The sequence below is a fragment of the Monodelphis domestica genome, chromosome 6 (genome assembly GCF_027887165.1).
Source record: "Monodelphis domestica isolate mMonDom1 chromosome 6, mMonDom1.pri, whole genome shotgun sequence".
NCBI lineage: Eukaryota > Metazoa > Chordata > Mammalia > Didelphimorphia > Didelphidae > Monodelphis > Monodelphis domestica.
The window spans coordinates 237,798,354-237,870,442 of record NC_077232.1 but is presented as its reverse complement, the minus strand read 5'-3'; the positions used below and the strand labels follow the sequence as shown (position 1 = coordinate 237,870,442).

The 72,089-nt window shown below is 34.5% G+C and overlaps 1 long non-coding RNA gene across 1 annotated transcript; it reads left to right on the top strand.

Annotated features, from left to right (window-relative positions):
• The first annotated feature begins 27,336 nt into the window (after positions 1-27,336).
• On the top strand, positions 27,337-52,969 carry LOC103106426 (uncharacterized). The gene is made up of 3 exons (XR_008912977.1): positions 27,337-27,525; positions 37,727-37,787; positions 52,514-52,969. It is a non-coding gene; the product is annotated as an uncharacterized LOC103106426 (long non-coding RNA).
• Positions 52,970-72,089: the final 19,120 nt, after the last annotated feature.

The following is a 72,089-nucleotide window of genomic DNA, read 5'->3' as shown; positions in this document are numbered from 1 at the left end:
TCCAAAAGTAGTAGTTCATTTTAAAAATATTTTGGTGGTTTAGAGGGATCATTATTAGTAGATTATCCTGGAAAATTCTATCATATATATTTGGCAGAATGAATTAGAGGATAAGAGCCTCAAAGGATTTCAGAATCTGTAAATCCAACCCTCTCATTTTATAGATGAGGAAATTTATCCACACAAATTTAAATGAATTGTTCAAGGTCACACAGTGATAGATGTGAGATTGGAACTTTTCTGAATTAAGCATCAATAGTACCATTTTTATTTTGATTTCTTAGATTGCCCAATATCCCAAATCAAACACTGAAGAATACCAAAATTATTTTGACATTGTCTAGTTTTACAATTCTCATTTATTCTTATATGCAATTCCATATAAGATGCAAATAAGTACATGGCATTCCCTTTTCTTAAGATATTGTCTATAATATCCTCAAAGAAAAAACGTTAATATTGAAGTTGTTTTTGTTTTGTTTTGTTTTTAAAATCCTTACCTTCCATCTTGAAGTCAATACTGTGTATTGGCTCCAAGGCAGAAGAGGGGTAAAGGCTAGGCAATGGGGGCCAAGTGACTTGCCCAGGGTCACACAGCTGGGAAGTGTCTGAGGCCAGATTTGAATTTAGGACGTCACGTCTCTAGGGCTGGTTCTCAATCCACTGAGCTACCCAGCTGCCCCCTGAAGTTGTTTTTTGATGCAAAAGTATGATTAAATTTTAGCTCCTATTTTCTATTATTTCTTAAATTGTTATGTGATTTCATCATCTTGTATATAGGCATGCAGGACATGTACTAGCCATCACTTATCATCCTCTCTGTAAGACTGATCTAATTTTATCTCATCATAGATTACATTGACAATGTCTTTAATATTATTTCTTACAATTACAATGATATACCAATGATACAAAATATACCCACATCATGTAATTATTCATCTAATGACACATTTATGGCATGTAGCAATATACATATTTCACAAAATGACTCATGCATCACTCAATGATGTGTAATGATACCCATGTTGGTGACATGACAAAAGACACCAACACATGACCAAAGTGTGTCATGACATGCTGCCACATGATGAAGACATGTAATCAAATGTTGGAGGGGATCATAGAGTGAGTGATGTCACATAGAGGAATGATACAGCACACAGAGATGTGTAATTGTGTGTAGTATATAATGTCATCTTACATGATGGGGGTGTCATATGTGTTTTAGCATGATTCCACATGATATGAAAGTTTGTCACATGATAGAGGCAGTATCATATGGCAAAACATGTCATAGTGAATCATCATATGAAAGAATAATACTGTCATTTGGCAAAGGCATGTCATCATGTGGTAGGTGCATCATTTTGCACCACCACATGATGGAGGTGTAGTGTTGTGTCTTGTCACATAAAATAAGTGTCTCATCACATAAGAAAAATTTTCTCCAATAAAAGTCTTATATCTCAAGTAAAAAGGAAACATCCAAATTTATTAAAATAAAAGCCATTCATTGATTTATAATTGGTTAAAATATATGATCAGGTAGTTTTCAGAAGAAGAAATCAGAGCTATCAATAACATATCAGAAATATTCTAAATCACTAACAATTAGAAAAGTTCAAATTGAAACAACTCCAAGGTACCACTTCATACTCATGAGACTGGTTAACATTAAAGAAAATTAAAATGAAAAATTCTGGAAAGGCTGTGGAAAAATAGGGACACTAATGAACTGTTGTGGACTTGTGAACTGGTCTAACCATTCTAGAGAAAAATTTGAAGCTAAAACTGCATATTCGTTTCCTCAATATTCCAAAAGGTATATTCCAAAAATCAAAGAAAAGGAAAATGGCCCACATGTATGAAATATTTATATTTATATAGAAATAGTTATTTTTTCTTGTGATGGCAAAGAATTGGAAATTGAGGGAATGTCCATAAATTCAGGAATGGCTGAATAAATTTTTACATATATTTGTGATGGAATACTCTTGTGCAGCAAGAAATAATGAAGAATATTGTTTCAGAAAAAAAAAATGAGAAGACATATGATCTGATAGAGAAGTGTGCAGACCTGAACATTTTACACAAAGTAACCACAATTTTGTAAGATTAAAAACCAAGCTATAAATACAATGATTCATGACAATTCCAAGTACTTATGATTTTTTTTAAAAAATGCTATCTACCTGAAGAGAGAAAATTGAAGAATTCTGATGTTTGAAGCATATATTATTTACTTTTTTCTTTGCTTTTTTTTACAAACTGGTCAAAGTGGATTTTTGCATGATCTCACATACATAACAAGTATCATATTTTTTGCTTTTTCAGTGGATGGGAGAGGGGTGGAGAATGGAGAGAATAAATTTAATTTTTAAATTCTATTTATATTTTTAATTGAAAAATTGTATTTAATAATTTAGAATATTTTTCCGTGGTTACTTGATTCATGTTCTTTCCCTTCCCTCCTCCCCATCCACTGTAGCCAATAAGCAATTGACTTTTACATGTGTAATTGATCAAGACCTATTTCCACATAATTAATATTTGCATTAGGGGGATTGCTTAGAGTCTACATCTCCAATCATATCCCCACCAACCCATGTGATCGAGCAGTTGTTTTTCTTCTGTGTTTCTACTTCCACAGTTCTTTCCCTGGATGTAGATAGTGTTCTTTCTGATAAGTCCCTCAGAATTATTCTGGATCATTGCATTGCTGCTAGTACAGAAGTTCATTATATTTGATTGTGTCACAGTGTATCAGTCTCTGTGTATAATGTTCTCCTGGTTCTGCTCCTTTCACTCTGCATCAATTCCTGCAGGTCATTACAGTTCACATGGAATCCCTCCAGTTCATAAAATTTTAATTTTAAAACAAATTTTAAAATAATAAAAAAAGAAAATGTAATGGAGATTAGAAATCCAAACTCCTTATGTAGAGAATAAATGCACATGAGGAGGAAAAATAATCTCTCCATTTGTTAATCAGCAGAATAACAGATATCATTTTTGTTCTATTGTGGATCTATTGGAATAAATAAAAAAAAAAAACAGAATACAGGCTTAGTCACAAAGAAATTAAAATTTTCTGATTCACCTTTAGTAAACCAGAGTAGTGCCAAAAAAGAAGGTAATTTTGGGTCCCCAATGACAATCACATGATGACCATGATCATCATCAGTTCCCTAGATATCTATTCCACTTGGACTCATAGGGCATAACGTAGAGGTGATGGCAAAAATTGAGAATATGGGATACAATGCTGTCCAAGACAACAAATCTCAGGTAGATAATATATTTTTCAATCCTTTTTTTCCCCCTTGAATGAAAGGATTTGGATAAAATAAATTTAAAACATATGATTGAACTTGAACATGGTGTTTTATGTGATAAAGATTATCCATATCCATACTTTGAATATATTCAGAGAAGAATGTGTCAACAGAAAATTGGACACATTGGCTTTGGTATGTCCAGACCCCAACTTCTCCCTCCCCCCAAAAAAAGATTACTGCACTGTCCATATTGATTGGAACTAATTCTAGTCTTTTTCAAAATTCTAGCAAGATACCATACATAATGAGCAGGCACCAAATCCTGGCATGCTTTTGTGTGACCATTTTAGTTTTGATCAAGTTCATTCCACCAATACCCTGAATCAGGAAAAACAGATCTTCTGGAGAAAATGCTGTAGGGATGCTTGAAGAAATCAAATATCACATTATTCTATTTTGCCTGGGCCACTCAGGGGTCATTCCAGGGGATGTTGTAGGGAAGATTATCCCACTCTCCTGGTGTCATGTTATTCTTGATTCCATTGCTCCATTTTTCTGTCTGTTCTACCCTCAGGATTAAAATTATCAAATGATTTTCCTTACACAGATCTTGCTTCCAGCCAGAGTTTGCCAGGTACCCATAGTTGAAAAAGTGAAATTAATAAATTCCTTTTCCACAGCAACAATTGGTTATGAGCCTTAGATTTGTATAATGGATATTACCAGATTGTGATATCTGAGAAAAATTAGGATAAATTTTCCTATATATATGATCTCACAAGTGAGCTGATTAATAGAAAGTTGACCAGTCTCTCAAATTTATATATAATATTATATGTTATATTATATATTATATATACATAGAATATTAGTGGAAGGTGATCAGAGTTAATCAGTGAAAACATTTATTGCCCACTGAAGAGTTATTTGGATTTTTTATTAATTGGGGGAAGAACATTGATGTATAGTAATCTATGGGAAAAAATCGAGAGATACTGTTCAGCAGCTATACAAAGACTTTCTCACCTAGATATAAGCACTGAAAGTGATAAATCCAAGTGTAAAGAACTGTCTCTATTATTTCAGGGCAGAAGAAATGAATTCAGAGACTGCTCCTTTCATGTCCAAAAGGGCTATAGACCCTTATTGGATAGAGATTCAAACTATAGAATTCATGAATACTGATAGCCAGTCTGGAATACTTGCCACTTGAGGTGAAGACACATAAGTCTATAATGATCTTGATTTTCAGTTGATACCAACTACTAGCTTTGATATAAGAACACAGAGATCAGTCAGTGACAAGAGAACTAGTCATGTTATACCAGTCAACAAATTAAAGTTATATTACAGATAAAGCTAAAGATATAGTTCCATAGTTCATTTGTAAAAAAGGAATTCTTTATTCCTTTTTTTAAATTTAACAGGGGACCTCTTATTCTAGAGATGTGTAGGGATTAACCAGCCCATGGTGACAGGAAGTAGAAAACATAGAGTCTGGAAGGAGGAACCATAGAGACAGGAAGTGAAGTAGATAAGAGTATGAAAGGGTCCAGCATCAGTTGGTTTGTCTATCAGTTGCTAACAGTTAGGGTTGGCAGTTGCAGGGAAGTTGGCTGCTAGGAGTGTGTTGGGTTGGTAGTTGGAGTTTAATTGCTGGAATATAAACGTGGGCCTGAGCTTACTGAGAGGGCTTTTTTGACTTTAGCCTTTAGAAGGCTTTTTGACTTTTTGGTTTTTGACTTTTGGTTTGGGCTGTGTTTTTTTTTCCTTTCTTGAACTTTTTGTAAGGTGACTCATCTTCGTTGATAGACCTAATTGAGGATTGGAATAAATACTGATTTGTTTGGTTTTGATTGGGCTGGATTGGGTTGGAACTTTGTGGGGTGGTTGTTAATTATAGGTAGATACAGGCAGTTTTAGGTAGTAATTATAGGATAACTTAGTATATACATTAGAAAATTTTCTTGCTCTACCTCTTTCCTACATTTCTCTCCTTTACTATATTCATTTTACCATATTTGTTTACTATCTCTATTTTAATTAAACTAAATTGTTAAATTATTAAAAGCTACTCTCTTATTTTGTCAAAACCCCTATTTTAACCTTTACAATAGGCAATAATGTTAGAAGTTTTTCATGTGAAAAGATCCTTGAATACAAACTGCATGTTTACTGCTGTACATATGCACTAATGAAAATTTGGGTAGTCTTATTTTGTTGTTTTGCTATTATGTTTGTTTTGCTATGTGTTATGTAATGTACATGCTCTAGCATTGTCTGGTGATTGTTTTATGTGCAAGCTATTGTTTAGAGATGATAATTATTTTATATATGCATCTAGACACCAACAGGGCATGGCATACCCAGTGGACTACTAGATCTCTTTTGAATCTTAGTTTTGAATTTTGCTTCATTAGCTGTGTGTCCTGGACCAAATAATCTCACAACTCTGAGTCTTGGTATAGTTGTTCTTAAAATGAAGATTTGGTCTAGGTGAATTGCATGATACATTTCACTTCTAAATATTTTGATGAATTAAATTGTGGTCAATTGAAATTGGTATAAAAGAAAAAATATCTGCTTTATCAAATTCACTAGGCATTAACTACATAGGAATAGTACCTGCTTCCATGTCCTGATTATTTGACTTTAAATGACTTTAAAATAGCCTGACTCTTTAAAAACAAACAAACAAAACCTAATTCTTAGGTCAATGCTTCAAAGATCATGAGTGAGAAAGTGGAAGAAAACTCATTAGTAGTCTTTGTTTACCAAGGGTTTGATTTCACATCAGAATGATCTAAAAAAACAAACAAACCTGTATATTGTAATTGTTTCAACACCATTATTCTGAGAAAGTACAAATAGATATGTTATGTTAGTACAGATAAATCCAAATGGGAGTATAATAATAAAATTATGATTTACATAGTTTTCTAAAACACTTTTGTATCTGATATGTCACTTTGCCCTCTTCAGTTCCTTCAAGGTGCTACAGGTTTTTCTACTTTAGAGATGAGGAAACTGAATTCTGAAAAATTAAATGAATTTATCTAGGTTGTATAGCCAAATGTTACATATCCATGATGGGAAAACAGGTTCCTGGGTCTAATTCCCTTTCCATTATACTCAATTATTTCAAATGTATTTCCTATGTATTTATCAAACTATACCTTGGTAGGTATAGGAGAACTAATTGATCTAGCTCCATTAATTTTTTTTTTCAAGGAAGGACATTCAGATGAAATTGAAGTTAGAACACAGATGAAGGTAAATTCAAGTGGTAATGATGCCATCAGGCAAGCAACGCATCAAAAATATAAGAGAAAAGAAAAATGAATTAACAAAGGATATTTTAAAAAATAATTTTTAAAAGGTGTGTATCTGAGATAAGCAAAAAATATAGAAAAATAATAGAAAGACTGACAAATGAAGGTAATCCAGACATGAGAATGATAAAATTAAAATTTTTTCAATGAATGATAAATCTCAAGATACTACAAAGAAGGTAAATCTTTTTTTTAAATAAATGAACTGATATTCCTCTACATCTTTACAATCTCTTCTCACTTCAGTCTCTACTGATATAGGATATACTTGTCTGCATTCCATGAAAAAGAGTGAATAGAAACTTCTCTACTTGCTTCTTTAACACTAGCCATTTTCTTTCTATGAGGAAGGGGAGTTTAATGAATTAAACTGGATATATTTTTAATTTATTTAGAATATTTTTCAATAGTTACATGATTCATGATTTTTTTCCTATCCCTCTTCCTTTTCCCCTCCCAGAGCTGAAAAGCAATTCCACTGGGTTATACATGTATCATTGTTCAAAACCTATTTCCATGTTATTCATATTTGCAATAGAGTAAACTTTTAAAGCCAAAACCCTAAATCATATCCCCAGAGAACATATGATTAATCATATGTTTTTCTTCTGCATTTTTGCTCTCACAGTTCTTTCTCTGGATGTGGATAGTGTTCTTTCTCATAGGTTCCACTGGATTTTCCTGGTTCATTGCATTGCTGCTGGTAGAGAAGTCCATTACATTTGATTGTGCCACAGTGTATCGGTCTCTGTGTACAATGTTCCCCTGGTTCTGCTCCTTTTGCTCTGCATCAATTCCTGGAGGAAAGTTCATATGGAAATCCTCCAGTTCATCATTCCTTTCACCACAATAGTATTCCATCACCATCAGATACCACAATTTGTTCAGCCATTCCCCAATCGATGGACACCCTCTCATTTTCTAATTTTTTTGCCACCACAAAGAGCACAGTTATAAATATTTTTGTACAAGTATTTTTCCTTATTATCTCTTTGAGGTACAAACCTAGCAGTGGTATGTTTGGATCAAAATTCTTTGCACAAAATTCCAAATTGCCCTCAAGAATGGTTGGACCAATTCAAAGCTCCACCAGCAGTGTATTAATGTCCCAAATTTGCCATATTCCCTTCAATGTTTATCACATTCCTTTGCTGCCATATTGGCAAATCTGGTAGGTGTGAGGAGGGACTTCAGCATTGTTTTAATTTGCTTTTCTCTAATCAAGAGAGATTTAGAACACTTTTTCATGTGCATATTGATAGTTTTGATTTCTTCATGTGAAAACTGCCTATTCATGTCCCTTGACCATTTGTCAATTGTATGGTCTTTCTATTTCCTACTTGAGCTCCTTTAATTAAACTGGGTATTTGTACAGTGCCTTCAATGATCCCACACTGGTCACAACTGTAGGATTCTCCTCTTTAGAAACTCTACTGTACTTTGTGATAACATTAAAGACATCAGAATCTTCCAAAATGACATACAATGTAATAAGCAATGAGAGATAATAAGACATAACCAAGGATCACTGTATTAGAATTGGAAGAGACCTTAGAGGTTACAGAATCCTGTTCCTCACTCTTAGATAACCAAAACTACAAGAAGGTAAACAATGCTCCCAACATCACATAGCTAATCATATCTGAGGCAGAATTTGAATATAGGTCTTCCTGAACCCAAGTCCTATCCACTATGACATGATGTCTCTTGGAAATTGGTGTCTTATAAGAATGATAGGAGAATGATGGCCAGCCCAAATCTTACACTGGCAATTCTGAAATATTAAAAAAAATTAAAGATAGGCCCCCTATCTTTAGGTTGATAGGTTGATAATTTATTAAAGATTTGTGAAATGTCAGGAAGCTGGGGTCATTATTACAGAATAGAGTTCTGTTTTGTTAAAGAGAACAATTTCAAGACAGGTACCAATAAGAGAAATTTTCCTTAGGGGAAAAAAAAAGGAAATACTGTCTAGACTCAGGAGTGTGACAAAGTATAGGAGCACTAAATTTGTCTTAGTTAATGATAAAAGTTTAGGAGCAGATGGGAATACATTCAAGAATGGTGATAGAAATGACAAGAGAGATGAACAATTATTTAGGAAACATGTTTGAATTACATCCCAAGTAAAATTAGTTTATTGTCGATATTTCCAATGGAAGTCAAAAAACTTTTAGAAAATGCCCAAGCACATATCCCTAAATTTGTAGTAAAGAATTTTTTAAAAATCCATGAATGGATACTCTTCCTCTTTCTTCTCCTCCTCCTCCTTTTCCTCCTCCTATTTTTAACTTCTGAGGGTTCAGCAGACATTTATTTAGGAATCATATGAAAAAGTTCATCTTTATGTAAATGGGTTAACCAAGCAATTACAGGATTTTGTATAGGTTTGGGTTGGAGTATGGAGATAAAGCCTATAGGATTTAGCCAAGATTCATTTTAAAAAAATCTTTAAACTGCTTTACACATACTATGAAATTATAATTACCTTTACTTAGTCTCTCCGGACATTTTCTCCTAAACACTCATTTTTCCAGTGGAAATATTTCTAATAAAAACAATTTTCTTTTAAATATACATTTTTAAGGACTCAAAATGGAAAATTAGCTTTACCTGAAGTTTTTCTTAACTATCTCTTCATATGTTCAGTTCATATGTTCAGTCTGTTGACTATATGTTTTTTTTTTTATTTTAAAACTTAATTCTACAAATCTTTTCATGATGGACAGGAATTATTTTATCTATAAATTAATTTGTGATCAGAATATGAAATAGCAAAGATCTGAAAATATTTTATGCCTAATTTATAAAATACTAATAAAAATGATCTAATTTATTTTGACCTGGGGCTCTCTATATTTTAAGCTATGTTTTTCTTGGAATCTTTTTAGGTCCTTATCCTTTTTCATTGGGACATGTCTGATCTATAATCTCTTTCTAGCTATGTACAGACATGTTCCAGTTCATCAATTCTTTGAAATCTCTGATTCTTTCTTTATGTGTAGTCAGTTAAAGTCATCCAAAGCAGGCTATATCAGAACTTATTACAGTTTTGCTGTTCTTATTTCCTATCCCTCCTCAGTCCAAGATTGCTGTCTGTTTTTGCCATTATAAAGTAGGTTAGTATATCCAGTTTGCTCTGTCATCACTCTCTTTACTAATTGTCTATTTTTATCTGGTCTCAAGCCACATGAAACAATGGGGGATTTCCAATGCAAGAGAGTCTCCATCCCTTCTACTTTATTTGATTTTTCCAAAAGTAAGGTATATGATGTCATTTGGAAGGGTCAGGAAACATTTTATCTAAGACCTTCCAAGATGTTAAATATAGTTATTAGATAAATCTTTTTCCACTCTTTTTTTGGTGACAGCTGATGGAAAATGGGGGAGTGGAGTCAAGGTTGAACTTGAACAAATTGGAGAATTACACTAGAAAGGGTTTGGAAATTAAAAGAGGACAGGAAAAGAATATGGAATAAAAAGTTAGAAGTCATCTATTCAAATCTTTTGCAGAGTGGTAAGTTAGTTTTCAGCAGAAATTCTTAACCTTTTTTTTTTTAAGTAAGGGACCCCTTTGGAAGTCTAGGGAAGTCTATGGACCCCTTCTAAGAATAACTTTTTTTTAAATTTCATAATTCATAGAAATGCTATATTTCAACTAGAGGCTAGGAAAAATAGAGATTTTTTTTATCCAAGTTCACAAACCTCCTGAAAATTCTTCATGAACCATAGGAAAAGAACTTCAGCTATATAATTTTTTTTAAACCCTTACCTTCCATCTTGGAGTCAATACTGTGTATTGGCTCCAAGGCAGAAGAGTGGTAAGGGCTAGGCAATGGGGTCAAGTGACTTGCCCAGGGTCACACAGCTGGGAAGTGTCTGAGGCCAAATTTGAATGTAGGACCTCCCGTCTCAAGGCCTGGCTCTCAATATACTAAGCTACCCAGCTGCCCCCAGCTATATAATTTTTAACATTTAAATAGTCCTAAAAGTATATATAAATCAGTCCTTGAGTTCCATTACTTTGGTGATAACTTTATAAGAATGAAGTAGTTTTAGTGTGTCATATTGTGAAATCTAAAACATTCTATAAAATAAATGAATATATTAATGAATAAATAAATGAATCAGCACATAGTTAAATAAATAAATAAATAAATATATAAATATATAAACCTTCCAGTAGAATAGAACTTCCTTGAGTACAGTGGCAATTTTTCACTTTGCTTTATCTTCTTCTACCCAGTATAGTGTTTTCTCTTTAGAAAATAACTAACACTTATTGAATTAAATAAATCCTGAGAATCACAAATAGATCTATTCACTTAAAAATATCTAGATATAGAATTCTCCAGTTTAAAATAAAATCTTGTTCATTTGTTTATTAATAGACATAATTTCTGAAGATATTTTCTTCAAAATTATTGATCATAGGCTTCTAAAATGAATACTTGGCTTAATTGCCAGCCCTTTATTGTTACTGAAAAGGATATAGATTGAAGAAAAGAAGGAGCCCCACAGATATGGTTAAGCTACTTACATGTTGCTACCATCATCCTCCTCCAAAAAGAAAAGAAAAGAAATAGTAATCAGGGAAGCAAGCCCTTCTTTTTTCACAGTCAAAGGAATATTCTTACAAACGAGTATTACTACTGCCTACAAAGATCCTACATATGATTCTGAATAGGTAAAGTAGACACTTAAATAGACACTTCACTTACAATACAATTTCTTTAAGTAAGGCATTACCACAAACTCTAAAGCATTTTATCTCTACAGTCCATTGCTGATTTCTTATCCTGTGTAAAGTAATAATTATATAAAATGTCCACTTATGTAGTATTTCTATTTATATTAAACTAGAAATTTTTAATCTTCTAGAAAAAGTATTTTTAAAATGCAATCTACTTTTGATAATTAGTGCAGGCCAATGAGGGAGGGATTGCCAAAACTTTATAGACTGAGTAGATGCATTGGCACATGCTACCTGGCATGTGGAGGGTATAAAAAGAAAGAGAACAGTAGCACTATATGTCAAGATAAAATCACATGAAGAAATTTGAGAAACTAGAGTAGGAGTGTAGTGGAAAGCATTTGGTCAGCATAAGTGGATGAAAAATATTAAAAGATATTGAGGTGACATTTTATTATAGATCATCTAGCCAAAAGAAAGACTAATTTGAGCCCAAGAAACATGATAAATAGCATAGATTCATGTCCTACTTATGAAGGGGGTTTCAACTATACAAATATCTGAACAGACTCTTCTTATCCTAAAACAATGATTCCAAGAAATTCCTGGTATGGCCACTTTTGAAGGAAGAGAGATGAATATTTTAAATTTTATAATTGAGAAACATAGCTAAATATAGCCTGATACACACTCCAAAAATGGGGAGGCCAGATTTCAAAATGTGAAGGATTCAAAGATCTAACATGCTACAAATGAAGTATTTTCAAAAGAAATAAAATACCACAAAATACATTCTGAAGACACAACAATTCCAACATGTAGAAAAAAGTGAGATACTCTTAGATACATTGTAGATTCAGAACAATTTAGATAAAAACCAACCAACCTGTGGAAGATATCAGAACCATTCATTGCCACATTTTATCAGGAGTAGAGATGAAATGATATATGTCTAAAGGACAGTGACAAGGAAGGCAAAAGCCATGGAATACCTGCAAAATATATCATTTGAAGATGTTTGTTTAACCTGTGGAAAACAAGATTTTGGGAATCAACTTTAAGCATTTGGAAGACTATTGTATGACTTCAACTTGTCTATATTTAACCTGCAGGCCAGAATTATGTGTGGCATATAGACACTGAAGAGACTGTTAACCTGGAAAAAAAACACAGAACAACTAAAACAATTAATTACACAAAAACTTCTTTTTAATCAGGAAAAAGGAGACATTGTTCTTATGGCTACCATACAGATTCATGGACACATACCAAACCACAACCACAAGCTCTGAGACTCTGAGAACCTCTTCTTGGAGGAGAATGCACCACAAATGGGAATTTCCAGTGAACTGAAATTTGGGTATTATGTACACTTTAGGAAATATAGGAAAAGAAGGACAACTGATTTGCTACAAGGAGGCTAGGGAAAGAGGATTCTAGCCAGGGGCTGGAAAACCTGGGAATGTTTTAGATACAATGTAGGAAACTTGGAAGACAAAAAAAAGTACCTAAGACTTGATTATATCTGCTAATCCTATCTCAAGCAATAAAAGGATGCTTGAAGGTTTATGGTTTAGATTGAGACAAAGGATCAATCAGTAAAGGAGTTTCTTGAAGACAAGCTGTCAGAATTCTCTACTAGCAGCAATGCAATGATCCAGGACAATTCTGAGGGGCTTATGAGAAAGAATGTTATCCACATTTAGGGGAAGTACTGTTCAAGTAGAAAAACAGAAGAAAAAACAACAGCTTGATCACATGGTTCAATAGGGATATGATTAGTGATGTAGACTCTAAATGACCACCTGTAAATGTCAATAATATGGAAATAGGTCTTGATCCATGACACATGTAAAACCCAGTGGAATTGCTCATTGGCTATAGGAGAGGGGAGGGGAGGGAAAGAGCGTGAATCTTATAACCATGGAAAGATATTCTAAATTAACTAATGAAATAAAAATTTCAGAAAGAAAGAAAGGAAGAAAGAAAGAAAGAAAGGAAGAAAGAAAGAAAGGAAGGAAGAAAGAAAGAAAGGAAGGAAGGAAGGAAGGAAGGAAGGAAGGAAGGAAGGAAGGAAGGAAGGAAGAAAGAAAGAAAGAAAGAAAGAAAGAAAGAAAGAAAGAAAGAAAGAAAGAAAGAAAGAAAGAAAGAAAGAAAGAAAGAAAGAAAGAAAGAAAGAAAGAAAGAAAGAAAGAAAGAAAGAAAGAAAGAAAGAAAGAAAGAAAGAAAGAAAGAAAGAAAAACTACAAGTTGTCAGGGACAAGGGTCAATTTGGAGTTTCATAAAACCAGGTTGTCAAGATCAATATTAACATGTATTCTTTTGTAATATTTCCCATATACATCTATTTTTCTCCCTTGCTAATGCCACCATCCAGATGCAGAAGTCTGCTGGTTAGAATCTACCTCAAGCCTCTTATAATATCAATCTCTTCTCAACGTGGATGTGAAATTGGTCTTTTTAAAATAGAAGTCCAATCATATTACCTCCAAGCCACTGTCACATTCTGGAACATTGCTCTATTACTTCTAGCACCGAATAGAAAACTTTAGCTTTTAAAGCCTTTCATAACGTGACTCCTTCCTTTTCTTTCCCAACTTCTTATATCTTAGTCTTTTTCACATATTCAGTGATGTAATAACACCAGCTTTTCCTTTAACACTTCAGACTCAGATATTTTTACTGTCTGTGCTCCATACCTAGAATGTCTTCCCTCCCTATTTTGGTCTCTTAGTTCCATGACTTATTTCATGTCTCAGCTGAAGTTGCATCTACTATAAGAAGCCTTTCCAAGTCTGCCTTGAGCTTAGTGCCTTTCCTCTGACACTACCTCCAATTTATCCTGAATATATCTTGTCTGTACAAAGTTGTTTGAAAATGGTCTCCATCATTATACTGTGAGCTCCTTGAGAATAGACTGTTCTTTCATTTTGTCTTTATTTGCAACCTTGCAGCTTAACACAGTGCCTGTCAGATAGTATCTAATTACTGTCTGGGTCATTTTTTTTAGCCTTTCTTCCCCTTCTGTCTGTGAGCTCAGTATTCCCAGCTCTAAGCCCTATTCATGATATATAGAGTGTGTCAATTGTTTTGGATCACACAACTAGTAGCAGACTTGGGATTTGAATCCAGAACTTTCTGCTCCAAGCTGTCAACTGTATTTCTGGAAAACCCAAGTTTGCCCATTGTCCTTTAAGAAATTGCTTTGGGGGAAGCACCCAACTGACTTCATTGACCCTACCTCTGAACTGAACAATAGACTTTGAGGTACTTGGTGATCCCAGTTAAGATAAGAGCCCTTGGCTGTCTGGGTTTTTTAAGCACTTGCCTCTGTTTGGCAGCTGAATATTACAAACTTGTCTCTTACCTGATTAAAGATTTGGTTTTTCTGACCATTTTAGTGGTTCTGTTTTTTCCTAGTTCTAGTTAACAAAGCCCGTCACTCTTTCCATAGAAACTGCCTTATAAGTATTATTTTTCCAGAGTACTTATTTGGCATTTATTGGACTAAAGAAAGGTTGTGTGGTATCCAGGATAGAAGATCAACCATGATGTCAGAAAGAATTAGATTAGCTCAACCTCTGAACCTATTTTTGATCAATGATGAGGAAATCATATAATTTTTCAGTGCACCAGGAAATTCTCTAAGAATATGACTTGTAACAATTTATTGGATATTGTGTTATTGGAGAGAGTTTCTGAATCAGAAATTCCCCGAATTGATTGAATCATGTTTGGATCCCCTAGCTTCCCCTTTTGGACACTTTACTCTCTTATAAAATGTCATGAAAGGTTTCATTTTCATTTGAGTATGCACATGATGGAGAATCATTGAGCATATCAGGCTAACTGTTTTGTGGACAAAACCACAATTTCAAAATGAATAGAAATATGAGAATCATTAAAAAGAAGCAGTAATTTGTTGCATCCCTGTTTTTCAGCTCAAGGAACATTTTTCTGTACCATTCAAACACAGTCATGTATTGAATATTGCCTATGTGTGGCCAGTTGTACTTGAATATCTAGCCCATATTATATCTTCGTCTAGGCTTTCAAGGAAGAAATCAAGCATCAACAAATCTTAAAATCAAACAGTCTTAATAATTTACTTTGGTATTTCAAAGAAATGTAGAAACTCAAAAATCACTTTGGCACAGAAAGCATTTTGCTCATTTATAGAAAATGTTTGATTCATTGTACATCAAGGACACTTTGAAGCATCAACTTCAGTTCTGTTTGATGGAGGGAGAGTTTCATGTTGAGATGCTCCTCATGATCAAGTATGAATGTTGCTATAAGGACCAATTTATCTACCTTAGGGAGAATTAAGATCCCTGGACTATTAATTCTGGTGTATGACAGGCCTTGTAGGGGATCGTATTGAAAAATGTGTCTTACTGAATTCATGAAAACAATATTATTCAAAGCTCAGTGGGTCCTTTAGAGGCATCATTTTTGGTGTTCAACGAAGGAGCTTGGGATATGTTTGGAATAGCAGAAGCTAGGCAGCTTCTGGAATGTAGATCATTAATCATTAACAGAAACTGAAAAAAAAAGGAAAAGGCTAGAAAACACCTAAAATCTGGAACAAAGTTAAGAATGAAGATTAATTTACTAAATTCCATTTTTCAGAATAAAAACATGAATTACTTAATTTCCAGGAATGGAAAATATGAAGATTTTGGTTAGTTTGTTGCCACTTAGTTAAAATTGGACTTGGAATAGTTTTTTGATTTGCTTGTTGATAACTAGTAAAATAGATAATAAATAATAAAAATAGCTAATACAAATTTGTATACTGAAAGACAATGGCATATGTGAACCTTAAAAAATTCTCAGACCCTACTTCATAAGGTTGGGTTAAGACCATTCCCCATTTTAAACAATGAAGGAACTTAGATCAGGAATGTGAGACTTCTATTCCACCCCTACTTAAGTGGTACTTTAGGGGAAGAAACTCCTTGCTGAACAATGAAAAATACTTAAACCCATACTTATAGTAAGACAAAAGTTCTTAAGCTGTGCCTATTTTTAGATCTAATACAAAAGGGTGCTAAGTATCCATAAAGGCAACTTGTGAATTTACAAGGAGCAAAGAGGTGAGAACTTACTCAGAGGTTTTCTGGTGTGAACTTAATAAAAAATTTAAGCCTACTTAGGTGTGAATTAAGAATGGTCTGTCCTTTGAAAAGCATCTACTGTGATTGGTAGATGTCAGAACTTAGGGGAGGTGACATAGGAGAAAATTCCCTTTAAAAGGAGGCCTCAGGAGAGAGAGGGGGATTCATTGAGCTGGTGGATTCAGCTGAGATGGAGCTGGCCTGGTGTCTCTGAACACTAGAATCCTTGCTTGGACAAATCTCATGGTGAGTGGATAAGGACTGACTGATCTTTCTCTTAGGGCTTGGGCCTGGGTTGGCCAGGGCTGGCCTGAGCTGGCCAATCTTTTTCTCATTATTTCCTTTTTTTTCTCTCTCTCTCTCTTTCTTTAATTCCTCATTTGTATGAATTAAAATCTCTGTAAAACCCAGCTGACTTGGGTATACTTAATAATTGGGAATTTTTCCCTGGCCACCACTTTATATTATTTGATTTAAAACAAGACACTGTCTTGAAACCATATTTTCTGTGGTCACAATTTAAGCAAACACTCTTTTAACTGCCACAATTTATGTCTCCCACTATTTTAATTACTACACATAGAGAGAATGCCATATTAAAATATTAAATCATTAGCAAGAAAATTTGTTTATCAGCACACTTTTTATTCAATGTTTATGTTTTATATGGGTTTTCTTTTCTTTCATTACTTTCTATATACACACACATGTACTCACATTTTTAATCCCATGATCAGTTGTTTGAGCAAAGAAAGAAAAAAAAATTCTTACCCTGCCTCTACTTCCTTAACTTCACCATCCTCTAGGTTTTTCTGATGTCAAGAATCATAGAATAATAGTGATGAAAGGGACCTTGGAGTTCATTCGATCTAACCGTCTCATTTTCAAGCTAGGACTGAAGACTGGTTCTATTCTCTAAAGGAATAATGCTATGAGAGCTAATATTAAAGCTAAAATTGTGTATTTTCTCATATTCCCTCTTATCAGGTGGAATCTCTGGAGTACCTATCAATGTTTCCTAATCTTAATACTTTCATTCAAGTACAAATTGACAAAAACTGATGGTCAATGCTCAGAGTCCTATTGTAATAAAAAAAAAACCTCATTCACTTTGCATGAACTACTAATCTGAAATAACTGAATCTATTAATTTAGAAAGTCTTTACAGAACTGTTAATTCAAATAAAAGATAGTGTGGTCCATATGTTTTTATGAAATAAATGCCTAATAGAGATCTATGATTTTTAATTTTCCAGTTACACAAACATATACATGCATATGCATGCATTGGTTATTTATTCAGGGTCCTTGTGAAACTTCTTTTCTAATTGTGTTCCCTGGTAATATGCATTTGCTCTGTGTATGTACTCCCCATTCCTAATTCTAGGTTATACATATTCTCTGTGTGTATACTTACCACACTGATGGCATAGTTACTTAAGGAAGAATACAATCATCATCATCATCATCATCATCATAAATATTTCAAACTTATTGGGTTAATCACTTTATTATCTCATTTAATCCTCATAACAATGATAGGATGTTTCCTATGTGGATATGTGTGGGTGGGAGGGTATATAGATTTCTTGTTTCATCACAATTTATATTCTTCTTAAATTTATTAAGTAAGTTTTTCTTTGAAATAACTTTCTTTGGTTATAGGGGATTCTTAAATTCTGCTGTGAAGTTGGTGCTGACTAATAGTGTACTTGAAACATCAGGTAACTTTCTAATATTTTACATCCTATTCTATAAGGGTAACTATGGTTGCTATATGTACAGATCTTTTTAATGAGCTCATTATGTATTCACATTGGTCTCTTTATAATGTACTCTTTTCCCTTTCATTAGATGTTTTCTTTTTCTTCAGAACTGTTTTTTAATGCATCTCATCTCCTTGCTCTGACCTCCTTTATAAAATTGTATATGTTGAGATCCTCCTATGTTTTCTTCCAACCCTTGGAAATATTATCTCCTAAATTAGGTAAGTAAGTTGTTAAATAGATAGATGATGGAACATTTTCTTTGCTATATTCCAGGAACTGTGCTAAAGACTAGGCATACAAAAGCAGGAAAGCAAGACATTCTTTAATCTCAAAGAGCTTCTATTCTTATTGGAAAGAAAATCTAAAGAGGAACTGGAAAGCTGATGGGGCTAGGGAGAAGAGAGAACTCTCAAAATTTGAGATAGTTGTTGTGGACATGAAGCAGACCCAGTAGTCAATGGGAAGTGAAGTGGGCAACATGTCTAGGGATCTTGAAGACATGATGGTTCAAAGCAGGAAATCGCCAATCAGCAAGGACCCATCAGGATAATGTTGTCCTTTCATCTTAGGTTAGCATGGCATGTAATATGGAAGTAGGACAGAGTAACCAGAAAATGAAATGCTAAGACTAGCTTTTCTTACCTTTATGACAAATTCTAAGAAAGTGTGATTTTGTTTACAAAGTTTCAACAGTTTCCACTGCAGTAATGAGCTTCTCCTTGTTTAGGAGAATCATATGCAGAGTAGCCTTTCCTTTCATGTTTTTTTCCCACATTTTAAAGATAAAATTATCACATATATAAAAATGTAAAGTTTTTCAACAGCTATTATATCACAATGGCTATGACAGTTTTGTGACCTACTTCCCTAAGTTCCCCTTTTCTCTAGGTGATATGAGACTTAGTCTGTTTCCACTCTCATGTCTGTTTCTGTGTCTTGATTGTTTTTTATGATCTTATATTTTATTTTTTTCCAATGACAGAGACAATTTCTAATGTGTTTTCTGACATTTTGCCATCAAAGTTCTCTCCCTCCATCCCTCCCACCCCTCTCCCTTTTCTGAGACATCAAGCAATCTAATAGAGGTTATACATGTGCTATCATGTAATGCATTGTTGATCTTCAACCAATTGTCCTCTACTATGTTCTTTCCAGTCAATGAATTTGCCCACATTAATGTACTTGCAATATTTAAGGCTACTTTTTTCCTGCTACTCTTTATTCCTTTATCTCTCCTTCATTTTGGCCAAGCATTCATAGTCATCATATCACCCGACTTCAGTGAAAAATCTATCTCTTTATACCAGGATCTCTATTTCAACTGTCTTATTATTCACACAATGTGTTACAGTGGAAGAGCAATCATGACAATGAGTTTTAGCACTATTTATTTTCTTGCAATTTGTTTCTTGTAAATTTCTGGTTTTCTCTAGTAACATGCTTCCTCCAAGATGGCCATTTTTTACATTATCTAGTTTTGTGGCTTTACAAAGACATTCTTCTTCTGTCTCTATCCATTCCAGGTTAAAGTATCTTTGATTAGATTTAAAAGAATTGGGCAAATGTGTTCTGAGTAGAAATTATTAAGTCTAATCCGTACCTAGTCAATAGTATGTAATTCCTATACTTCAATCCATAAATCCAAATCTCAAACTCATTCTCATAATCCAATCAAATATGTGTGTATTAAGTGTCTCTCATTTGGAAGATACCATTAAGTACAGAACCAGCACCAACTATTGGCACCTACTGGTATTATAGGTACTGCTAGGGGTATACTACCAAGTAAAACAATCAAAAACTTTCACAGACATCAAGCAGATTTGGGATGACAATCAAAGAGATTATATGAGAAGGGAGAGTACTTTGGACACCACTGAAGTCAGTAAAGGCTTTCTTATTGTAAAAGGTATTACATTAACTGATGTCATGATCTTAATCAGCTGCACACTTCTAAAACCAGTCTTTTTCTTATGAAGCCCATGCCTTCACATGGCAGCAGTGATGACACACACATATACCTGCTTTTAGAGATTCAGACACCTCTATCATCTTCAGTGCTGTGTTTTTTGGCAGTATTAGTTGTGTTCATGTTAATTAACATAAGTATTGTTGTCTGCTTGTGAAAAAGCTGCCTCAGCCAGTTTCAGCAAGAAGTCATCTATTTCCAGGATTTGACTTCTCTTCTTGTGATCCCATCTGAAAAGATCTCTCACTGGACAGCACCTGTGGATTTGTAGAATTATTTGGTGTATTAACAGTTGCTTCCTCCTCAATGGGTTAGACTCCTACTGTTCAGGGAAAATTTCCTACCTGTGGCTGAACTACAAATGCCCATTGGTCTTTTTTGTTCCCTTTTCTTTCTACCTTCTAACTTTCTGCCAAAAAACTAGATTATATTATACCTTTTAAAATCTTCATTTCCCCTTTCACTTGACATTGCTGTCCTTCCTCATATTTAATGAGAGTATTATTTCTCCCTGAAATTAATTATTGTATTAGATAATTCTTTCCCTAGAGAGCTGAGAATTCCCATAGTCCTCTTGGTGTCGCTCATGTAGTTATTGAGAAAGCATTAATAATGCTAAGTGTGGGTTTTCTCAGCTTTGTTGTTGATTAGCTTAATTCACCCTCATCTAGTCATCTTTCTAATATGATGATGATATAATGACTTTTCCATTACTGAGGATGTATCTGAATTTAATGTTGGTTATTTAATTACTAATGGTATCTATGGCATAACCCTATTAGCAACTGACTTCTTGGGTAACAAAATTTAGTACAAAGGCCATATGAAGCTAGTTCTTGAAATAGTGAGATGTAGCTGCATTTTAACTGCTCTGTTTTCACTTTAATAATTCACAATATGTTAGTATCCTTTAGCCAAATTAACAATAATGAGAAGCACAATGATTTTTTTAAGATGATGTTTCTAATTCTATTATACATAGGGGGAAAAGTAACAATGTAAAAAACTATCCTGTTTATAACCAATTAGTCACTCAATGAGCATTTTTTAAATACCTGCTGTGTTCTAGGTATGGCACTAATTGCTGGGAGTATAAAATTAAAATAATCCTTTCCCTCAAGGAGATAACAGTGTAATGGGAGCAACAACAAGGAAACAGCTATATATAAACTAGATATATCTGAATAAATTGGGGAAAATTTCAGAACTAAGAACCAGGAGGACTGGGAAAGTCTTCCTGAAAAAAGTGAGACTTTAAATGAAATTAGAAAAAACCTGGGAAGCTATGAAAATATGTTGAGAGGGAAGAGAATTAAAGGCATGAATTACAGTGAGATAAAATGGTAAGACACTGAGATGGAGTACTGTATTCAAGAAATTCCAAGTGGCCAATATAACTGGATGGAAGAATTCAATTTGACATCTGGGTGTAGGATGGATTATCTTCTTTTCCTGCAAACACAGAATGTTTTGTATTTTTTAATCAATATAAGTAACCTCACAATTCCTTGTTACATTAAAAAGAAAAAAGAAAAAAACCCTAAAACTTTATTTTCCTTTTTATGAACTCTTATCTCAGACCTCAGTGGAAAAGTAAATTTACATATTAATGAAATTAACTGTATATAATGGAGAATTTTAGCATTTGACAATATGCTAATTTCCTAAGGCAATTTTTTATTTTTTCTCTTTTATAAATAATTGTTTTACTTACCTGAAAATTTGACATAGAATATTATTTTTAAAGTATCTGTTTATAATTCCAACCTGAAATCAGCTATGTTAGAAATGCCACCAATATGTGTCTTTATTTTCAAAACTTTTTTTAATTCATTAGTGAAAGAAAACAAAAACCCAATAATAAGGAGAAGATGTCTCATTAAGAAAAAAATCTCATAAACATAGACTAGTTAAATGTAGGTTTCAATATTTCATTTTGATTGTGATTGTTATTTTCTTTCAAACTTAACAAGCATGTCCTTTCTTTTTTCTTGCCTGAATGGGAAAAAGAAGTCTTACCTTGGGAGTAATATCAAAATTCCTTTTAAATTTTGGCATGATGGTGATAGGAAACTGATTACACTCTGGTATATAATCTATAGTTTTCCATATGCATGTCAAGATTAGAATTTTGCCACTTCAATTGGGTTCACAGAAATAAACAGTGCACATTTATCACATATTTAAGACTGATATCTCCTTCAATAAATGGCATAAGTGCTAACAAAAGCTCTGACTCTGAAAGGGCCCTCCAGGGTCAGCTGCTGTTTCTCTTTGCAAAGACACTGCTCTAAGAAGAGAGTCTTACTCTGAATTCCAGAACACTCTAGTTTTTGCTTTGGGTTTGAGTTTTTTCCTCACATGGTATGCTGTGTTCTAATGTGATCCCTGTCTATAGATGGCAGCAGTCCTTCTCAATTCTGGTGACATGAGCTTAAAGGCAGTTGATTGTAAATAGAAGGTGAATTTTTAAAGGTAAAATAAAGCTCCTGAGTTTTTCCAAGGAGGCTTTTGTGGTTTTATGAAGCGTGTAAACCCATGTTGTTCAAAATGCTGGTGTGGATAAAGGTAGGTTCAAATTCTAGCCTGAAGTCTAAAGTGTTTTGCACTGTCATCAATTCTGTCTTGTGAAAACTTTCTGGTATGGACTTTCCTTTCTCATTTTTCATAACTTCAAAATTGTAGCCAGAAAGCATTCACTAATTGTCTGTATGCATCCTGTGTTCCCACTGATTTTTATGGTTTTTTAAAAATATAATGGATGAGTGTCTTATCTGTGCATATGTCATAATTTCCTAATAAACTGAAAATCTCATTAATACTTGGCCAGAGTAAAGCCGATGCAGTTTGTTGATCGATATTTTCACAGTAAAATGTTTCCTTCCTTCCATATATGATCAGGCTTATGTTAGGCTGGAAAAGGAAGGAATACTATATGTTATACTCTCCTACAAGCTCCATATCCAAATCTCCAACAGCCTATTGGGCATCTCTGCCTTATTATTTCACTGGTTTCTCAAATTTAACTTGCCCCACTGAGATGAGTCTGTATCTCCATAATTCTTGTCTTCCTTTTGGTTTCAACATTTCTGACCACATTTTACTATATTCCACTGTTGATTTGCCACAAACACCCTAAATAAGATCTTGAAGAATTGGATATGACCAAAATGGTAGAAAAATAACAAAAATGAAATTGGTTAATATATGGGACTCTTATCTACAATCATATATTTGAAAGTAAATAACTTTTAAGGGCCCACATTCATTGTAAGACTAGATTTTTATGGAGGATGGTTAATGTCCAAATTGTCTGGTATCATAGCTGTATTATTTTTTGTTTCATAATATAGAAAATAGGATTTTAAAAGGACAGTGCTAATTATCTCTTAGTGACCAAAAGATTATCCATAATTGGGAATGTGTATAAATATACCCAAAGTGTCTCCATATAATTCTCTGAGATTAGTTCAAATTTAAATGAGATAGGCCTTTAAAGTTGTATGTGGGTGAGTCGTTAAGGTTGATAGGAAAACCCATGATCAGTTTTCCCAAAAATACATGATGAATTTACCAGATGTACAGGGAAAGTGATAGAGGTGGTAAGTATTTAAAAGAAATGAAAAGACGTGTTTATGCATTTTTACTTTTTTATAAGGGTTGAAGAAATTCTTCAATTTTGGTAGAATTTTAGGGCAGCTACCCGTTGGCTGGACAAAATTTTAGTCATTCTGCTGAGGGCCTTTTTTAAAGATACTCTTTAGGGAACAAAAAGTTAAGGAGGGGAAAACTGTAAATCACAAGTCAGATGTGGGAATCTAGAGATCAGATGAAGAAAAGAATGGACTCAGAGAACTCTGTTGAAGGATGTGTTCCAAGAGAAATAGTAACCATAGGACACTAAGAGAAGACAAAAGATATCAGAGCTCTGCAGGATTAAAGGCAAGGATTTCCATGGCCACGTGTGTTTCTAAATAGACCCTTTACTTCCAATATCCTCAGCATGTATGCTTTGATCTAGCCACTCTGTGTACTGAGAGTTTGCCCCAGTTATATTGGATTATTTACAATAATAGAAAGTCCACTATTTTGTGGATGTTCTCAGGGGAATGCCATATGTGAGCATGGGAGAACATGCTTGTCCTGGTTCTTGATATTATTTGCTGAAGATTTCACCAAATTAAGAATCGTCTGTGGGAGGTCTTTTATTAATTTGTTCTTGGTGAGCCAGAGCTCATGTTTTACACCCTTGAACAGGTTTATGGCATGAATGTTTTATTATTATTGTTTGTTAAACCATTTCAGTAAATGTTTTGCTCTTAGCTAATTGGACCAACTGGATAACTATGAAAGGTAAATATATGAATGAGAGCAACTTAGGGAATATGTACTCATAAAGTATCATGAACATGGGGTGGCACCCTTGAAATGCTAGTTATGTAGGGATTTTCAGAGAGGTCTTAAATAGAGCAATAACATTGATGATGATTGTGTAATAGTAATAATAACAATATATCACACATATAATGCTGTAGAGTTTGCAAAGCATTTTATTTATTTTTTCAACTATTTTATTTTTTTGTAATTTGGAAAATTTTATTTAATTAATTAATTTAGAATATTTTTCCATTGCTACAAGATTTATGTTCTTATCCTTCCCTCCCCCGAATCCCCTCTCCGAGCCAATGTGCAATTCTACTGGGTTTTATATATGTCATTGATCCAGACCTACTTCCATATTATTGATATTTCAAAGCATTTTATATAGAATATCTCATATCATCTTCCTAACAGCCTTATGAGGAAAATTCAATTATTTTGTTTTTTAAATATAGATTGGGAAATGGAAGTAAGGTTTTCTTAAAGATCACTGATCTAATAAGTACCTGACATGGGATTTAAAACTAGGTCTTTCAGATTTTTGTCCAGACTCTAAGCCATTGTGCCTCGTATCAGTTCTCTTACATATGACATGGAACAAATTTATATTTAAAGTTATATTTTAAAAATGAGGAAGCAACTAGGATTTGACATCTAGGAGATTGTAATTTCCTTCTCTCAGCTCCCAAAGAATCAATAATTTTCCCCACAATATCTCATTGTGTCTATTGTTAAATGTCTTAAAGCTAATTCTTTGTGAGTCTCCCTTCTCTTTTGCCTCTGGGTGGCTCTCTCTTTCTAGTATCTGTTGCTTGTATCCCAGTTTTCTAGAACCACCATCTCTCAGTATGGTGACATAATAGCCCTAGCTCCCATAGCAGTTAGTTTGAAACATAAACTCCTCAACTTGATCGAGGAACTCTGTTTCTTACCCAAAAGTAATTATCACATAATGGTTATATGCTGGTCATATTGTTGCTACGGGCTGATGACTAAAGTTGTCAAACTGAACATCAGGCATCAAGTGACACCAAAAACATCCTAATGTAGACTGAATCAGACTAAAGTATAAAAAAGAAATGTTTAAGAAAATAAATAAATTAAATTACAATACATATATTTAATACTAAATTTTAGTTTTCTAAGTCAATATGTGACTTGTAGCAATCTATTTTTATTTGAGATTGATATCACTTTCCTTTTTGGCTGCTTGGTTCCTTTAATTACTCTTCTTAACTTTTATTCCCAGAATATCTCTTTCCCTTGTCTAATTGCAACTTATGATTTAAATTATATGTTCTTAACCTCTCATCCATGAATATGTACTTAAAAATAATAATATGATGTGATACAAAGTGAAATAATCAAAATCAGGCTAATGCCATACACAATAACAACAAATAATGTATGATGATCAACTGTGGATGAATTAACTTATCAACAAGGCAAAGATCCAGGACAACTTCATGGCATTCATTAGGAAAAAGAATATCCACTGCTATAGAAAGAACAGACAAAACCTTAAAGCAGATTGAAATGTTCTGTTCTTCACTTTATTCCTTCCATGAATTTTTCCCTTGTGTATTACGTATCTTGTTTCAAATATGATGACTTAAGACACTAGCTGTGTAATTGTGCTATTCTGGGCAAATCACTTAACCTCTGCTTGCCTCAGTTTCTTCATCTGTAAAATGAGGATAATAATAGCTCTAATCTTTCAAGATTGTTATAGGAATCAAATTACTTTAAATTTATAAATTACTTAGCATAGTACCTAGTATATAATGAGGTTCTAAATTTATGTTAGCTATTATTTGGATATATATAAATGTCTTTTTATATAGGTAATTCCTAGTAGAGGTGTTATGTATATATGTGTGTGTGTTTATATCTGTGTTTGTGTGAAATGCATATTTTGTACACTTTGTACTTTAAAACATAAAATATATAGTGACTATATATGTATATTGTGTATATATATATATATATATATATATATACACTCACATCCACTATCTGTCTCTCTGTCTCTATATAGACACTCTGATAGGCATTATATCTGTATAACAAGAAAGGAAGATAGACTATATCTATCTATATCTAGCTATCAATCTAGTAACAAACAATAATAATAATAATGATAGCTAACATTTATGTATTACTTACTATATGCTAGCCACTGTGCTAAATTGATTTATAATTATCATCTAATTTGATTGTCATTATCATCATATATGTAAAAATATATTAACACACATGCATATATTTACATACATCTATGTGTACACCCATGTCTTTGCATGTATGTGTATGTGTGTGAACACTACAAGACACTATGTTCAGCATAGAGGGAAAAAGGGAAAAAACTGCCCCTGCCCTCAGGGAACTTTCATTCTATTTGGAGTGTACAATACATATACAGGTAAAGAAATATATAATGTAAACAATGAGAAGCACTTAATATGTGCTTTTTGACTTTACTGTAATAACAGAAAGGAATTATTGATGTTTTAGTAAATATATAGGTTCCACTGCATTAAAACATGTGAAAATGATGGTGATTATGATGACATATAATTTTCACATGATTATTAAAGAATTAAGTGAGAACAGGTTGATAATAATAGCTAAAATTTATAAAGCACACATACAATTTACAATGTTCTTATCTCATTGGATAATATCGCACTTAATTGGGTTGTATAGGATGTCCCCAATTTTTATCCAAGTTTGTTTTTAGCTTAAAAACTAGACTAAAATTTTTGTGACACCCTGTTTGCCATGAAGATTAATTCCTTTCCCCAGGTACAAATTTTACTTATTAAAAAGGTAATGATGCTTTATATTTCTGAATCATCTCATAATGTACAAAATATCTTGAGAAGGATGTAGTGAAAGCATGTTCATTCTCATTTTCTTTTCATTCTAATTTATAGACACAGAAATTGGGACTCCAGCAAGTTCAATGACCAATTACCCTAGTAAGTTACATGACTAGACCCTGAATCTATTTTTAAAAGCTATATTACACTCTCTTTCCTATTACTGTATAGATTTTTTAAACTCAAATTTGTCAGGCTGGCACATTTTCTACTCTAAAGCAGCTTCATATACTCAGTGGAGGGACTTATATTTTCTAATTATTGTCCTTGATACTATATTGGATGGATAAATGCATGTTTACTTATATGCATAGATATGTGGCTCCTGAGACAAAGGTAAGCACTGATTATTCTATGCTACATGTCAAGAATTTTGCATTCACAGCAGGATGATCATCTCTTGTTCTTTTACTTCCAAGAACACTGGGCGAGTTGATATTTGCCTGACTCCTAGCAAAGAACTCTGCTAATTTGTGTCAGAATCACATTCTGAAAAGCCACCCAACAGGACTCCGTGGCAACTAGTTTCCCCTCCTGCCAAATACTTTGTCCTTTCATACAAGCCCCTGCAGATGGGGAAAATTATCATGAAACTGTCCTAGAGCTGTAAGGAAATAATTTGTAATAAAATTCTCTGCTATAAGAAGTGCCAGGTGAAGTGACCCTAATTTCCAATTTGAGTAAATGGATTTCCCCTTTGTAAGAGTCAAATGTTTCTGTCAACAATCCTGAATTTACATTATGCATATATTTGTTTCCTAGAGGTTGAAACTAAGAATCTAATTCAATATCATTTTTGATCAAGCACTAAGAAATCATTTGAAAGGAATGCTAGTATTCCTGTCTATTTGATGAAGTCTCAGTTTCTAATTTTTTCCTTTTCTAGTTAATGAAACTGAGTACCAGGGGCTTGGGATCACCCTTATGGATGCTATTAATGCTTTGCTTTGGGACCGTAAAATGCACTTCCTGCCAAAAATAATTATAAACTCCCTTATCAAGCCATTGTTTCACATTCAGTTCTATCATCTCTCTTAGACTCTGTGGCCTTGGGAAAAGTGTCTAAAAAGGGCAATGGGGATATTTTAGAGTTTAGAATCTGTGCATTTTCTTGAATTTGCTTTTGGTAGGTAGCTATGAAACTCTTCTATTCATGGATTAACTTCCCTTCCCCCCTGGAGCACTTGGTACCTAACTTTCTCTGCACAAAGATCAAGCTGTATTATTTCTGGCAGAAAGGAGCTCAGTCACTGTATTTTCTCAGCTAAGAGGTTTAGGGCTTTTTTTTAAATGCCCACATCCTGTTTTCAGATTAAGGTTGAATTGGGTCCTGGTAAAGGCTTTTGAGCTTTTTCCATCAGAGTGAAGCCCTAGATTTCTCGGGACTACAACCTCTAGGTATGTGGCATGATATTCATACTTAAAAACTAAAATAAAATAAATCTCCAAGTTCCAAAGTGGGAAAGGTAGATATTCAATACACTTCAATTCAATTTTATTTAACCACTCATTTATGAAAAGCCCTTCTGCCAGTCAATCAGTCAGTCATCAAGTTGTCAAGCCTCAATTAAAGGCTAAATATGTGCTAAGCATTATGATAGCTTCTGGAGATACAAAGAAAAGCCAAATCAGTCCCTACTCTGGAGGAATGCACTTCCAGACAGGGATAATAACATCATGAAAGTAAATAAGTGTATATATATATATATATATATATATATATATATATATATATATATATATATATATATATATATATACAGAGAGAGAGAGAGAGAGAAAGAGAAAGAGAGAGTAATCTCATAGGGGAAGACATTAGCAAGGATTTGGGACAAAAAAAGGGCTCTTGCAGAAGGTCAAATTTAGTGAGAAACAAAAGGAAAAACATTGTTGGCACATAAAAGAATAGAGATGGAGACTGAATAACAGCAAGTCAGGCCATATAGTGCTTGGAGGAAAATCCGATGTGAAGAGCATACCAAGAATGATGTGAGCTTAGGTATAATTCTTGGTTGTTCTGTAAAACACTGTCCATAAGAGGCCTATGATACAATTACAAATATCTAAACAATGAATGTTCATGAGGAAGTAACAAAATGGCCAAGTCCAGGGAGGTCATTACTATGTAAAACTATCAGATAAGGCCTCTTGTTTGAAGTTATATTTGGGATGTACTTTAAAAAATAAGTAATAATAAACATTCACAATTAAGCATTTTATGGTTTTTTCAGACATTTTCCCTACTTTCTCTCATTTGAATCACCTAAGAAATCATGTAGGTAGGCTCCATGATTATCCTCAAATGACAGAAGCTGACCCTGAAGGTCAGATATGTAAAAGTAATTTAAAATGTACTCGTTTTCAGTTTGAAAACCAGATTTCTGGAATCAGTCCTTCCTTTGGTCATGTTTCTTGTGTCTACATGACCTTCTGGTAGAGCGAAGGACTAGTAAAAGTCCAAGAGCTATGCATCAGGAAATCTCTGTGGGAAACCTGTCTAGACTCCAAAATGGGGGATCCCATTGAAATTAAGCCTGGCCAATTAGAGATGCAGGAGAAGTGATGCCATGGATCTTATAAGAGAGGGGATTGAGAGTAGTCATGCTTTTCTTTGTGGGCTGGACCTACTCTCTCTCCTGAGCAAAATCTGCTCGCCTTATCTTATCTACCTTAGCAATCTTTCCCAGTGGGGCTCAGGTTTCAGCCTATCTGGCCTACTGATCTCTAAGAAGCTGTTGCTTGGTTCTGAGGAAGCAACTGGGAACCTGGAGCAAAAGAGGCTCTGCATAGCTTGGAGACTTTTTAGTTAGACTGTCCTCTCTGTCCCTCTCTTTGTCTTCTGTCTCTGTCTCTGTCTCTGTCTGTCTGTCTGTCTTTCTCTCTCTCTCTCTCCCTCCTCCTCCTCCTCTCTCACCTCTCTTTCTCTCTTTTCCTCCCTCTCTTTCATCTCTCTCTCATTCACTTTTATTAATAAATGCCCATAATTTAATATAGAGTCCCTAAGATTAATTTAATCATTACACAGAGAAGTTGAAGGACTAATTTAAGGTTATTCCCCAGGTCTTGGTGACATTAAATATAGGAGTGTTTATTCAGTACCACTCTGTATCTCAAGGTGGCAATTCAGCAGAAAGAGAAAGATGAATGAGGGCATTTTAGTCACAGGGAATAGGATAAAGAAAAAAATATGGAATCAGAAAATTTCAGAATATATAGTGGTCCTATGACATAGAGAACATGGAAGTGATTGGTTTGCAATGAGCCTGGAATGTTTGCAACAGATTATATAGAATATTAAATTTGAGAGTACAGAATTTAGGTTTCATTCAGAAGTTGAGAGGAGTGACCAAGGGTCATAGCCCTCAACAAACAGAAGATTAATTTGTGGCTTATAGTATCAATCATGTTGAAATTGTATTGAGATTTTTCAGAAGTACCTTTGAAGTTCTTGTATATTTCCCACTGGGAATCATTTGTCATTGCTGTGAAGAATTATATATTTTTAAAGATTCATCTAATGTACTCATATTTTCCCTGTAGCCATCTGGAAAACCTTTGAAATGCATTTGTTTCACCAGCCTGTTTCTGAAAGATGTGGTATTTAGATGGGTGGCACCATTACTCCTGTCTTACTAATCTGGTAATGTTCAAGATATCAGACTCTAATCAATCAACAAATATCAATTAAATATTTACTTTGTGCCAAGCACTGTGCTGAGTCTCAGGATACAAAGAAAGGGAAAACACAATCCTTGTCCCTAAAGGAAGGTCTGGGGATTGTATAAATGGAGATTTTGAACCTTTGATTTCATTCCTCAGAAGTCCTTAATATTTCCCAAAATTCCCTATAATCTCTTCTGTGTCTTCAAGTTGGTGAGATCATGTTATTGGTATTTAACTGGTGGTAACGCCTCCCAGGCTCTTTTTTTTTTTTTGCATGATGTAGTATCAGCAGTGAGGTTGGTAAGGTGGGGAAAATTTGAGAATGGCTAACCAGCCCTGGGCACATTGTTTTTATTTTGTATCCTCTTTATTTCTTAATTTCTAATGATCTTTAATAAACCTCATAAACTATACTATTTTTATTATTAGAGATATAATTTTAGATTTTACAGTATGGGAATACAATATATACTCTCATGGGTATGAAAGATGTATACCACTTAAATAAGAGACTCTCACAAGGTGTGCCACAAAGGTTGAGGGAAGGGGGAAAACTATCTGCAGAAGGTGGAGTTGAAGTTGAATGTTGAAGAAAACCATTGAAGACCAAGGCAAAAGGGAAGAGGGAAAACCTTCCCTGCTTGAGGTACAGCTGGTGAAAAGGCATGAAGTGAGAAGATACACACTGTCAGCTATGAAAAACAACAAAAAGGCCTATCACTCTGGATCACAGTGAAAGCAGAGGGAAGTAATATGTAAGAAGACAGGAAAGGGAAAAAGGACCAGGGAGTCATAGACTACACAAGGAGTCAAAGTTATTCATTTTCTATTTCCTATCCTAAATCATTGGTTCGGATTCACAAGATTATGACATTTCTTTGGCGTCAATATACTCAGACTCAACTTTCATTGCTAGGACAAATTGCCTATTTCTCCTGACACTGTCATATTCATTAGCTACCACCATTTTCAGTTAATATTTTTCCTCCTTTACAGCAATCACTGCAGAAGCACTCGGAACCACTCTAAGTCTTTGACAGCTTAAAAGCAAACTGCTGAACGTGATTTTACACTTGATCATTAAGCAATGCCCCTGGGGGAAAACACAGGCCATTGCATATGACAATACCTAGTGAAATGTGGTTTCTGAAAGATAGCAGAACATAAGGAGTAACTGGGGGAAAAAATGTGAAATGGAACATATGTGCATTATCAGAAATGGAATATTAGTAGGCCATGAGATTATTTTCTCTTAATTTATCTCACTTCAGGAATTTTTACTATGTCCAGATCATGTACTCTCTAAGGTCAGAGCAAATTAATAGCATCAAAGATGAAAAGGGGGACATCACCTCCAAAGAAGAGGAAATTGAGGCAATCATTAAAAACTACTTTGCCCAATTATATGGCAATAAATATACCAATCTAGGTGATATGGATGAAGATTTATAAAAATATAAATTGCCTAGACTTACAGAAGAAGAAATAGAATTCTTAAATAACCCCATATCAGAAAAAGAAATCCAACAGGCCATCAAAGATCTCCCTAAGAAAAAATCCCCAGGGCCTGATGGATTCACAAGTGAATTCTATAAAACATTCAAAGAACAGCTAATTCCAATACTATACAAACTATTTGACATAATAAGCAGAGAGGGAGTTCTACCAAATTCCTTTTATGACACAAACATGGTACTGCTTCCAAAGCCAGGCAGGTCAAAAACAGAGAAAGAAAACTATAGACCAATCTCCCTAATGAATATAGATGCAAAAATCTTAAATAGGATATTAGCAAAAAGACTCCAGCAAGTGATTAGGAGGGTCATTCACTATGATCAAGTAGGATTCATACCAGGGATGCAGGGCTGTTTCAATATTAGGAAAACCATCCACATAATTGACCATATCAACAAGCAAACCAACAAAAACCACATGATTATCTCAATAGATGCAGAAAAAGCCTTTGATAAAATACAACACCCATTCCTATTAAAAACACTAGAAAACATAGGAATAGAAGAGTCGTTCCTAAAAATAATAAACAGTATATATCTAAAACCATCAGCTAACATCATCTGCAATGGGGATAAACTATATGCATTCCCATTAAGATCAGGAGTGAAACAAGGATGCCCATTATCACCTCTATTATTTACCATTGTACTAGAAACACTAGCAGTAGCAATTAGAGAAGAAAGAGAAATTGAAAGCATTAAAATAGGCAAGGAGGAGACCAAGTTATCACTCTTTGTGGATGATATGATGGTCTACTTAAAGAATCCTAGAAAATCAACCAAAAAGCTAGTTGAAATAATCAACAACTTTAGCAAAGTTGCAGGATACAAAATAAACCCACATGAGTCATCAGCATTTCTATATATTTCCAACACAGCTCAGCAGCAAGAATTAGAAAGAGAAATACCATTCAAAATCACCTTAGACAAAATAAAATACCTAGGAATCTATTGCCCGAGACAAACACAAGAACTATATGAACACAACTACAAAACACTCTCCACACAATTAAAACTAGACCTGAGCAACTGGAAAAACATTAACTGCTCATGGGTAGAACAAGCTAATATAATAAAAATGACCATGCTACCCAAACTTATCTATCTATTTAGTGCTATACCCATTGAACTTCCAAAAACTTTTTTTTACTGATTTAGAAAAAAAATAACAAAGTTCATTTGGAAGAACAAAGGATCAAGGATATCTAGGGAAATAATGAAAAAAAAATACAAAGGAAGTTGGCCTTGCAGTTCCAGATCTCAAACTCTATTATTAAGCAGTGGTCATCAAAACAATTTGGTACTGGCTAAGAGACAGAAAGGAGGATCAGTGGTATACTATTTTTTTAAGGCATCTTATTAGCTCTTTCCTTTACTTGTCAAGATTAAACTCTCATAAATCACTACTGGATCCTGTCACTTCCTCCCAAAACAAACAAACAAAAAACCCTTAAATATCTCTATATTGCTTCATAAATAAAGTCCAAACATTTAGCTTGTCATTCAAGTACCTCTGTTGCCTTTCCTTCAAGTTCTTTTTTTTTTTGCCCCAATTAAAAGGAATCCCTCAGGATACTTTATGAAAAGATGTTGCAAGGAAAAGCTCAAATCACTCATAGAACTAGGAGAGGCATATTTTTAAAGGTGTGATTTGAGTTGAATCTTGAAGGAAGCCCCAATGTCAAGAGATAACTCATGAAGTAAAGAATTTTAGAAATGAAGGACATCCAGTACAAAGGCATGGGGATTGGTGATAGAGTGCTGTGTGCAAAGAGCATCAGATAGGTTGATGTTTCTAGGATATAGAATATATTAGGAACTAAAATGTGATAAAGTTTAAAAGGTTGGAAAAGATGACTATTGAGTAGAGATTCTTGGCTAATGTTTAGCAGAAAAAATTGAGGCCATTCTCCAAAATCTCTCTTTTTTTCCTCTTCTAGTGTCTTCCCTTTGTTGATTATGTCCTATTTATCCTGTAGGTAACTTTTTTGTATGTAGTTTTTTCATGTTTTCTCTCCCATCAAACTTCAAACTTCTTTATTAAGAAGACTTAAGATGTAAAAGGGACTCTCTTTTGTATTTCTTTGCATCTTCAGCACTTAACACATTTCCTGGCACATTTTATGTGCTTAATAAATGTTTATTGACTGACTGACTAAATCAAGTGAATAGAGTATCAGCAATGCTTCAGGTGCTAATAAGTCAGCCTTTTTTCTGCATCAGGGTTATAGTAAGCATGAGGGAAAAAATGATTAGACTCTAATACTCATGTACAAGGACATCAAAATGAAGAAATATAATTCCCCTAAAAATAAAATATGATTCAGATGTTGGGAAAATATGATCTCAAGGGCATTTCTTCCAGGGCATTTTGCTGACATTTTCATTCTTCATATTATCTAGAACTATTATAAAATGAACGTCTTTGTCATAGCATCAGTCTTATCATGCAATTGAAACTGCACTTTCCAAAATACTATTGATCCTTTAATTGCCAAATATAATAACTTATTTTTCACTCTTCATGTTTCTTGAGATTTTTGCATCACTTGGCATTGCTAATCACTTTTTATTAGATACTCTCTCTTCTCTGGAATTTCATTATTCTGTCGCCTGATTCTTGCTCTATCTGACCATTCTCTTGGATCTCCTTTACTAGATATCCATCTTAGTCATGCCCCCTAAAAGTGATTGTCAGTGTTCTATCTTGAATATTCTTCCCATTTTCTATATGTTGTCTCTCTTGCTGACCAAATCAGCTCCTAGGGAAATTGAGAACCTTTTAGAGACTAAGTGCCCAAACTGCAATCTTCACACCACATGTGAGTCCCCCAACTTAACCCAGACAGGGGAGGGAGGAAGCACTCCCATTGGACTGCTGGGCAGAGGGGTGGGTGATGTGAGAAATGTTCTCTCCTTAGCCAAGCAGAGAGGGGGAAGGGAGCAACCTCCTCTGACGATGTGCTATAGGTTCACCAATACAGTTCTAGGGCTTCGATTATCTTTATGCAGAAAGTTTCTAGATTATAGGTCATCCTTAGGGTTTTTTTTTCCTTGAACGTTAGTCTCTCATCTCCAATTGCCTACTCAAATTTTTCAACTTGATGCTCCACTAACACCTCAAACTCAATATGTTCAAATGAAATACATTATCTTTCCTCCTATGAGATTTCATTTTGCCAACTTCCTTATTATGTTTATTGAAGCCAACATTGAAATGGGTTCCAAGATTAGCTACTTTACCATTCTTCATGACTATTCATCCTCACATAAGTCATAAAGCCAATTAATTGCCAAATCTTGTGGTTCTTTCTACTTTTATAATCTTTCATGTAGTCTACATCTCTTTATTCATGTAACCACCATCCCACTTCAAGCTTTCAAAATTTCTAGCCTGTCACAAGAGCCTTTTATTTGCTATTCTTCTTTCAATTCTCTTCACTTCAATCGAACCTCCACATAGCTTTCATACTGGTTTTCCTGAAGTCCTAGTCTGGTCATTTCTACACCTCCCACCTTAATACTCTTAGTAAATCTCAGTAGTTCCATATTACTTCTAATATCAAATAATTCATGACAATTGAAGAGGGATGGGAAATTTGAGAACAACTGTGGTAAGTGGGGTAGTTACTTAATCAGGGAGATGCAAAAAGATTGCCTACCAACAATGAGGCTCCCGTTGAAGTTATGTGAAAAATTTTTAGTGACTATAGCACAGTTGCATGGTTTTTTCTACTTTCACTGAAGAGTATGTATGTTGAATCAAAGGCATCGTATGGTAGGTGTGATCAAAGGTTGAAGCTTGGCAGGATACAGTTGATGATATGATAAGGGGAAAAGAGAGTTAAGAGAAAAGTACAGTATGGGGTTGAATCTCTGTAAAGGAATTGGAGGTCATAATGTGAAGAACATATTTTGATACTGGAAAATAGAAGAAGAGGTGGAATTCCAACAGGGTATGATCAGATAAGGGAATTCCATAGTTCATGAACAGGAAAATAGTGAATGTAGACAACAGAAACATCAAGGGTATGATCATCTTTGGGTGTGTCTGGGGTGGGTTGTAGGTGTCATAAGTAAATTGAGGAACAGAGAGGTATTTGAAGGAGTCAGAGTATTAATGTATGTTTAAGTACTATAGTATAAGGGCAGGTGATGGGGAGGATAGATTAAGAGTTGGATGTTAAACTCATTGAGTCAGGAAGGGAAATGTCCTGGAAGTATGTAGATAACAGATTTTTATTAGATGTTACATAAGAACTTTATGAACCTCAAAGGAGGAAAGGATAAGTGTTGATGATAGAGGAAAAACTTGGAAGTTGCAGTGGGGAGCAGAATGTATTCTACTTCCCCAAGATTGACCAGGGAGTCAACAGGAATGAAGGAAAAAACTACCATTTCTGAAAATGCAGCCAAGAAAAATAAACCATCATGAGAGAGCCAATTATCAGTGGGAAGCAAAAGATAGAAATATTGGGAAAGAAAAAAAGATTTAAGATGAAGGAAAATGTGTTGCCAGTGGAGCAAGTGTTCTAAGAAAAATAGTAAGGTATGGGTATCTTTATCTTGTAGGGCGGGTTGAAGAAAATAACATTTTGAGGTTGGGAATGGGGTTTGAATAATAATTTATCAGGGTTTTGAATCACCAAGATGGGGTGAGTTTGACCCCGGGTAAATTGTTAATCATTAAGTGAAAAATTATTCAGAGTAAGGAACTCCACGTAGGGAAGTATCTACTACTAAAGTTGATTCATCACTGACTTGCAATGTGTCTTAGTTTTCTGCAGTTTTGAGAAATTCAGTGGCATGCCCATATCACTTAATTAGTACTAGCCAGAGGTAGAAATTGAAGCCAAGTCTTCCTGACTTGAATACTGACTCACAGTCCCCTTTGCCATATAGTCTCAACCTAAAAAAAATAAAGTAATAAACAAGGATTCTGATACTTTAATTGACATTTGAGTTTGGGTTTTTACCTTTTTGTTAGGGATTCAGCTTTTGGAGTTTGGCTATTTTCCAAAAGTTTTCCTCATGCTAATTAATTAAGAACATAAATATTATTACCTTATATATCCTGGTCTCATATTGGTGATGTTGAATAATGTGTCCCCTTATTCTTTCAGGATGGCAGACTATCTATCTTCCGTATTCAACCTTGATTAGCTGTAAACAGCTGTCTGAAAGGTATGTGCAGTGTGTGACACTTAGGAATAGAAGTGCGGGGTAATAAAAATCCCTTTACGGTTTGCTGATGCTAACATTCCTCTTGATTAAGTAGGACAGCAAGGCTCCTGACTGTTCATAGTCTTGATTAATGTAGTGTCTGGGTTATCTCTTGTGCAGGTGTGGTCAAAAAAAAAAAAAGCAGAGTGAAGAATAGAAGTTGGGGAAAATAAGATGGAGAAGACATTGAAAAAGAGGGGAAGAGGGAAAGAAAAGAGGGAAAAGAGAGAAAAGGGGGAAGGAACACATTCTTTTTCAGAGGTTTTCTTAAGGCTTAATAAGATACAGATGGCTCCTTACAAGTGGCACAGTCAGAACCAGATTACTCCATGCATTTTTATCTCTCCTAAGAAGTCAAGGGCTCTATATACTGGTCATTTCTGATTAGCCAACTTCTCAATTATCAGATTACTTTCAGGCCTCTTGCCCTCAAGTAATTGAAACTACTGTATTCTGATTAGTTTTAAAGAGATCTAAGGAACTGATCTATAGAGACAGAGGTCCCTGACTTGCTAATACCTGCGCTACACTCAGTAATAGGTTAGGAAGATACAAGTGACAGGCATCTGGAATTTCTTGCTAACTGGACTGAAATACATGGCTCCTTTTCTTTTTTTTTATTCCTCAGACACCTTTCAAATGAATAGTAGGGAAGAGATCAATAAAAAGGAGAAAAAGGAAAAGAAAACAAGGGTCTTTGATAAATTCTAAACTTTCTTTTTGTATATTTTGACTCTTTTGAAAATGAACAACTGAAAAGATACAAGTGAGGATGTATAGCATATCCAAAGAATTTGACTATGCCTTCACTGCTGCAGAACCAACAGCATAAGGATGAATTAGAAATAATGATGATGGACATAACTATATAAAACCATAGATCTAGAACTTGAAGGTATAGGCCTCCTTGGAGGCCATTGATATATGAATAAATGAATGAATGAATGAAAATAATTTAAGTACTTAATCTACACAAAGAAAAGTGCTAAATCTTGAGAATAGAAATATAAAATTAGTATAATCTCTCCTCTCAAAAACTCAGGATCTACCCCCAAAGAGATAATAAGGAAAAAGAGTTGTACAAGAACATTCATAGCTGCACTCTTTGTGGTAGCAAAAACTTGCAAAATGAGGGGATGCCCTTCAGTTGGGGAATGGCTGAAGAAATTGTGGTATATGTTGGTGATGGAATATTACTGTGCTCAAAGAAATAATGAACTGGAAGAATTTCATGTGAATGGGAACTACCTCCAGGAACTGATCCAGAGTGAAAGGAGCAGAACCAGAACATTGTACACAGAAACTGATACACTGTGGTACAATCGAATGTAATGGACTTCTCTACTAATAGCAATTCAATGACCCAGAACAATTTGGAGGGGCTTATGAGAAAGAACACTATCCATACCCAGAGGAAGAATGGTGGGAGTAGAAACACAGAAGAAAAACAACTACTTGATGACATGAGTTGATGGGGATATGATTGGGGATGTAGACTCTAAATGATCACCCTAGTACAAATATCAATAATATAGAAATAGGTCTTGATCTTACACATGTAAAACCCAGTGGAATTGCATGTCAGCTATGGGAGGGGATTGGTGGGTAGGGAGGGAAAGAACATGACTCTAGTAACCACGGAAAAATATTCTAAATTAACTAAGTAATAAAATATAAAATAAAATAAAATAAAATAAAAACTCAGGATCTAATCAGGGAGACAAAACACATAGATATAAGTCTGTTGGAAAGGTTCTGGAGTCTTTACAGTGAAGTAGCAAAGAAGAGAGTACTGTATCTTCTTTAGTGTGCTTTCTTTTTATAAGCCTACACACTTTCTTATGTTGAACCATTTAATAATTTCTCATTTTACAGTTTAAGAAACTGAGGCTTATTCAAATTCACATATATATTAAACATCAGATGTGACATTTGAACCTCATATCTTGGAGTCCAGAGCTAGTGGATTTTCCTCTGTACTTCATTGGCTCCCTTAATAACAATAATTATAATATATGTGTATATGTATATTTAAGTATTAATAACTAATAAACTGATGAAATAGTAAAATTATATTGATTATAATAATAACTTTGTAAACAAGTTTTCTTCACTTAAAATTTTGTGTTCTTTGGACCTAGCAGAGCTTCTTAAATGCTTTCAGATCAGAAATTCTAACACAATAAAAATGGTCATTCAAGAGACACTGTTGTAATAATGTGTACATGTTTAGCTACAACTTACAGGGAGACTTAACATCAGTGGATCCTTAAACAGATAAATAACATATCTTCTCTGAGAAGAAACCCTTTATTATGCATCGTATACTAAACTAATCAGCTCTCCAACATCAAGGAGAAGTATATAGGGATAGATATGCAGCTACTGGCAATGGAAATAGTCTTGGAACTATAGTACCAGGCAATTTGGTGCTTCTTATATCCCTTGTAGCAGATCATAAAGTCTTTCATCACTTTAAGAAAGTCTGCTCCTCCCGAATTTTCCACTACTTAATTTGGTGTAGGTGCGTACATTCCACACCTGCAATCACCTTGGGAAGTTGTGGTAATATTGAGCCTTGTGAATCATTTTTGTAAGCTCTGCCACTTTTTTGTGATGACAAATTATTGGAAATTGAGAGGATGCCCATCTGTTGGGGAATGGCTAAACAAGTTCTATTATATGATTGTGATGAAATATTATTGTGCAATAAAAAATGAAGAGGTGGATGCTTTCAGAAAACCTAGGAACACTTATATGAACTAATGCAAAATGAAGTGGGCAGAACAGGGAGAGTATTGGACAACATAAGAGCAATATTGTAACAATGATCAATTGTGAAAGACTTAGCTATTCTGATCAATGAAATGTTCCCAGGCAATTTCAAAGAACTCATGATGAAAAATGTTATCTACCTCCAGAGAGAGAATTTATGTACTAGGAACACAGACTAAAGCATTTTTCATTTTATTTAATTTTTCTTTAGCAACCTGTATGCAAATCTGTTTAACATGTCTTTACATGTATTATGGGTTTTGTATTGCTTCTCTTCTTAGTGATTAGGGTAGTGGCTGAAAGGAGAGAGAAAATTTGGAATAAAAAATACAAATGAGTGTTAAAATTAAAAAAAGAAAGCTATTCCAGTGGTGAGCTGCTAAATACTTACTCTGCTCTCTTGCCCTCACCAAAGAAATACACAACACACTTTTAAAGTTAAATCTACATTATTAATATTTTCTTTGCTAGTTTCTTAAGCGTAGAGAGTCAATTTAACAGTCAATCAAGCCCTAATTTCTGATGTTTAATAACTTATGAAGTGCAAATGCTCACATTGAAAAACTAAAAACTGGCTTTCCAGAGCTAGTTTCAAAGCACATATCTGGGCTTCCCTATCTCTCTTTGCCAGGTTGCTGTGTAGTTCCTCTAAGTTACTGAGGCAATCACAGTTTATATCTTTGTTACTTTTTCTTTTAAATACTTAGTTCCAAATTTTTTCTTCTCCCACTCCTTGATATAGTAACCAATCTGATATAAATTTCACATGTGCAATTATATAAAATATTTGTACATAGTAATATTATGGAAAGAATCTCAACACTTCCACCCCAAAGAATAAAAAACACCTTAAACATATTATGCTTTTATCTGAATTTGACTCCATTGGTTCATTCTCTGGAGGCAAATGAAATTTTTTATCATAAATATTTGGGATTATTTAATAGATGGTGGAATGGGGAAGATGGATAATAAGGGGAAAGGATGGTTAAGAAATGATAGTCTTCCCCCTTCTAAGGCTGTCCCCAGCTTTGCTCTGCTAGATTCTGAGAAGGATCTATTTGGAGAGATTATGGTGGTTATCTCTCTCTGTCTTTGGAGAGAGAAAGTCACCTCACCTCTCTGCCCCCTCACTCTCAAGTTTCTCTTTAAAATTACTTGAATCAGTTCTTGAATTCTTTCTTAACTACAATCTATTGAAAGGAAACAAAAGGGTACAGGGCAGAATGAGAAAAGGATTTTTTTTTGTATTCAGAAAAGGAAAGAGGGGAAAGGGGTCTCTTTCTAGCTAATATCCTCCCCCCCCCCAAAGTCAAGCAGATCAAGTTTGGTTCTCCTGACCCACTTAGGGTCAGGATGATGAGGAATCTGATTCTTGTCTACACAATAAATGTCCTCAAGCTCAGATTTAAGGAAGTCAATGGAAACTCTTCTTGTTTGGACAGCTTATATTCCCAAAGTCTTGTCTAATAGATTTATCTTCTGGTGGGATCGGTGTCAGGAAATTCACAAAGAGATCACCAGATCAAGAAAGCTCAGTTGGAGCTACCTGCCTGGTCTATGGTGCCAGGCAGAAGTCAACTCTCAACTGTAGCTGGGTCAGCTCAGATCTTCTCCCCAAAGTTCTGAATTCCTTTTCCTGCCCATCTCCCGCTGCTGTGGAATTTTGCAGCTCTCTCCTTTTTTATTTCTCTTCATGGTGTCAAACCTTCTCTCACATCTGAAATTGTTCATCTTAAGTCTTTGGGATTGTCTTGGTCACTGTATTGCTGACAATAACAAGGTCATTCATACTTGTTTATCAAACAATATTGTCCTTACTGTGTACAATTTTCTTCTGCTTCTTCTTACTTCATTTTGCATTAGTTCATGTGAGCTTTAACAAGTTTTTCTGAAATCATCCTACTCTTCCTCTTGTACATGCCAGTTAAATATGTGTACATGTTAGCAATTATGCCTTTCCTGGTCTGGGATGTCACTCTTACTCTCTTACTCTCTCTCTCTCTCTCTTTCTCTCTCTCTCTCTCTCTCTCTCTCTCTCTCTCTCTCTCTCTCTCTCTCTCTCTCTCTAATGAAGGGCTAGTTCTAATTAGTTCCTAATTATTATTACATAGGGTTTTTTATTATTTCATTTATAATTACATTGATTTCATGTAAATGTTCATTATAACAATAGCTATGATTATAATTGCCATTTATATAGTGCTTACTATATGCTCAGCACTACTGTAGAGAAGCAATGCATTCAAATTTAAATAAAATTGTAACCTATATACCCAATGCCTCTGGACTTACACAATTTGAATTTTGTTCTCAGAGAATTTTCAAGTACTCTCACACATACTGATGGCAGTGACTCTATATCAAGATATTTTAATATATTCAGGGTAGATTCCCTGTCTTCATTTTCCCAGCTATCATTAGAAAACATAAACAGCTCCCATTCAAGCACTTAAGATCCAAATGTATATGGATTTTAGAATATCCATTATTCAATACCATAGTAAATGCAAAAGATACAAACTAGTCTTAGAAACACATAATAGAAATAGCCAATTATCTCCTAGAAGAAAACTAAACTTGTAGTTAAGGTTGAGGCAAAACCTTGACATTTTAGTGAAATCCTTTTTCCTCCCAAAATTTCATTTTCTTTACCTCATCTCTCATCTCCTTTGCCTCATCTTTCATCCTCTTTACCTCATCTTTCATTGCCTTTGCCTCATTTTCAAGCTGGTTGATTTTGGCTTTCAAGACACTATTTTCTGTTTCCAGATGACTTATCTTAGTTTTTAGGTTCTTTTCCCAATTGTCTTCAGCCTCTCTTAATTGTGTTTTGAATTGCATTTTGAGTTCTTCTAAAGCCTGTATCCAATTTGCTGAGATTTCTATTTGATTGCTTAATGTTCCCTCCTCCTTCTCTGTTCTGTTTGCTCTTTGTTCATTGCCTGTATAGAATCTGTCGATTGTAATTTCTGTTTTCTTTTTTTGTTGTTTGCTCATATTTAACCCTTCTTTGCTTCCTGCAGTTGTCTGTGCTTTTGCTCCTCTCATTTATTTTTTTGGTTTTGGGGCTTTCTATCTGTCTCCCCTCTTCGAGCTTTGTCAGAAGATCTCTCAGTGCAGTTTGTGAGGAAGGGGTGTTGGAGCTTGAGCTTCCCTGTCCTCTGGAGGCTTTGATTGGATTAAAGTCCAGCAGTCTGTGGGGGAGGGGTGTTGGAGATTGAAATTCCATGACCTCTGAAGACTTTTGAAGGGATTAAGTTCAGCTGGGTTGGGCTGGATGTGCCCTGAGGCTAAAATCTCCTGTAAGGCTGGAGCAATATGGAGGGTCTCCAGAGTTGTGACCAGGCTGCCTGTTCTGTGCTCCCTCTCTAGCTCCTTCCCCACAGCATGTGTTTGACTCTCTGAGCCTGGCACAGCCCTGCCCGCAAGGCAATTCCTCCAGACTAGTGCCTTTGCCCGCCCAGAGGTTCCCACTGCCACTGGAGGCTTAGTGCTCTAGGTGGGGGAGGGGTCCTGGGACCTTCCTTCTTCCTTCCCCTTAAACCCAAGTGTTCCCGAATTTCAGCTTTTGGGGGGTGGGGGTACCTTTTGAATTGAGTCCAGCAGGAGCGTTCCTTGGCTCTGTCTTGTTGTTAGGTTTGATTTTCAGTCCCCTAGGAGCATTTAGTTTGTAATTGGTAAGGAAGGGTTTTCAGAGGTCTGAATTTTTTGCTGCCTCTATGCTGCCATCTTGACTCCACCTCCCTTCCCAAACTTTCATAAACAGCTTCCTAAAAGAGTGGTAACATCACCCTGAGCTTTAGGCTCCCCTGGAAAGAATATTTAATCTGAGAGATGTTGAACAAGAAATTCTACTTCCCATTGGATCCATTCTGCCTGAGTAACTAAGAAACTCCATGGTTTCCTTTTCTAAGTACGAAACTACACAGGAAACATATGTATAATCTTCATTCACCAAGGAGCATGTTGCTTCAGGAAATCACTGGTTTCTGGAATGGATGATCCCAGATTTTTCAGTTCCCTCTTTCTATCCTTGCTATGGCCAGTGTGATTATAAGAGGTGAGGAGACTTTTAAAAACTAGAATTCAGTTGATGAATATACATAATAAAATGTAAAGGTAATAGCCTTCCTCTTTAAATTCTTGAGGAAAATTTCATCATTCAGAACTAGCAACATTCAGAGCTAAAAATAACCTTTAAAGTTGAGAGTACAATAACTGAACACCGAGGTTAAAAGAGTTTAAATGATTTTTCTCAGGCCACAAAACTATTAATGAATGAGCTAAAACTTGAATCCAGGTCCTTGACTATATCTATACTGATGGCAACACTCTTGAATGCAATCTTTCATTTTTTTTTCCTTTCTGAAATGAGAAAAGAAAATAGGATTAGGGATTTTGGATAGAGAATATACATTGAAAGTCACCTTCATATTTTTGTATCAAAGTCAAATCTTAAAAAAAAAAAATCCTCTTTCCTTTTATAGGTTTCTGGAGGAAGATTCTTAGTTGTCATTCATTAACTAGTGGGGCAGTCAGTGGCTCCATGCACATTAACTACAGGAAAGCAGGTGGTGAGATGGTATAGCAATTAGAATGGAAAAGAAAAAAATGACATTCTATCTTGAAGCATCAATTAAGTTTATTGTTTTGAATAAATGGACAGCCCCCAAAAAGATTAACATGAGCTCTCATAGCTCATTGAAATGATGCTGCTATGCAATCAGAAAGCCTGACAAATAAAAACAATAACCATGGACGTAGTTTGCAAAAGCAGCAAATGCATTGATTTCTTCCCTGCTGTAGTACTCACCACTGAATGTGATAATGCGACATGCTATTAAAGCTTATTCTTTTATGGGTTTCCATCTTATTTAAATTTAGCCGCTCGTCTTCTATTTAGTGAAGAATCATGTCAGCATTACTCTTCCCTGCCTGAGATTAGTCCACGTATCATGTATTTATTATCCATCTGTATTTGTCTCTCTGTCTGTCTTTTGAAAATGACAATTTATTTTTGAACATGTACCAATATTTAACCACTGAACCCTTTAATTACTTACATTGCTGACAAGTGGAACATATTCAAATACTGAGGAAGTTTGCTCAGTACATGAAGCCTAAATTGAAATAGTAAATGATTGAAACTTCCCTAGCAGTGATGCTGCCAAATTGAGACAACATGAGGTCTCAAAGCCTATGTATAAATGCCCATGCAGGAGGGTATTTCTACACACAGAGTATTAAAATAACAAACAGAATTATAATATACGTGCATATATTTGTGTGTCTGTATGTGAAGAACCCAATTTCTAATTTCTAAGAATAGGCTAAGATTCACATCTTTTCACTTAACATACTCAGATCAATATAATGACCAACCACATTCCAGAGGATTCATGATAAAACACGCTACACTTCTCTTGTCAAAGAGGAAGACTTAGTTTACTAATTGGGACATACATACACACACTCTATGTTTGACATGGCTAATGTGGGAATTTCTTTGGATTTGATTGTGCATATTTGCTACAAATATTTTGTTGTTTTGCCAAAGAGGTAGGTGAGTGGGAAAAAGGGGGCATTAAAACCTTTTTTTAACTTACAGAATAAAATCATTAGCTCTTCCTCTTTCTAATCCTCTATTCCATGTTTTTAATTTCAAATCATGGGCATTCTGATATTCCAAATAGCCAGATATAAGTATTTTTGATACATCTTTATTTTATCTAAAATTTTAAGCAAAAAATATTACTAGAATCCAAATTGGTCACAGGAATTTCTTGTTTGTTTCCCCAAACATCAGTATTTCAAAGAACATAAATTAACTAAGAAGCTTCATTGAGAACTTAGAATTTGCTAAATATTATCCTAAATACTAGTAATACAAATAGAAAATTAACAATGTCTGTGCTCATATTCTTATTGGGGTAAATAAGACAACTAGGAGCACTCAGCTCCAAGGCATTTGGAGAGGTTCAGTGGTCCTTAGGGTATAATAGCAAAGAAATCTTTAATGCTGTTCCAGTTGAGGAAACCCTTTTTATTTCTGATGTATCATTTGGCAAATGAAGGAGTTTTGGGAAAGAAAACTTGCTTTTCTGGTTATTTAGTGTCTGTGCCTATTGAAAATACAGAGACTACAGATCTCACAGAGGTACTTATTGAGTTAGCATCCTACAGGTGATTAAATTAAATCTTATCAATAGGAGTCAAGGTGCATTTTCTGGTAACTGTTGGCAATTCATCAGAGGAAGTTGGATATTTTGGGACAGTGGTCATTTCTATGTAGATCTAAGTTTGACAATAGAGTTCAGATGGGTTATTGATTGTTGAATTTCAAGGTAATATTTGAGGTTCTCAAGTTAGCACATTTCTCTACTTTTTTTGAAGCAAAACATGGAGGTTCCACAGCTTCCACTAAACTAATCCTGCTTTGGATTCATCATTGCTATGTATAAAAGCACCCATTTAAGAATTGTTTTGGTCCTCAAAAGATTCAACTTGACATTGCCCCATCTTTGCTTTAGTGTGAAAATTAATGTGAAGTTTTTAAAACATATATTAAATGTTTTTGTGGTTTCATTTTATTCTATGTATCCAAATTAATTACCCAAGGAATGCTTTTAATTCCATATTCCATTTCTTTGCCTTTTTTTCTTTTCCAGCAGGTATTTACTAAATGCCTAGTATAATTACAACACTAACACAGAACTTTGCTATAATGAAAAATTCCAGATCATCTTCATAATTCTTATTTTAGCATTCCCAAGATCAATGTTCTCATCCTTACACTATGCCTTCAAGAGAGGTTTAGGAGTAATTAAGAATAAAAATGGTTGAACATATGGTGAATATGTGAGAGAGGAGTGGGTTAAGCTTGTATAACTGGTAGGGTGGGTATGTCTTCAATAGAAATAAGAAAGACTGTCATTTTTAAGGGAAAAATAATGGTTTCTGTTTTAGAAAGTTTGACTTAGTTGTGTCTACAGGAAATCAAAATGGAGGTCCCAGCAGATAATTTATAGTGTTGAACTAGTCCCCAAGAGAGTGATAAAGTTTAAATGAAATAATAGTGTCCAGGGTCACATGACCTGGTCAAAACTACTCAATATGTCCATTTTAATAACATGTGCATAGACATTATGATTAAAACATAGCTGATAAGATCACAATTAGAAAAATATGTAAAGAAAAGAGGGTAGGGCTCAGGCCAGAGCCATGAGTACATGAGCCATGGGCATACTATATGCCCAAGGGGGAATGTACAGATGATAGTCCAACAAAGGATTATATCATTATGGCTTTAGAATTGGAAAAGTCTTTAGAAGTCATGAAGTCCAACACTTCTTGTTCTACAAATGAGGGAACTGAGATTTTTTTTTTAAATGTTAAATGAATTACCAAGGCTTTCCATGTGGAGACACTGAGAAGGAATGTAAAACACAAATGAGGAGACACAGGAAAAAGAAATTTCTTGAAAAACAAACAATGTGGTTATTCTAGAGAAAGGGTTGATCATTTATATCTAATGCTATAAAGAGGTCAAGAAAGATGATACTAACAAAAGATCTTCAGGTTTATCAGTTGAGAGACTTAGAGTAACTTTGGAGAGAAAAGTTTTAATTAAGTGATGATGAGAGAAAGATTATAAATAACATGGACAATGAGAAAGTGAAGAAAATGAGTGAAGATAAATTTTTTCCCTTTAATTTTTTGACTATGAAAAAGAGGAGAGTAACAGCTTGAGCAGATAGTAGCAATGAGTGGAGAGTTGTTGTTGTATATGCATTTGTGTATTTAAGATGCTGAATAACTGAAAATATTTTCTGGCAACTGAAAAGGATTTGGTGGAAAAAGAGGGACTGATGATTAGAACAAATGTCATGGATGAGTGAAGGATTAAGTTCAAGGAAGAAATGGTATGAGACGAATGAAGGACAAAATCTGAAGGTGTAAAATATATTAAGAGACGATGGAGGCAAAAACAAGAAGAGTCAAAGGTATTTAGATGCCTCTGGGGCAGGTGAATGGATAATGAAACAAAATTAGAGACATAAAATATTTCAAATATATCTAGAGTTTTCTTTGAATGACAAATATATAGACCTTTATTAGGATCCAGACTTTCTAGTCATTGTAATTTAGTGAGACCTATAATAGCTTTTTCTCTATTTAGCATGATACAAAACACTTTTGGATTAGAACATTGTAGACCTCTAAACTTTTTCTGAATTTGGGGAAAATTATGTTAAGGTCAAGTGTTATAAGTATCAGTGGGAGTCTTCCAAGCCAACACAACAATCTGTAGAGTGCAACCATCAGCTAGTTAACATTAGCTATTTGACTCCACTTACCCTTATCCATTTCTATGAAAATATCTACTGATTCAAATTTGGGATATTAATGCAATGTATGTAGAGATGTAAACTGAACAAACCACTCTGGAGAATGCTTTAATCATGTCCAACGGTATAAAAAACAGTGCATATCCTTTGACCCAGCAATACTACTATTAGGTCTTTTTTCCAAAGAGATAAAAAGGGAAAAGAATCTGTTGGTACAAAAATATATAGTAGATCTTTGTGATGGCAAAAAATTGGAAGTTAAAAGCATGTTCATCATTTTGGGAATGCTGAAATAGTCCTGGCATAAAAGGGAATTATTTGTTCTCTTTGAGTTTACACTTGTGAAATTGAATCCTTTATTCCCTTTGTCCATTTTGAGTTAACACTTTGGTTAACAATAACATAAGCACCCCTACTTAGTACCTCACCAAACTGTGAAGACAGAATTAACTCTCTTCTGTCTACTTTTGAATTGAATCAACAAAAGCTTGAACAACTGACTTAGCACTAGATGGAGGAACTCTCCACCCTTTCAACTCAATCAGCCAGGAAATGAGAATTCACATCTCAGTCAGCCAGGAATCAGTGAACTCTTTTGATGAGTATTCACTTCTCCAGAAGGTGAGAAGTGGTTCCCACAAACACTGCCCCCTGGGCTGTGCTGGGCAATTTGGAAGCTGTGATTGACCCATGTGAAAAGGGGAAGGAATAAAAAGCCACTATAAAAGGCCCTGAATTTCTGGGGCTCAGAAAGTCTACTTCAAGAAGGAAGTCAGCTTCAAGAAGAAAGTCAGCTTAAGGACGAAAGTAGGCCTCAGGAGTAACCTTCAACTCGAATCCTAGTCTTGACCTGCCTCTTTGAGGGACCTTGGGTGAATGGATAGCTAACTTTCCCTTCTTGTCTTCTGGAGAGAGTTTAATTCTGGTTGAAAGTTAACAAATCCTGGCTGAGTCGAGCACTGGAGCAATATTTAGTTAGATAGGTTAATGTCTTCTCTATCCTTTTGTACTTCTCTGCTTTTACTCTTTCTACCTCTTTTGGAAATAAAAGCTATTAAAGTCATTTCAACTTTGAGTAATAATACTTTGAATCAATGACCACCATTATTATTTATATTTTTCATATATTTTATTGAAATCATTAAAATTTAATTCTTACAGTGGTATGATAGTGATGAAATACCACCATATGAAATAATGAGCAGAATGCTTTCACAAAAATCTACAGTCAAGTAATTAAAACCAAGACAACAGTATATGCATTAATAGCAATATTGTATGATTATCAATTATGAATGATTATTTATCCTAAGAAATACAAAGATCCAGAACATTCTCAACCAGAGAAGGAACTGATGGAGTCTGAATAAAGACAAAAGAATACTTTTAAAAAATAATCTTTTTTTCTTTTTTATCTGTGTTTTTTCTCACAATATGACTAATATGGAAATATGTTTGGAATGACTCCCACATGTCATTTATATGAAATAACTTGCCAGTTCGAGGAGGAGGGAATATAGATAGGTAGGGAGGGACTTTGGAACACAAAACTTTAAAAAAAAACTAGTTAAAATTACTTTTACATGTTTTACATGAATGAAAAATATTTGAAAATGTAAAAGAAAGCAAAGTAAAATAGGAAGAGTTCTATCATCAAAAATCACCTTCCCCAATTTTCCCTCTGTTTTATTGACTTGCCTGTCATAAGCATTTTTATTGATCCCTAGCAAGAATTAATTAAATTTTTTTTCTCTCAGTTCTTCCACATCTTAGAACAGTGGTTCTTCAACTTGAGTGCTCAGATCTCTTGATTTGAAAAGGTGCAGGAATTTGGATTTAAGAACATATATTAAGAAATAAATTTTTACTAACCTCCAATTGAAATTTATATCCTTTGAACCTGAAATTTAAGTGACAACTCATTATTCTTAGAAGTGCTGTATAGTCTTTCACCTGATGTTATATAATTGAAAATCTGTTATCATAAAAAAAGAACTACATTTCCCAGGAGCCCACTGACTTCCTGTCATTATGTACTTCCTGTAGAAAGGGGATCAATATTGAGTGTGTGGTCCTGCTCGCTTTCTTGGGTGTGCAGCAAGCCTGGTGATGGTGGTGAGCGGGAATTTTGAAATGGCTAATCAGCTATTGTAATGTGGTTTTTATTTTGTATCCTCTTTATTCCTTGATTTCTAATGATAATTAATAAATCTCCTAAAATTTATAATTTTTATTATTGAGGTTTAAATTTAATTTTTACAATGTTAAACAATAATGTTATACACAAAAAATTAATAAATCCACCTGTAAAGGAATGAACAACCTTTTCAGATCCTAGGTGCTAAAACTTACTTGTTTTATTTATTGTTTTCTATCAATATTTGCCAATTCTTTCAACCACATGTTCCAACCTGCTTGAGTGGAAATAATCTTTTTATACCGTGGGGTTGACTTATGCTTAAATTACTTTTTTGTCCTGCAGCAACAAAAACTATAATATCCCTAACAGTTATTGATGTGTGCTCTTTCAGAACTGTATTTTTACATATTTCTTTGGATTAATTTTTGCTTTCAAAATACCGTACAGAATTGCACAATAACAATAATATAACATGATCAACTGTGACTTAACTATTGTTTATCAATGTAAAGATCCAAAAAGGCTATCTACAACTATAATAGGACCTGATTGAGTATAAAATCAGATGGAAGAATACCGTTCTTGACTTTATTTCTTCCATGATTTTTTTTTCTATTTTAAGTAATAATTTGTCAACATATGTGTCTTATATGATAACACATGCACAACTTATATCATATTACCTATTATCTTGTGGAATAGGGACAGATGGAAAGAAGGGAAAGAACATGGGTTGCAAAATATCAGAAAATTATTATTAAAAATTGGATTTACATATAAAAATAACAAATAAAAGCAATCAAAAGCATGAGATGTTTTTTCAAACATATGTGCATGGTATAAAATGTCTCATTTAACTAAAAATAAATCAGAATATATGGATAATAGTGGATAAAATGAATAGTTTACTGTTATGGATTGAATGTGTGAACCAGACTCAGGGAGTTCACAGTTTGAATACTGCTAACACATACTAGCTAGTGTGGAAAGGAAACAAGACTGACAGTTTGTGGGGGAAGGGGGCATCTCCCTCCCTTGCCTCACCAAGCAATGTTCCCTCTCTCCCCTTAACTCCTCCTTACCCTCATACAAACCTCCCATTATCCCCCATTTTTCCAATAATCCTATTTCCTTTCCCAATAAAATATAACACTAGTCATCCTTGGGAAGTCACTCTTTCAGCTTCATCTCTAAAATGTAGGTAATGATAGCACATACTTTTCAAGGTTATTGGGAGTATCAAGTGAGGCCACATATGTAAAGAACTTTCCAAACTTTTTAGCATTATATAAATACTAGCTGTTATTATTATGTATATTGTTGTTGTTCACTTGCTTCTGACTCATGCAACCTCATTTTGGGGTTTTCTTGGCAAAGATATTAAAATGATTTTCCATTTCCTTCTTTAACTCATTTTGAAGATGAAGAAATGAAGCAAACCTGGTTAAGTGATGTGCCCAGGTTGACACAGCTAGTGAGTTGTTGAAGCATGATTTTAGCTTATGAAAATGAATCATCCTAATTCTAAACCCAGGGTTCAATTCACTGTGACACCTAGCTATTCTATTATATATGTGGTAAGTAGCAATTCTTATACCAAACCCAGGAATCCTTTTATTATATTTTTTATATCTCCCTAAAACATTTATTTTACTTTTGAGTGAGCATATAGCAGCAGTGTATGAAAGGTTGTGGAATTAGTGCCATGTTATAGGTGAGATGTTAGGAATTATATTTTCTAAATTTTTATATATGTTATAATTACTCACCTTATAAAGTTTGGTACAATATCAAAATATAGCAGAAAAAAATTCAGTACCTCAGTCCTTCAATTAACTTGTGTTCTGACAGGTGTGCCATATCTTTGCACCCTATGCCTTCTCATATTATGTAATAATTCTTTTTGTCCTTCAATACAGACTCCATAATGGATTTACCCAATGCACTTGAGGTTGTCTATCAGAACTCTATATTCTATGGATAGCAATACATAGCGTTAACCATATATTTGATATCCATCCATTTCTTTATATGACCAAACATTATTTTTATGATCATACATGTCCTCTGTGATTTTTTGCCACTATTTCTATACTCTTGTAGTTGAAGGAGGAATAACCTGGACCCATATAGACTGCTGGCCTTTGGAGTCTTTATTTATGTCCTAAGATACAAGTCATCATTAGGAATAGGCAGTAGACTATCTACAACCATCCAGCATTGTTCCAATGCCCTTTGGGTCAGACACAATTTTTATTCTTCTAAGATCATGGTGTTCTAGTGAAAAATAAAGCTGGGTAATATGAGTTCAGTAAATTGGACAGAACTGAAATTTATTGTCTTTCTGATTCACTACCTGTCATGTCTTTGGTCATCAGGGAATCACAAACAGTATTCCTGATGCTCATGCACTATTCAAACAGGCCCTGGTGAATTGGATACCATATTTTGATTTGGTCCAATTTGTGTGAATTCGTAGAGATATAGCTTGATAACTTTAAAATAAAAAAATGGATTTTTTATTACATCAATTTCTTTCTACACTTTTTGGTAAGACTTGGTTCTCAAAAGTCTCAGAAGTAAATATTTCATTTGAATCTCTAAGTTTTTTGTTTGTTTTGCTTTTGGGGTTAAGGGGAATGTGAATTAGTTGTTTTGTTTGCTTTCTACGAATAGATAAAAAAATCTCACATCAAGACATGGGAAGCAAAGAAGTGTGCACAATATGTTCTAGAATTCTAGTAGTGATCATTGAAGCAGATACTCTAAAATTATATAAATTACTCCCCATTCTCAACTGCTAATTCTATGAAGTTTATTCATGTTAACTCATAAATCCTCCATCAAATATCTTCCTAACTTTCTATAGATTATGTATTTTAATGAAATATTTCTTTTATTACAGACTATGCTTGTATTTGTATAAAGAGCTGAAAATACTAATATTCAGATGAAGAGTTAAATTTAATTTTGTAAATATTGATTAGGCACTTACTCTTTGCACCCTATTAGATGCATAGACTGATGAAACAAAAAAGAAAAAAGAACCTGACATTAAGGAGTATGAGAAGTGGAAGTTGAAACATAGATAAATAAAGCACAAATAAAAGTTATTGATAAAATAAATACAAATAATTTAGAGGGAGATAGCTAACTCTTGAGGGGATTATGAAAGGCCTATGTAACCACAAAAATATGGTTTTCAAGACTGTAAATTGCCAAAACTGTAAAGATAATTTTTAGTGTCTTGATTTAAATCAAAAATAAGTGGTCACTATGGGAAAAATTCAGAAATATGAAAATACCCAAGTCAGCTGGGTTTATGGAGATTTTAATTAATACAAATGAAGGAATTAAGGAAAGAGAAAGAGAATAAGAGAAAATAGTGTGAAGCCTATGAGCCTTAATAGAGACTAGTCACTCTTTTATTATTCATGACAAGATTTGTTCCAAGCAAAACTCCAATCCTTCACTGAAATCCTCAACTCCTGAACTGAGTTCAGAGACTCAGCTCCTCCAACTAACTCCAAACTCCAACCTCCACGGCGAACTCCCAAACTGAACTACGAACTCCAACTAGTCTGAATTCCAACTAGACTGAACTCCCCACCTAAGTTCAGAGAGACCAGCTCCTTTTAAAGAGAAATTTCTCTTATGTCACCTCCCCTAAATTTTCACATCTACCAATCACAGTAGACGTTTTCCCCAGGACTGTCCATTCTCATTTTACATCTTCTTTTGTTATCACCTTCTCTCGGTAGACTAAAACTTCACACCTCTTTTGTTAAGCGTGCCTTTTAGTGATTAATTTAACCTTTATAGGTACTTAGTACCCTTTTGTATTAGACCTAAAAATAGACCTAGCTTAAGGTTTTAGCTTCCCTATAAGTATGAGTTGGGGACTTTTCATCATTCAGTAAGGAGTTTACAACTTTATCTTCCCCTAAAGTATGCCTAAGTATGGGTGGAGTAATGTTAAAATTCCCAATGCAGTCCTAATCAAGTACCTCCATTTGTTACAATAAGGGAATAGCTTAACCAAATCTTCTAAGGTAGAGTCTAAACAGTTTTAAGATTCACAATCTCCCCTGATGATCATTGGGAGACTAGTCTCCCCATTGATCATTTAACATAATCGTCTTGTATTCTTCCTAAATGCACTTCTAACTACAGATTGTTACAGACAAAAGAGTTGTTGCCTTAAACTGTGACCAAGAAAATATGGTTTCAAGACTTTGAATTGTGAAAACTGTAAAGATAATTTTTAGTGTCTTGATTTTATACTAAAAATAAAGTGGTCGCCATGGGAAAATTCCCAAAATATGAAGTGCCCAAGTCAGCTGGGTTTTATGGAGATTTTAATTAATACAAATTAAGGAATTAATGAAAGGGAGAGAGATAGTAAGAGGAAATAATGGAAAAGGGGCCTAGGCCATTGGCCTAGGCCTGAGATTTAAGAGAGACCAGTCAGTCTTTAATCACTCACCACAAGATCCTTCCAAACAAAACTCTAATGTTCAAAGACACCCTCCAGTTCAGCTCCTGAGCTCCACTTCAGCTTCCAAGGTTGAATTTCCATTCAGAGGCCTTCTGACCTTCTTTTCAAGCGAATTTTCTCTTATGTCAACTCCCCTAAGTTTTCACACATCTACCAATCATAGTAGATGTTTTTACAGGACTGACCATTCTTAATTCATACCTTGTTATCACCTTCTCTGGATAGACTAAAACCTCACACCACATGCTAAGCTTGCTTGAACTTTTAGTAATTAATTTGACCTTCATAGGTACTTAGCACCTTTTTGTATTAGATCTAAAAATAGACCCAGCTTAAAGGTTTTAGCTTTACTTTAAGTATGGGTTAAATACTTTTCATTGTTCAGTAAGGAGTTTTACAACTTTATCTTCCCCTAAAGTATACTTAAGTATGGGTGGAGTAATGTTAGAATTCCCACCTACATTCCTGACTAAGTACCTTCATTGTTTTAAAATGGGGAATGGTCCTAAGCAAATGTTCTAAGGTAGAGTCTAAGAACTTTTAAGATTCACAAGTCTGAGAAATTTTAAGATTTAAAATATGTATACAATATTCAATTTTCTAAGAAGAAATTAGAGTAGTTAGGGAGGAATAGAAAAGAAAGAAAGCAAAACCAATGTTTTGCTAGGTGCATTGACATAAAACCAAATTAGGGGCAGTCCCCTTTGACATAAAAGTGTACATTTACAAATAAATGTTCAATCAAACTTCAGTTCAACTAGCTTTTGGCTTGATTCTCTGGGGTTCTTTAATTAGAACATCATATCATCTACAAAGAGTGATAGCTTGGTCTCCTCATTGCCAATTTTAATACCTTTAATTTCTTTTTCTTCTCTTATTGCTACTGCTAGTGTTTCTAGTACAATGTTAAATAATAGAGGTGATAATGGGCATCCTTGTTTCACTCCTGATCTTATTGGGAGGGCTTCTAGTTTGTCCCCGTTGCAGATGATGTTTGCTGATGGTTTTAAATATATATTGTTTATTATTTTTAGGAAAGGCCCTGCTATTCCTATTCTTTCTTTCTTTCCAATAGGAATGAGTATTGTATTTTGTCAAAGGCTTTTTCTGCATCTATTGAGATAATCATGTGATTTTTGTTGTGTTTTGTTGTTGTTGTTGTTGTTGTTGATAATTATGTGGATGGTTTTCCTAATATTGAACCATCCTTGTATTCCTGGCATAAATCCCACCTGATCACTTTGGATTTGCCTCTCCATGTACCCTTACTAATTATTATTTTTATTGCATTATGATCTGGTATGGTTGCATTTATTATTTATGCTTTTTTGCATGTGTTGGCCATGTTTTTATTCCCTAGTACATGGTCAATCTTTGTGAATGTACCATGTGAGACTGAAAAGAAGGTGTATTCCTTTTCGTCTTAATTTATTTTTCTCCACATTTCTATTAACTCTAATTTTTCTAAGATTTCATTCATATATCTTACCTCTTTCTTATTTATTTTTTGTTTGATTTATCTAGATTTGATAGAGGAAAGTTCAGGTTTCCCACTAGTACATTTTTACTATCTATTTCCTCCTTCAACTCCACTAGTTTCTCCTTTAGAAATTTGGATGCTATAGCATTAGATGCATAAATGTTGATTACTGATATTTCCTCATTGTCTATTCTGCATTTTATCAGGATGTAATTACCTTCCCTATCTCTTTTAATCAGATCTATTTTTACTTTTGTTTTGTCAGATATCATGATTGCAATTCCTGCCTTCTTTTTCTCAGTTGATGCTCTATTGACTTAACTCCATCCTCTTACTTTTACCCTATGTGTGTCTACCTTCCACATGTGTGTTTCTTGTAGACAACATATGGTAGGATTTTGGTTTTTAATCCACTCTGCCATTTGCTTTCATTTTATGGGTGAATTAATCCCATTCATGTTCAGAGTTATGATTGTCACTTGTGTATGCCCCAACATTTTGATATCCTCTCCTAGTTCTTCCCTTTCTTCTTTTGCTATTTCCTTTTAAACTAGTGGTTTGCTTTTAATCAGTCTCCCTAATACCCACCCTTATTATACTTCTCTTTCTGCCCCCTCCTATTTTGTTTTCTTCTTTTTATTATTATTATATTTCATGGTCTGTTAAGTTCCCTCCCCCTTTTCTTTCCCTTCCTTTTTGTACTCCCCATCCCAATTCACCTCCCCCCCCTTAGTTTTTCTTTTCTCACTTTCCAGGATAAAATAGAATTCAATACCCCAATGGATTTAGATGCTCTTCCCTCTCTGAATTGATTTCACTGAGAATAAGGTTTAAGTATTACCTGTTAGCACTCTCTTCCTCTTCTTCTTATAATAGTATTCTTCTCCTCCCTTTCCCATGTACCTCTTTATGTGATATAGATTATCCTATTTATTTCTTCAAGTTTTTCTTGGTGCCATCCTCTATATCCCCCCTCCCTTTTTCTTTTTTTGCTCATCATCTTAGACCACTTATTATCTCAATCCCTGCCTATGAACAATTCTTCCAATTACTATAATAGTGAATATAATTTTTGAGAGTTACAAATAGCATTTTTCCATATATTAATATAAACAGTTTGATCTTATTGAAGCCCTTAAAGAAGAATGTTTAAATAAAAATCATTTTTTCCCTTTCCCCTCTTTTGCTTATTTACCTTTTCATGTTTCTCTTGATTTTTGTGTTTGGATAGCAAACTTTCCACTGAATTCTTGTCTTTTCTTTACAAATACTTGGAAATCATTTATTTGTTGAATTCCCATACTTTCTCCTGGAAGTATATAGTCAGTTTTGATGGGTAGATGATCCTTGGTTGAATAGACAATTCTCTTGCCTTTCTGAATATCATATTCCAAACCTTGCGGTCCTAATTTAGTGTGGAAGCTGCCAGATCTTGTGTAATCGTGATTGGTGCTCCTTGATATCTGAATTGTCTCTTTTTGACATCTTGTAAAATTTTCTCCTTACCTTGGAAGCTCTTGAATTTGGCAATTCCATTCTCGGGTGTTGTCATTTGAAGATTTTGTGTAGAGGGTGTTCTATGAACTCATTCAATGTCTAATTTGCCCTCATGTTCAAGAACATCAGGGCAGTTTTCTTGGATAATTTCTTGTTGTAGGATGTCAAGATTTCTGTTTATTTCTGGCTTTTTAGGTAGACCAATGATCCTCAAATTGTCTCATTGAGACCAGATTTCATGGTCTATCATCTTCTCATTGAGATATTTTATGTTTCTTCTTTTTTGTCAGTCTTTTGACTTTGCTTTATTAATTCTTGCTGTTTTACAAGATCATTGGCTTCCAATTGCCTAATTCTGGTCTTTGAAGACTGGTTTTCTGATATAATTTTTTTATTTTCCTTTTCAGTTTGGTCTATCCTGCTTTTCATGGCTGCCAGCTGTTTAATTTTGGTCTCCAATTGTAAGTTCCTGTCCTTTAAACTGTTACTTTCTTTTTGAACTATTTCCCACTTTTCTTGCCAAAATTCTTCCATCTTTTTCATGAGCTCTGATTTAAATTCTTCAAGAGCTTGTGGCCAATTTTTTTGGAGGATTTGGATACATTTATTTGTTTGTCCTCTTCTGCTATTTCCTCTATAGTATGGATTTTTCCTCCATGAAAATCATCTATGGTCAATGCCTTCTTCTTGTTCTTCTTAGTTTTGGGAAGTTGTTTTTTTTTTCCTTGGCATTGTTTGCCATAACTATACTGGTTTTTCCTTCTCTTTGTAGTCAGAAGTCTGAATGAGTAGGCCAGCCTCTCTGTGTATGGAGCTAAGGAGCTAGGTTTTGCCTTGAGGCTACTTCTTGAGTCTCTGCAGCTTCTACTGTTTGTCTCCTTTCTTTGTGCTATCTCCATGTGTGTCTAAGGTCTGAGCTCTTCAGCATGCTGGGGTATCAGGGGTAGGTCTTTTTTTAGTTTGCCAAGGTTGCTCTCTCTAGAAGTGCCCCTCACTTGCTCCCTGATTCTAGTACACTGGCCCTGACCCTAGTGAACTGGCTCTGGAGGGGGAAGGGTTGATCAGCTTGTGTTTTGTGTGGAAATGCCTAAATCCCACATACCTTCAATGCTCATATAAATTTTGGGGGTTTTTTTTGGCCTTTTGAGGTAGTCCATATTGGTAGGTAATAAGGAGAGGTACAATCCTGTGTCTACATTGCAACCATGTTTACCTGGAAATGCCTTTTTGATCTTTTTTTTTTAAAAAAACATTATTTTATTTGGTCATTTCCAAACATTATTCATTGGAGACAAAGATCATTTTCTCCCCCACCCCCCACCTATCCCATAGCCGATGTGAGATTCCACTGGGTATCACAAGTGTTCTTGATTCGAACCCATTTCCATGTTGTTGGTGTTTGCACCAGAGTGTTCATTTAGAGTCTCTCCTCAGTCATATCCCCTCAACCCCTGTAGTCTAGCAGTTGGTTTTCCTCAGTGTTTTTACTTCCACAGTTTGTCCTCTGCTTGTGGATAGTGTTTTTTCTCCTCGTTCCCTGCAGATTGTTCAGGGACATTGCATTGACACTAATGGAAAAGTCCATTACGTTCGATTGTACCACAGTGTGTTTTCCTGGTTCTGCTCCTTTCACTCTGCATCACTTCCTGGAGGTTGTTCCAGTCTCTATGGAATTCCTACACTTTATTACTCCTTTTAGCACAATAGTATTCCATCACCAACATATACCACAATTTGTTCAGCCATTCCCCAATTGAAGGGCATACCTTTATTTTCCAATATTTGGCCACCACAAAGAGCGATGCTTGAATATTCTTGTACAAGTCTTTTTCCTTATTATCTCTTGGGGTACAAGCCCAGCAGTGCTATGGCTGGATCATAGGGCAGACAGTCTCTTATTGCCCTTTGGGTATAGTTCCAAATTGCCCTCCAGAATGGTTGGATCAGTTCACAACCCCAACAGCAGTGAATTAGTGTCCCTACTTTGCCGCATCTCCTCCGGCATTCATTACTTTCCTTTGCTGTCATGTTAGCCAATCTGCTAGGTGTGAGGTAATATCTCAGAGTTGTTTTAATTTGCATCTCTCTGATTATAAGAGATGTAGAGCACTTTCTCATGTGCTTGTTAATAGTTTTGATTTATTTATCTGAAAACTGCCTATTCATGTCCCTTGCCCATTTATCAATTGGAGAATGGCTTGATTTTTTTGTATAATTGATTTAGCTCTTTGTAAATTTGAATAATTAAACCTTTGTCTGAGGTTTTTATGAGGATTGTTTCACAATTTGTTGCTTTCCTTCTGATTTTGGTTACATTGGTTTTGTTTGTACAAAAGTTTTTTTAATTTGATGTAGTCCAAATTATTTATTTTGCATTTTGTGACTCTTTCTAAGTCTTGCCTGGTTTTAAAATATTTCCCTTCCCAGAGGTCTGACATATATACTATTCTGTGTTTGCCTAATTTTCTTATAGTTTCCTTCTTTATGTTCAAGTCATTCACCCATTTTGAATTTATCTTGGTGCCTTTTTGATCCTTTAATGTTGAAGCCACTAAGTTCTGCATGATCCTGATCATAGCTCTATGGCATTTGAATGTTGTTTTTTTTTTTTTTCTGGCTGCTTGGAGTATTTTTTTTCTCTTGGCTTGGTGGCTCTTCAATTTATCTATTATATTACTGGAAGTTGTCATTTGAGAATTTCTTTTCTGGAGGTGTCTCTGAATTCTTTCAATTTCAATTTTATTTTCTTGTTTGAGGATCTCTGGGCAGTTTTTTTTTTGATAATTTTTTTAGTGTAATGTCCATGGATTTTTCTTGATCATGGCTTTCAGGTAGTCCAATAATTCTCAAATTGTCTCTCCTAGATCTATTTTCTAGGTAAGTTGTTTTTTTCAATAACATGCTTCATGTTTCCCTCTATTTTTTCATTCCTTTGATTCTGCTTTATTGTTTTTTGATTTCTCATGAAATTATTAGTTTCTAGATGGTCAATTATGATTTTTAAGGCCTGATTATCGTCTGTTAGTTTTTGGTTCTCCTTTTTTTAATTGGCCCATTTCTTCTTGCATCACTTTTTCCCCCTTGCATCACTTTCATTTCTCTTTTCTACTTTTCCTCTGCCTCTCTTAATTGGTTTTTGAAGTCCTTCCAGAATCCATGTCCAATACATATTTTTCTTTTGGACTTTAGGTGTGTTTCCTTTGCTTTTGCTATCCCCTTCTGTGTCTGTACCTTGCTCTTTGTCTCCATTAAAGTTCTTTAGATTTAGGTGCTTTTTTGTTGTTTTCTCATTTTCCACATCTAATTATAGGTAGCCTTGGGGTCTGCTATTATGGTCTGAGGGCTGAGAGCTCTGAGAGTCTCCTTCCCCTTCTAATTCAACTGACCCTTGAGATGCTGATAGTTTAAAGAATTACCTCAGGCTTAGGTGTAAGCTTTTGATTTCATGCTGATCTTAATGGGCTGCTCAAATTCTAGACTCAAGTTTTTTTTTTTATCTTACTTTTTCCTCATCTAATCAGGCACACTCTTGATTTTTCCTGTCTTGGAGATCCTCCTGAGATTTAGGCAAAAAAAAAAAAGATCAGTATTTAGTAATTAGTACTACCATCTACCCTGAAGGGTAAATTAAGTCCTTGTCCCAAGCACAGACTAGAATTCTCTGGGCTGGGGTTCCAGACTTTTCCACAGGTTTGAAATTTCAAGGGGGTATTGGTTGGCTTATACTTCTGTTTGCTCAGGCAGGGTCTCAGGATCTGGATGTTGGCTCATGCATAGGTTCCCAAACCTTGGACAGCAGATGTGGGGTGAGGTGGGATTGCTCACTCTTGGTTTGCTCTTCCTTCCTTGCTACAGCTTCTTGCTGGGTCTGTTCTCCTTTCACTCTAGGGCCCCAGATGTTCTTTGCCTACCTTTTGACTTTTTCTTTTCTTGAAAGCTGTTTCACTCTGTCTCCTTCTTGTTTCTTTCACTCCTGTCTTCTTTTGTGGGAATATTTTAATATTGATGGGAGAGGATTCTCATGGTGGCACAGAGCTGCTAAGTATAAATGATTAATGTACCATCTTGGCTCCACCCCCCCCAAACTCCTCCCTCTATTGAGTTTTTAAAACATTCTTGTGTTATAGACTATCAGCTTCTAGATGTGAGAGATGAGACATTCTTTCTATTAGTATCATCCATAATACCAATCAAAGTGTTTTCATGTGGTTCTATTTAATAAATATTTATTAAAGAGGAAAGAGATTATTTGAGTTCCTTCATTTCCAAAGATGCATATTCATGATCAGATGAAACCCTATTCCCTTCATATTGATATTAAACATTATTTTATTTGTTCATTACCTTATCAAAGAATGACTTGTACAATCCTTGCTATAAAATTAAAAATTGAATAAATTTGTGCTCTTCATACACACATTCACACATAAATAAAACCATAGTATCATATTTCTATATTCCAAAAAGCCTTTAGATTGATATGCTTGGCAATATATTTTTCTTCTTTTATCTGTGTCCTCTTCAATCCTCTAAATCCCCAAAGGGCCATCATTAATATATTAGCATTGTACAAGAATTATGAATTTTTTTATTAGAAGTACTGTTGGTCATATGAATGGTAGTGATGCTATCATAAATAGTCATTTTGCCCATTTCAAAAAAGAATGCATGGACAAGATTCAGTTCTAATGATTGAAGAGAGAATTTACAGTGATTTTGCATATAGCAGGGGCACCACATGAGAAAACTTTCCATGCTGTTAATGTTAGCACAAGTCAGCTGCTATGCCTGCTCCAGCTGTGCTTGTACAGCTGTATGTGCCAGATCTGATAACCTAAAAAATGTCCCAAATGAACTTCCACTGTCATAAGTGAAAGTAATGATCCTGATGAGATTTAAAAGTGAAAGATGAGCAAAAAGAAGTGAAGCCAAATTCAGTCAAGCAGTTTGTTGAGAGAAGGCTTTGGGATTGTTCCGTATGTTTGCTTAAAAAATTATATTATTTTATTCCACAGCTATTCTTTAAAAACAAAACCATTTTTAGCAGGTAACCAATGTCTATTTTCCTAACTACATGAATGAGCTAACACATTGCTGTCTCAATATTAACCATTAATGTATTGAGATGCACATAAAAGAAAAGTTATTTCAGAACATCCAGAATTTAAGCTGTCTGGCTTTAGTATCATAGGAGTTAGAATTGGAAAATTAGAAGTCATTTAGTCTAAGCCTTTTCCCTTCCCCCAATTTATGGATTACGAAACTAAGGGATAAAATTTTAACTTTCTTCCCCAAGTCACAAATGTATAAGTGGCATTAGTAGCATTTCAACATTTTCTACTTTTCCAAAGAAAATGTAATTTTAATATTTTTCCCACTAAATTTATGTTTTTTTAGTGTACAATAACAAAAAGAGCCTTCATATTCACTCTATAAAATTCACCTCCCTAACAAAATTTGCCAGTCATAATACAAAGATAGATGTTGTAGTGTAGCAACTGGTAGACTTGAATTCAGGAAAACCTGAGTTCAAATTCTGTTCAGACCTTTAAAAGCCCTCTGACACTGAACAATCCCTCCTATGTAAAATACTGAAAAATAATATTAACCTCTACTTAAAGAGCTGTTAGAAGGATCAGATGACATGATATATTCAAATGAATTTTCCAAATTAAGATTAGTATATAAATGTATTTCCTTGGAATTGATGTTTCCTTTGCCCTTACAGATATATGTAGATGTCTCAAAAAAGGAACTCTTAATCATATACATCTTTGTCAAGCTGGGCATTCTGATGGATCCTGACAATTTTCCAGTCATACTGAACATAAATCTGTAAACAGAAAGACAAAAGATGATCTAGATGCTAGTCTAGTAATTGCTGTGACTTTGAAATAGTAATAATAAAAATTTTATTTCCACAAATCTTTAACTATGTAAAACAAAAATGTTATCTCTGATGGTGGCAAAGTCACTAGTAATTCCACTATGATTTATCTATACTTATAATTAAAGGAAATGCTAAATTTCCATAAAATGAATAAAGAATAAAGATATTTTCCACTCCCCTTCATCCAAGTTCACATATCATCTGAAACCTATCTATAGAACCTTCTGTATCAGAGTTTAAGAACTGATCTATGTGAAGACTGGATTTAGCTCTCCCCTGATTGTGACAATGAAGGTACTGAGCTCTTCCTTGATAGTGAATATTAAATTCTAATCCCTGTCTATTTTTAGATTTTAATCCCCAAAGTGTAAACCCAGTATTTAAAATAGATCTACCCATTTTTAACCACAAAAAGGTATAAACCAACCACAAAAAGGTGTGAACTAACCAAAAAAGGTATGAACACCATTTCATACATTGAGTGGGAAGTCTGTGACCCATGTGTGAAAGAGTGAGCAATCCTGGAGAGAAGCATCAGCTGTGATTGGTAGAGGTAAAATTTAGGGGAGGTGACACGAGAGAAAAAGGTCTTTAAATAGTGGAAACAGAGAAACACAGAGATTTTTCATTCAGCAGTCACTCAGAGTTGGACTGGAGGGACTTGGGCTTGGACTGGAATCATTTAGTCACTCAGAGTTGGACTGGAAGAGACTCACTCGGGCTTGGAGTGAAGAGAGTCACTCGGAGCTGGAGGGAAGACAGACACCGAGACTTGGAGTGAAGACACTTAGCTGTGGTACTGGACCCCTGGAGGAGCTTGTGCAGGAGACCTCAGACTGCTTTCCTTTTAGACGGTAACTGTGGTGAGTATAAAAGGCTGACTTCTTTCCTTTCCCTTTCTGGAGGTGTGAACCTCTGAGAAAGGTCCTTTTTCCTGACTGGTACCTTAGAATTTTCTAACTGTTTCAAAGGAGGAAGCTGGAGCTTTCTCTCTCTCTCTCTCTCTCTCTCTCTCTCTCTCTCTCTCTCTCTCTCTCTCTCTCTCTCTCTCTCTCTCTCTCTCTCTCTCTCTCTCTCCTTTTCTCTCTTCCTTAATAGCTTCTCTCTATTGTAAAAAGAAACAACCAAAAATTCCATTTGACTTCAGTAATTCATTTTAGGATTTAGAAATTGAATCCCTGGCGACCACCAATTTAATATTCAATCAATATAACTAAATTTAACATCTAGTAGGTGCTCTTCGCCAGATTATATGACTGAAAACATACATAACCTGGTGGATAACATTCTTTTCATGACTTTGTGATGGTCCTCAGATGGCTGAAATATACTTCATTGCCAGGCTTATACGTGCAAGCTTTTTGAAACAGGTAGGTCCTGCCAAAGTTTATTCATTGATACCACAATTCACCATTCCAAACTGATAGATCCTGCCAGAGTTCATTTATGATACTATTACTCTTGAGAACTGAGGCTTACTTTTATATGAAGTAATTAAATAACAAAATATTTGTAAAGCACTTATCACAGTGCCCAGCATATATTAGATGCTTAATAAATGCTTGTGATCCTCCATCCCTTCTTTTCTCCACAGCACTGTAAGGCATTAAAAAGATTTTAGTGAAAGGACATTAGTGAAAATGAAATAATAAGAAATAATGTATTGATGATTGAAGAAAGAAAAAATATTCTAAAATTTGATCTTTCTTTAGAACTTATTAAATGGATTATTTGAAATACCTAGATTGAAGGCAGAAAAACAGAAGCTTTCAATGCATAGCTCAATGGAACTATAATTTCAACAATGTTTAGAGAAGACCACAGAGTACCCTTGCCCTCTCAACCCAACTAATTTATAGATAATAGATTTATAGAGTTAGAGTTTGAAGGAACCTCAGAGGCCATTTTGTCAAACTCCTTCAGGATCAGGGTGTTTAAATGGCTTGCCCCAAATCAGAAAAATTGTAAATATCAGAGAAGTACAATTATTATTAATGACATAGTAGATATAGAAAGTTGGGATTGAAGAAAGGAATAGCTTATCTAAATCCTTTCTCAGGCTTTTGCTAGGCATATATTTCTATGCCATGTTGCCTTTTTTTTCTCATGTATAATGATTGCTAAGATTCCCTTCCAGCTTTAAATCTATATTCCAATTACTATTGAAAAAAAATGTATTTGTGGGGTAGGCAAACAACTCATTCTAAGTTCAGGGGAAGTAGATTGAAGGTGACTATAAAGAGCATGACTGAATTAATACCAAAAAATGCCTGTAAACTTAAACACATACATATTTATATAAATTAATTAAAAAATAATAAAATTTAAAGGAGCCACTGTTAGTGCTTATGTTGTCATCCTAAGAATACTAGTTAGGCTTTGACACCAGAAGAAAAATGAGAATCAGTATGACTAGGAATATGTTCCCCAAATAGTATATATTTCCCTCTAGAGGATCAATAAGATGAGGAGATAAGGAAGATTGAGTCCATACTTTGAAATTCCTAAAAATATAGCTACTTTCTTTACCCTCCCAATCAGCCGTGTTGGAAAGATGCAATAGGTCCCATGAGAACACAATTTAAATGAAGCTTTTCATCCTGACTGCCCCTCCTTCCAAACATATCACTAGAAAAATGAATGGAAAGGAGATTTATTATTTGTTAACCACTGACAACAGACTAGACATTATGTAAATTGTTGTGTTTTTCCTCAGAGATCAGGATTGAGTCATGGGGAGAATGAAATACTCTTTGAGTCCACACAACATGTCCTAGAACACTTCAGTACTTTTTTTGCTTTGAAGAGGATGGAGTGTATATTTGGTGGGGGAGGCAATGTATGAGAGTGTGTGTGATTATATGTCATCCCCCTCAGAAAGAGAGAAAGTAATAAAAGTTTCATGAGTCGACAAAACTTTTACAGGCTCTACAATGGCTACAAAAGTAGTCAATGCCAAATTCCCTGCAGTGGTTCATGTTGGGTGTCCCTGGGCTTGTTATGGAATAAAAGGTTGGGGATGGGGGTAGGTGGAAAGGAACCAAAGAGACTCAAAAGACTAATTGTTATCTACCATTCAGAACCTAATCAGTGATCTTATGGTTTTTCCCCATGTTGCATAGCAGAACAATAGCTAATAAATAAGAAAATAATATTTTGTGGTACCTCATGATTCCTAGCCACAGCTTTTGTATAGATTTCTATAGAAAGGGAGAAATCATTGAAAATTTGTCCTCTAAATAAATTTCAATCAAAACTGTTACTGTCTGATTTAAGGATTCTAAGTTTTGGAGTAAAACTAAGAGCCAAATTGCTGTTAGGTGCCTTTGGTATCCATAGCTGATGAATTACAGATATATTACTTAATACTACAAATAATTTCTCACTCCTTTGTTTGGGAATTATCTGTCTGTCTCTGTCTTTATCTTTCTTTCTTTCTCTCCTCTCAATATATACAGCTTTGATAGATAAATGCACTTTGAGTGCATTTAAGGTACATTCTAATTTAGCTATATGGACAATACTAAATCATGTTTACCTAATCTTTTCTAAATCATTTGAGACTGCCACTTAAGAAAGACTCAAGATTTGACAACTCAACATTGTTAAGTTAACTCAACATTATTTTTTGCTAAGAATTTCACTAGAAAACCAAACAAAGGCTAGGAAAATTAATTCAGCAAATGCTAATTATAGGCAAGCATCAGATTCCCCATAAATATATAAACACATATGATCACACTTAGTTTTTTTTTAATTATTTATGTTAATAATTGACATCTTTGGAGTTTGGATTCCATTTATCATACTAGATTATCTACCAAGATTTAGTAAAGAGCAGCAGTAAAAGTAATTCTTAAAATAAGTGTTTCTCAAGAGCACATTTATATTGCCAACAATATTTAGGTTTAACAGCAAATCATTTAATGAACCAAAGTACTGGGAATTGCAAGAATTATTCTTTGGGAATATATGAGATAAAGCTTCTTTACGTCTCCCTCAAGTACTATCCTACTATGTTCTAGACATGGCTAATCCAATTACAGCAGACTTTCAATTACTTGGGGGGTTAGTAGTTCATTTTGAGGCTTATGTAAGTTCACCGCTCCTTTTCTAATATGAAGATTAGACTAGAGACATTTACTTTTTTTGTTGTAAAAGAGGTAAAAATCAATGTTATCACATTCATAACATTCATTGAAGTTGAAACAAATAGAATTAATTTTATTTATTATCTGTAAGATTCAGCTTATCAAATTGCTTATGTCCTTACTATGGATAGTATAAGTTTAGAAATTAAAGTATCACAACAATTAAATACAAAGCTATTGCTCTTTCCCCTTGGAGCCTCATTTTCCTCATCTGCAAAAAAGAAAAATTTAAATGAGATTACCTTGGAGCCATCTAATCCAATTCTAGACCCATCATCTTATGGCCTTATATGATCCTCTGATTTAGGAAGTTCTAATGTTAGTTTTCTTTATTAACTTATTATCTGTTCACTATATGTTCTGAAAAAGGGTCTGATGATGTATCTGTAATATCTGATTAAAAAATATCATAAGATTTTGTTATAAGCAACCCCTCAAAAGCTCCAAACTCCATGTATTGTTATATATCTACATTAAAATAGAACTGAAATTGCCAATATGTATGTAAGAATTTTAAATTAAATTGAACTATAATATCAAATTTTAATGTCATTAACTAATTGCTACATATATAGAAGAAATTGTGGAGACAACAGATATTGCCATATTGTTGCTATTGCTCAGTCATTTCAGTAGTGTCTAAATCTTTGTGATTACATTTGGGGATTTCTTGGTAGAGACACTGGAGTGATTTGCGATTTCCTTTTTCAGCTCATTTTATGGAAGAGGAAACTGAGACAAAGTGATTTATCCAAGGTCACACAATTAGTAGATCAGTTTAAATAACATAGTTCTCAGCCTGAAAAAGAAAAGACAGGAACAGAGGAATAGCATATAATTTTATACAGACACACATATACATGTGTATACATATACATGTGCATATACATACATACATACATATATACATATAGAAGAGAAATCAGAGCCCATCTAATAAAAATTTTCCTCATTTGAAAGATGAGGGAACTAAAAGCTCAGGGAACTTTAATGACTTGCCTGAGGTCAGTCTCACAAAAATAGGGATGATCATGGATAGGTTTTCAACTCAAGTACTCTAACTCTAGAGGCAACTATCTTATTGCCATGAGCCTAAAGTCCCATAACTCTAGAGGCAACTATCTTATTGCCATGAGCCTAAAGTCCCAATATACTACATAAGGATGGAAGTTAACTAAAATCAGGTAAAGAAGACCTCCAAATCTAATTAATTTCCCCATCAGTCTATTTTTTATTTTATTAGTAGTTTCTTGTTTATAAATATTTGTGATAACATACTTAAAATGATAAAGGTTAAGAATGAAAAAATGACAACTAGGAAACTACACTAAAACAATTACTTGCAATTAATTGTTTACTTTTATAATTAAGTATTATCCCTAATCTTCATCAAGCTGATTTGATTCAGCTTATGCACAAACATCTGTTGCAAAGGATTAAGAAGTAGAAAAATTCCATGAAAACCTGATAAAATCCTTCAAATTAAAACAACATGAACTTTAATATTCAGTGATTTCAATGCAGGTAAATTCAGATGGGAGAACAGTGAAAAATAAATTTTGAAAAAGTATTTCGAGAATAAAAAAGGGGGGGAGCAAAATTTCTTTGATTATTCATCAGTCTGATTTCTATGTAACATAGCCTTACAGATGAACAAACCTGACCGTGATCTAAATGGCCCAATTAAAAGGCAATTGGACATATACATGCATATGTTTGCATGCATATACACGAATACACTAATATATGTATGTATATATACATGTAGATATATGTATATACATATGTATCATGTCCATATTAAAATAATATGGAGTTTATTAAATATGTTGGTGCATTTTGTAATGATGGGGAGTAAGACAAAAGAACCATTGGGGGAAATGGAAATGTTGAGACTTCTACAGTTGCATGAGGCAGGAATGACAGTTGGAAACTGGACAAAGACTTCTGGGAAATTCTCTGGAGGAGGGGGTCCTGAGGGTGGAGACACATAGAAGGGAATGGAAGGAGGAGCTGTTTCTCTAGGCCATTTGAGACAACTTTGGGGTTTGTTTATTTACATCTAGAGAGTAAACCCGTTGGCAAACTCCATCTTGTTGCCAGTTTTCAAGAAGACACAAGGGGAAGGCTTCTGAGGGCCCAAAGCAGAGCATATCCGGATTGAGGTCCCTCATATCTCTCCTTGTAGAGAAGACTTCCCTGCCACCCTTGAGGGCCAGCCCGGCCACCGAGGGGCAAGCCTTCACTAAGGGGAGATCTCCATATTATCTCCCTCAAGTAATTCAGGGACTCCTGGAGGGAGTAGTGAGGGAAGCCATTTTCATCAACCCATTCCTCACTGCCTTCAACCCTCATTTCTCCATCTAAGGCAGCGGTTCTCAACCTCTCAATTTGTAGCAATGAGAATACATAATGCATATCAGGTATTTACATTCCGAATCATAACTGTAGCAACATTACAGTTATAAAGTAGCCACCAAAATATTTTTTTGGTGTGGGGTCACTGCAACATGAGGAACTGTATTGCAGGGTCACAGCATTAGAAAGGTTGAGAACCACTGCTCTAAGGAGTATGTATCCCCCAAAATTACTATTGGTGTGATTCCTGAATAATGGAAATTTGAAATAGAATGCTATAATATATATTACTCTCTAGATGAGAGATTAAGATTTAAAAGAAATATTGTTAGATAGAATAATTCTTCTGTAATAGCAGTAAAGATACTAGTGTCAGCTTCACATAGAAATCATGACTATTAAATCATAAATAAGTGTCCTTATAGGTTGCATCTGATTTAGTTTTATTTTTTTTTATTTTTTAAATTAATTTATTTTTTTACAATCTTTTTTCATTGTTACATGATTCATGTTCTTTCCCTCCACTGGGTTATACATGTATCATTGTTCAAAACCTATTTCTATATTATTCATATTTGCAATATAATTATCTTTTTATGTTAAACCCCCAATCATATCCCCATCGAATCATGTGATCAATCATGTTTTTCTTCTGCATTTCTTTTCCCACAGTTTTTTCTCTGGATGTGGATAGCGTTCTTTCTCATAATTTCCACTGGATTGTCCTGGATCATCACATTGCTACTAGTAGAAAAACCGGTTACATTTGCTTATGCCAAAATGTTTCAGTCTCTGTGTACAATGTTCTCCTGCTTCTGCTCCTTTCACTGCACCAGTTCCTGAAGTTCTTTCCAGTTCACATGGAATTCCTCCAGTTCATTCCTTTCAGCACAAAAGTATTCCATCACCATCAGATGCCGCAATTTGTTCAGCTATTCCCCAATCAACAGATAACCCCTCATTTTCCAATATTTTGCCATCACAGAAAGTGTAACTATAAATATTTTTGTACATGTCTTTTTCTTTATTATCTCTGTGGGGTACAAACCCAGCAGTGGTATGGTTGGGTGAAAGGGTAGGAATTCATTTAAAGCCCTTTGCACATAATTCCAAATTGAACTCC